Genomic DNA, 72,089 nt, shown 5'->3' with positions numbered 1-72,089 from the left:
ATTTGAGATGTCAAATGAATTTAGATTCAATGTCCAAAACTATTATTTCAATAGAACATGTCATTATATAAATTAAAATGATCACATGCATCAACTTTTGGCAAATCAGTGTACATATTCAGAATACGAAGAGTTGATGATTTTAAGTGATGCTTACAATTGGGGGAGCACTCAAAGTTGTAATCTTTTTCTTTGTCTATTTCCCACGTGGTTTTTCATGATAAGGTTTTTAATGAGGCAATTAACAATTATCGAGACATATCATATTCTTTTTCCTTCACTAGGATTTTGTCCCACTGGGTTTTTTCTAAAAATGTTTTAACGAGACGCATCTATCATCGGGAAAACATCTAAAGAAAGTATCTATTGATGTATTCTTTTTTTCGTTCGGATCTTTCCCAATGTGTTTTACTAACAAAGTTTTAACGAGACATCATTGAGTCCCGATGAAGTTTTAAAGCATCCATCTTACCAAATGAATATTTGATGAATCAGTTGTTTATACAAATAATCATCTGAGAGGGGAGTGTTATAAATATATTTTTATTATAGATGATTAAATTATTTAGTTAGATTTGAAATATTGTAATCAAGATAAATATGTCAAGATAATATTTGTAAAGATTTGTATGTTGTAATCTTTTCCCATAAATAGGGTGATTGTGTTCAATGAAAATTGCACATGAGTATTGACTCATTCTCTCTTTTCTTTTATGAATTCTTCTACTCATCTCTCTTTCTTTTATGATTTATAACAATTATGTTAATATGAATACACACATAATTCTACGTCCAAGTTCTCTTTATCGATAAGCACTTTCGATTTACTAAGATAACTAATTATCTATTCAAGTTTAATTTAACAATTAGCAATTTATTTTAGCATGATTTTTACAGCAAAATATAATAGTGAAATCTCTGCAACAAAGACAAAACTCATTTCAAACGGATCAACTTCAGATTTTGTTCTAAATTAAGGAATATTTTTAAAAAAAAATCTCATTTTTATTTCCACTAAATTACTATTAATAAACTAGTTAATATATCAACATGTTAAATTATTTAAGCCACTTATATAAGTGATTAAATCAATTAATGAATTGATTCAGTTTAATTTATAATTAATTTACGCATTTTATATCAATTAAAAATTATAAAAAATTACAAATAATTATAAAAATTACTTGTTATAAATTATTTTTTCATAAAATAATTAATGTGAATAGATTCTATTTGGTTATTTTCAAACCATTAAAGTCTGAAAGACTTAATTAACTTTACACCGGAACTCATCCTCATCTCGAACATTATAAACATCGGAAAATATTAACTATAATAAATAAAATAAAATAAATAAATAAAAAATAAAACAAAAGTAACAGCTATTTTGAATATCGGAAAAACTTTGCATCTAAACTCAATCTGGAAAGTTGAACATTAAATAAATCTTCTTTAAGGAAAATACTTTGATAATCGTTCGCATAAATTGAAATAAATCTTCTTTGAGGAAAACGAATCCAGTCTACTTTGATAATCGTTCGCATGAATTAGAATTCATCTGAATCTCTTTGCTTCCGAGACTATTCAATTGACTGGATTTGAGAGGAGACATACTCCTAATTTTTTAAATTAATCAAATAATCCTAAATAATAAATAAGAAATTGATTTCAATTTATAACAGTTAGTTCGATTAAAAAAAATTTTGTTTAGAAAAACTTTTTCAATCTAAAATGTAGAGTGATTTGAGGAGATTTTGAGTTGGTAGTGGGTAAGAAGAGAATTAAATATCTGAGTAAGTATTTTGTGCAACGGGTTGACTTGATATATAATTATCATGAAAAATAATTATTTTGATATAAAAATGATACTTTTGTCATGATTTGGGTCAGATTGGAGATTCGTCTCACAAAATCGACCCGTGAGACAGTTTCACAAAATTTTTGTATCAATAATTTGATTTCCTCCAATATAATTACTATGATGCTTCATCATTAATAAAATAATTTATTATTATTTTTATTGTTGGGGATCGATGTAGAGTTTAGAGGGGGGTGTGGTGAATAAACTCTTCTCCTTTGATGATAATTTATGCAAAGGGTGCTAAAATCCTGTTAGAGATTGTAGTTGTTCTTGTTCAATAGTACGTCCAGCAGATCACAATTGAAAGTGCGGAAACAATCTGATGGAGTAAGGTGAAAGACAGTAATAGCAGTAGGTAGTAACACAGTAGTTGTTTCCAGAAGGTATCAATAAAAGACTTTGGTTTTGCAGTACACACTTGTACACACCCACTTCAGCAGGGCTTATCTATTGCCTACTGAAACTCTTAGTAACTCAATACACTAGTTCAAAAATAGCAATGTTCTGGAAAAGACTCTTTCCAGTTTACAAACTCTTCTACACAATATTATAAAGTTTAGCTTGAAGAGATGAAGAAACAACAGTACAAAATGATCTCCAAAGATCAGATGTAAAATATGATGCGTGTACTGCTTTTCTGCAGGTTTGAGCTTTTGAAGATAATGGAAATTTCGCGGTTGCTCAATGTATCGTTGGATAGATAAGAATGATCAGCGTGTTTACCTAAATGGTTTTGATCCATATATATATGTAACTTGAGTCCAACGTCTATAATCAGAGATTGTCTCATGTCCTCTGATACAATCAGCTTTAATACCGAAATAGGTTTCTGCATAAGAGCTACAGAACAATCAGTCTTATTTTATACTAAAATCGGTAAAGCGCATTAAATGACTTAGTATAGCATTTAATGGTGCAATAAATGCTTGGTACTAGATAAGATAACGGTAACAGTTAGGATTGAAACAATCGAGTTGAAAGCCGTTAAGTGCTGATCCAGTAGAACTAAGTTCTGCTAAGCCGTTGAGTATTAACTAAAATACTGCTTCTGATAGAGCAACTCAAAAGCTACTGTTTTGCATAATCTTCTGGTTGATATTATTTCTACTAGTTTTAATACTTATCACCACAATAAAGTTAAGTCTTACAATTTTCCCATTTGTGGTGATGCCAAAACCTGGAGGTTAGTAGCCATAAATAATACAACAGATAGTAACTAAAACCAGATGATTTACTAAGTAGATAAATATCTTAAACAGAGTTTGAAAAACAGTAAAAAAAATTCAGTCATCTGTTCCAATATCTCGAAACAGAGTATCCTCATCCTGAGGATCTTGGTTCCTATTAGATGGTTCTCCCTGATCTTCTTGTTCTGCTTGAACTCTTCCTCTTTGTTCTTCTTCCCCCTTTTTGGCATCATTAACAATGACCCGAGCAATTAAATCATCCATGCGTCCAGGCAGTCTGAATTCCATTCGTCAACATTTCAAGATATGGAGCCTGAGTAGAAACTCGTTCATGAAGAGTAGTGAGAGATTGAGATTGAGACTCAATCTTGGCATCCATAGAATGCATGGTGGTGGAGAACGAACGAATAAGTGCATCATGATCAGTGAGGCGTTGAAAAATATCATTTTGTCCGAGCATGAGAGTACTGTAACCATTGGAAATGGACTGTCTGAATACGATGGTCTCAGCATGCATTCTGCTCAGAGATTCTCCCGTGTTTAAGATTTCCTTTGATATTCGGTCTCGAAAGAACTGAGAACCACTTACTTCTGCGGCATGTTCATGAGATAGTCTCCGAACTATATCGGAGAGATTGTTGAGATTCTTCTGTAGAATATCTATCTCAATCTCGATATTGAATGGTTCTAGTTCTGGTGACAGAGTCCTTTCAAGTATACGTTGCCTTATTTCAGCAAGGCGATCATCATGAGCAGTTTGTTCAAGTGTGGATAATGCTAATGCAGTAGAAGGTTGAACTTTTGGCTGAGCAGAGGAAGTGATAACATTTGTTGGATCAGCAGAGGGGCCAGGTTCATCAATGCTTACTTCTGGATCAGTACGAAGGTGTGGTGCTTCAGTAGTGTCCTTAGCAGTAGAAAGTTCAGTTTCTTCAGCAGCAGTAGAGACAAGAACTGTGTTAACATCAGGCTGAATCTCTTCAGAGATTTCCAGTGGCTGATTGGTGGAAGCAGGTTCAGATTGCTGAAGCAGAAGAGCTTCCATTTCTGCTTTGTTTGCAGCAGAGAAGTTCTCTAGATTAGGCAATAATGAGGAAGGAGTAGCATTTGATTCTGCCATGGTTTGATCTGCTGGAGGAGAAGATGAATGAACAAGATCACCATCTTGATCTGCTGGTGGTACAGTAGAAGATGTAGGAACAATTGATTGAATGACTTCTTCCACTGAAGCCAGTTCATGAACTGATAGCAAAGGTAAAGATGGAGTAGGCTGCTTCGTCGTTGCAGGAGTACTGGGAACTTGAGCTTCTGGTGAAGCTGGGGTCCGATCCTCAACTGTCTGAATTTGAGAAAATTCAGGAACAAAGCCTACAAGATACTGAGTTGACTTTCCAAATGCCTGTTCTTGAGCGAGAATTATCTCATTCATCTGTCTCAATTTCGCAGTCAGAGTGTTGATAACATGTTTGTCTTGAGCAGCAGTGGGAATCATGGGATCAAAATTTGATTTGAGGGTTTTCAAAACTGATGTCAACTTTTGACATTTCAGTTGCTCAAGGACGTAACTTCGTCGACGCATGGCATCAATTACATTCTCTATCTTTGTCAGTTCAAACACTCTCTTCTCGGCTTGCATCATTTTTCGATAAGCTCCTGGCGTCTTGAAGTAGGAGAACGGATGAAAAACTCGAACTTTATGCCATTTATCAAAGAAAGTTATGTCTTCTCTAGCAGAGTCTTCGATCTCTGTCAGGTGAAGTTCAATACCAGTTAGGACGAATGACTTGGCTCCATGAGATTTTGGGTCTTCAATTAGCTTCCCTTTGCCCTTATCAGAAGATGAAATAGACAGTACCGGTCGGAAAGCGAAAGATCCTGAAGCAGGTTCTCGAATAACAACCCCAGAGGTGGGTCTAAATGTTGAGGCAGTGGTTGATGCCGTAGCAGTAGAAGTTGTAGCTGGTCGATCGACAACTTCTGGTACAGATGAAGTGGCTTTAGGAAACACTTGTCGCAATGGGACATTGTCAACGTCAGCAGTATCAACAATTTTCTTGATGCGGAGAACAGTGCGAGACTTCTTCATCTTGCTGATGCCAGAAGGTATGGATTCTGAAACAGGAGCAGTAGACTCCTCAGAAACGGTTTTATCAGAACCAGTGGTAATGACCACTCTTTTTCTCTTAATTTTATTTTGAGGTGCCATAGCTTCAGCTTGAGCATCTCCTTATACCTTTTTCATCGAATCAAATTCAGCCACAGTTGGCTTTGGTCGAAGAGAAAGCACGTTGTCAGCGTCTGTCATAGTGACATAAGAAGCATCATGTTCAGTGGTGAACGAAAAACCAGCATCCTTCAACATCTGGCTAATTTGAACAGCAAAACCAGAACTCTTCCTGGTAATCATTTCTTTCATAATATGAAACAAAAAATGACTCTAATCCATCTTAATCCCTGAAGTGATAGCAACCATCACTTGAACTTTTCCTTTGGTCAGCTTATCAAACGTACCGGCCTTGACCAACAGTGCCTTTGCGACAATGTCATCAAGCACTTGATATTCTATTTTCAGAAGTTTCTTGAAGCAAGATGGAGACACTTCCTCTCCAGAAGCTGAGAAAGAGCAGAGAGCAGCTGACATCTCCTATTTAGAAATATCAGAAAGTTCAGAGGTACCTGAGTAAGGAAGGAAGAAGGTCTATCCGAAAAGTGCGGCGTCAATGGAGATAGATGCATCTCCCTGAGAATATACAATTTTCCCTTCTTCCACAGTTGCCTTAGCATAAAATTCCATAATAGCAGTTTTATACATTACAGCAGGTGCTTCTAAGAATTTTAGGAGTCCCGATTTTTCAATAGTTTGAAACATCTTTAGGAGATTTTCATCCTTGATAGTAAGGACAAATGTGAAGTTAACCTAGTAAGCATTCAGGATGTAATCCATTTAATTTCATGTAAAGAAAGTAGCTTCAAAGTTGATTGTGAGAGTGTAATTTCGAGAGAAAGCAGTAGTTAGAGAGTAAAATTCTGGAAACGTAAAAAGTGACAAGTAAAGACAAGAACGGTTAATATTCAAGAGAATGTACAGCCATCAATGTAAACACAAGGACACGTGTCAATATGTCTACGGTTGCGTATTTGAAAATTTTAGAACGTGTCAGATTGACCAATGATTTAAGATTTTGAAATTTAGTGAAAAGAGCGGGCTGTCCAAGCGGTTACTTAAAAAATCAGAAGGAGGTTTGCCGTTTTAAGATAACATCTGCTGGAAGTTTCAAAGTACTGGAATATGTGAGTACGGTAAAAATGTCAGTCTGAAAAAGACGATACTGTTCCCCCTCGATTAATGCAACTAATAAATGCAAAGATATGATATCTGAGGATAAGATGGATGAATCTTGGTATTCGAGTAATCAGATCGCCGTCTCTTCAGCTTACCGTGACTCTATATAAGTGCCTGCATGTTCACAAACTAAATCATTCAATCTTTTTATCAAACCAATACATATGATAGGTGCAAGTGATATCTCGGAGTCTTCTCCAGAGACAGAATCAGCAGAGGAATTCCAAAGACTACTTCCAGCCTCTCGTAAGCAGGTGTTTGAAGACATCTTTTTCCAATACATTAGTGCTGACAAGACCCAAGCTTGCTAGAGTCTTACAAGACCCAAGCTTGCTGGAATCTTTTCGAAGAAGACCATCCTTTTCCTGCTGAAATACTTTTGCAACAAGAAAAGTATTTCAAGCTGCTGATTTTCAACAAATGTAGTAGATAAACTCAATGTAATGCTTCTGGTTTTATGAATGAAAAAGAATCTTATTTTGGCATATTTTGTTTATCTACTGCTTTCATTGAATGAATGATGACATAGTTTGAGTAAGAAAAACTCAGTCTGGTAAATCAGTAGATGCTTCGGCTGACTTGAGATTATTCCACTTCTTCACCATTAATTGTAACCTGTGTATAAATAAAACAACAACAAGCGACAGGCTAATAGGATTTCAAAATATCATATTCAAGTAATTCCGATGCTTGCAGTAGTACGCATGTCTTTTTATCCTTCTGCGGAGTTATCACAAAGTTGATAAAATAAAGCAGATGATATCATAAAATCAAGTTAAGTCAATTAAACCCAAAATATTTCGAAAATAAGAAAACTTATTCTCAGGCAGAGGTTTAGTAAAGATATCTGCTGTTTGTAAATCAGTAGAAACATATTCCAGACGAATGTCCTTCTTCTGCACATGATCTCTTATAAAATGATGTCCGATGTCTATGTGATACGTTCTGGAATGAAGTACTAGATTTTGCGTGATTGCAATGGCACTGATATTGTCACAAAAGATAGGTGACACAGAGGCCTGAATTCCATAGTCTTTAAGTTGTTGTTGCATCCATAGTATTTGAGAGCAGCAGCTTCCAGCCGCAAGGTATTCTGCTTCTGCCGTAGATGTAGCTATGGAAGTCTGCTTTTTACTGAACCAGGAGATCAGCCTATCACCAAGGAATTGACAAAAATCACTTGTGCTTTTCCTGTCTAGTTTCCAAGCTGCATAATCAGCATCTGAATATCTAATAAGATTGAAAGATGAGTCAATGGGATACCATAAGCCGACATTTTGAGTTTCCTTTAAGTACTTCAGAATGCGTTTAGCAGCAATATAAAGAGATTGCTTAGGGTTAGATTGAAATCTTGCACAAATGCAAACAACAAATAATATAGCAGGTCTACTGGCAGTAAGATATAACAGTGAGCCAATAAGACCACGATGCTGAGTTACTTTTCATCTTTATCAAGCTTGGTAGATGAGCTCATTGAAGTAGAAGCAGCATAGCATGCTTCCATACCAAACTTTTTCAGAAGGTCCTTAGTATACTTAGCTTGATTTATGAAGATTCCAGTATCAAGTTGTTTAATTTGTAATTCTAGGAAGAATGTTAACTCTCCCATCATGCTCATTTCGAATTGATCCTGCATCAATTTAGCAAACTTCGCATATAATTTGGGGTTAGTTGACCCAAAAATAATGTCATCAACTTAGATCTGTACCAATAGAATATGTTTATTCTTGACTAAAGTAAACAAAGTTTTGTCTACTGTCTCAATTGTAAAATCATGATCGACAAGAAATTGTGAAAGAGTGTCATACCATGCTCTAGGTACCTGTTTTAGACCATACAAGGCTTTGTGTAATTTGAATACATGATGAGGTGAAAAATGATCAATAAAACCTGGAGGTTGTTCGACGTAGACTTCTTCTTATAGTAGACCATTTAGGAAAGCACTCTTCACATCCATTTGATAAACTTTGAAATTTTTGAAAGCAGCAAAGACTAAGAATATTCTGATAGTTCGAGCCTAGCTACTGGTGCGTAGGTTTCATCATAATCGATTCCTTCTTCTTGTCTAAAACCTTGAGCCACCAGTCTTGCTTTATTTCTAATCACTGTGCCTTCTTCATTTAGTTTGTTTCTGAATACCCACCGGGTTCCAATGACAGCTTGGTGAGATGGTCTAGGTAGTAGAAACTAAACTTCATTTCTTTTAAATTGATTCAGCTCTTCTTGCATAGCTTCAATCCAACTAGGATCCAGAAGGGCTTCTTCAATTTTCTTTGGTTCATCCTGAGAAATGAAAGCATCATGCATATATTCATTAATCATTTGCCTTCTGGTTCTCAAAGGTGCTGCTGGATTTCCAATAACCAGAGAGGGAGGATGAGATTTTCTCCAAATAAAAGGGTTTGAAGGGATTTCTTCCTGATTTGATATATTTGGATTGATTTCTACTGAACCAGAGCAGGTTCTAGAATATCTTCTGCTGGTACTGGTAAGTCTAATGTCTGTACTTCTGGTTCCACTATTGGAATGTCTGGTTCTGGATTTTGAACATCTTTAAAGCATGGTTCTGCATCTTCTTCACTATCTGGTTCTAGATGAATTCTGTCTATCCTGTTACTTAAATTTGACAGATTAGATATTTCAGGAGTATTGCTATCTTCATCAAAGACAACATGAACCGATTCTTCAACATTGAGAGTTCTATTGTTGAAGATTCTGAAAGCTTTACTCACAGCAGAGTAACCAAGAAATATTCCAGTATCTGATCTTTAATCAAATGCAGTTAAATAGTTTTTACCATTATTGAGCACAAAGCACTTGCAACAAAATACATGAAAATAAGATACATTAGGCTTACTCCCTTTCCATATCTCATAAGGAGTCTGATTATGCTTTTTGTTGATCATTGTTCTGTTTTGCGTATAGCATGCAGTGTTGATTGCTTCTGCCCAGAAGCGCTGAGAGATGTCTGCATCTGCTAGCATTGTTATAGCAGCTTCTTTAAGAGTTCTGTTTCTCCTCTCAGCTACTCTGTTTTGTTGAGGCGTTCTGGCAGCTGAATATTCATGATGAATTCCCTGCTCATCTAAATACAACTCAACTATTTTGTTAGTGAATTCAGTACCCCGATCACTTCTGATTTTAACAATAGAAGAAGATTTTTCATTTGAATCTTTTTCAGAAGCTTGATCAGGAGGTTACTGGTTTGATCCTTTACAGCAAGAAATATTATCCAAATAAATCTAGAGAAATCATCAATAACAACAAGGGTATATTTCATTCCCCCCAAGCTCATGATAGGGATTGGACCAAATAAGTCCATATGCAGTGATTCAAAACACCTTGAAGTTGATTTACTGATTTGTTCTTGAAGCTAGATCTGACCTGTTTTCCAAGCTGACATACAGAATAAAAATGATTCTTAACAAATTTAATATCAGGCAAACCATCAACTATGTTATGCCTTTTGAGATTATTGATTGATTTGAAATTCAGATGATTCAATCTCTTGTGCCAGAGCCAATGCTTATCAGTAAGAGAGACAATTAAACATGTAGGAGCATTAACATGATCTAAGTTCCAAGAAACTCTGTAAGTATTGCCTTATCTCTTTCCAGTCAATACAGTAGACTCAGCAGAATCTTTAACTATGCATATGTGCTTCTGAAAAGCTACGGAATAACCATTATCACATAGTTGGCTGATGCTAATCAAATTATAACAGAGATTCTCAACCAGTAGTACGTCATTGATAGTTATGTTACCATGGATAATCTTACCCTTACCCACGGTTTTACCTTTTGAGTTATCCCCAAAGGTTATCTTTGGTCCAGTTCAAATCATTACTTCTGATAGTAGATTTTCTTGTCCAGTCATGTGTCTGGAACATCCACTATCCAGATATCATGTGGAGCTGCTTACTTTAGCTTTCTTTACCTGTTCCTGCAAACATAAATTTTAGTATCTGGTACCCAATCTACTTGAGTCCAAGCCTTATTAGTCCCTTAGGAACCCACATTTGTACAATTTTGGGCGACTTTGTACATCGGGTATCCATAGAGGTGTGTGCAACAGAGGGTCTATTATTTCTAACAGTATGCAGCTCAGTATGTTGTTCTTCCCTTCTGTTCATGTTGTCTAGCCTGTATCTCTTCTGAACAGGTCTAGAATTATTACTGGTAGTTTTAACCTTCATAGGGGGTTGTCTTCCTGAGTTGAATCCTCTACTGGATCCAGAACTTTGGTCAACTCTTCCCTTAGGTTCAACATAACAAAGACCATAATGCTTTATTTTGTTCATCTGATTTACATTTCTTTCAACTTGAACAGTCGGTACTTCTGGTTCATATGCCACACTGGATTTGACAAAGTGAATGGATTTCTCTTTGTCTTTCTCCAGTTCTGGTTTGGTACTGGTATCAGAAATGCTTTCATTATTTCTGAATCTGAGACCACTTCTTTCACCGCATTGCTTCTGCAATTCTTGCATCTTTTCCAATGAAACGGAAGACTTATTCCAAGCATTTACCAGAAGAGACAGCTTATGATTCTCAGATTTCATTGTCTGGTAATCTGCTTTTACTCTTTCATTCTCGGTTTTCAACTTACTCATCTCCACTTTCAAATCATCACAGCTATTCTCTTGCAAGCAAGTGAATTTACTGACCTGATTTCTTAAGTTTAGATTTTCAATCTTAACTTCCTAGAATGATCGAGAAAGTCTTGAGTACTCCCCTACCATGTCATGCAATGCTTTAATTAAATCAGTTCGTGTAAATTCGTCAGAGTCGAAGTCGAATACCTCTTCAGATGTTGAGTTTGATTCAACATCTGCCATAAGACATTTAATCTCTTCTGCATCACTTTCACTAGAATGACGTTCTGAGTCAGATGACTCAGAACTGGAATCCGCCCATTTAGATTTGCTTTCTTCAGCAATCATCGTTTTGCGGTCTTTTCTGAACTTTTTGTCATTCCTTTTATACTCTTTCTTCTTCTGGTCATCTTTCTTGGGCTTTGGACAGTCATCAATAAAGTGACCAATCTTTCCACAGTTGAAGCACGCCATATCACCAGATGGTAAATCCTTCGTGAAGTTGCGATTAGGGTTTTGATAGGCTCGGTGATTTTTCTTCATGAACCTGGAGAACTTTTTCACAAATAAGGACATAGCTTCATTGCTGATCATTTCAGCAGTCTTTTCAGAAGTACTCTCAGTAATAGTAGCAGGTGCTTCTTGTGAGATGATTGTAGCAGCAACAGTAGAGGTAATATCAGTAGTAGCAGCAAGGGCCTTGGTTGGCAGATTTGTTGAGGGCTCTTCTCCACTTCTCACTTCTAGCTCGAACTCATAGGCCTTTAAATCAGCAAACAAGTCGTGTAACTCCAACTCGTTCAAGTCTTTAGAGACTCTCATGGCCATTGTTTTGACATCTCATTCCCTAGGTAAAGCTCTCATCACCTTGAGTGCTATCTCTCTGTTGCTATGCTCTTTTCCAAGGGCAGCGATTTCATTAACCAGGCTGCTGAAACGCTGATCGAACTCATTTAGAGTCTCACCAGCCTTCATCTTTAGATTTTCAAACTTCTGCATTGCTACAGACAGTTTATTTTCTTTTGTCTGCTCATTTCCTTCACAAATCTGAAAGAGCTTCTCCCAGATTTCTTTTGCGGTAGAACACATCTTGATTTTGCTAAAAGTGTTTTTATCAAGAGTCTTATAAAGAATGTCCTTCGCAACATTGTCAAGATTAGCCTTCTTCTTATCTTCGCCGGTCCATTCGTTTCTTGGTTTTTCAACCATTTGTGGCGCACCATCAGTAACAGCAACAGCTATATTAGGCTTTAATATCTTTAATGGACCATCTGTTATGACATACCACATGTCATCATCCTGCGCTGTAAGGTGAGCTTGCATACGAATCTTCCAATCATCAAAATCTTCTTTTGAGAACATGGGAACTTTGCTAAAATGTGCCATTACTGTTGCAAATTTTCATTACAAGAGAAATCTGCTCTGATACCACTTTTTGGGGATCGATGTAGAGTTTAGAGGGAGGTGTGGTGAATAAACTCTTCTCCTTTGATGATAATTTATGCAAAGGGTGCTAAAATCCTGTTAGAGATTGTAGTTGTTCTTGTTCAATAGTACGTCCAGCAGATCACAATTGAAAGTGCGGAAACAATCTGATGGAGGAAGGTGAAAGACAGTAATAGCAGTAGGTAGTAACACAGTAGTTGTTTCTGGAAGTTCGAAGATAAAATCTTCTACGTCTCCCCTTCTTCTGTTTTCAGAAGGTATCACTAAAAGACTTTGGTTTTGCAGTACACACTTGTAGACACCCACTTCAACAGGGCTTATCTATTGCCTACTGAAACTCTTAGTAACTCAATACACTAGTTCAAAAATAGCAATGTTCTGGAAAAGACTCTTTCCAGTTTACAAACTCTTCTACACAATATTATAAAGTTTGGCTTGAAGAGATGAAGAAACAACAGTACAAAATGATCTCCAAAGATCATATGTAAAATATGATGCGTGTACTGCTTTTCTGCAGGTTTGAGCTTTTGAAGATAATGGAAATTTCGCGGTTGCTCAATGTATCGTTGGATAGATAAGAATGATCAGCGTGTTTACCTAAATGATTTTGATCCATATATATAGGTAACTTGAGTTCAACGTCTATAATCAGAGATTGTCTCATGTCCTCTGATACAATCAGCTTTAATACCGAAATAGGTTTCTGCATAAGAGCTACAGAACAATCAGTCTTATTTTATACTAAAATCTGTAAAGCGCATTAAATGACTTAGTATAGCATTTAATGGTGCAATAAATGCTTGGTACTAGATAAGATAACGGTAACAATTAGGATTGAAACAATCAAGTAGAAAGCCGTTAAGTGCTGATCCAGTAGAACTAAGTTCTGCTAAGCCGTTGAGTATTAACTAAAATACTGCTTCTAATAGAGCAACTCAAAAGCTACTGTTTTGCATAATCTTCTGGTTGATATTATTCCTACTGGTTTTAATACTTATCACCACAATAAAGTTAAGTCTAACAATTATTATTAAGGACTAAATGTCCAAATAAGTCTTGTTAAGATTATAGATGTGACCTCACTTGATCCTAAAAATTAATTCAAAGGAGATGGTTGTCATCATTTAAGAAACCGGCATTCTAAGTTTATTAATGTAAATATCGACTAAATGTAATATTTTAATAGAAAATTTGAATTTTTTTTGCCACAACTTAATTTATTTTATTAAATATTTAATAGATGTAATATTTTTATGAAAATTTGGATTTTATTTACTCCACAACTTAATTAATTTTCTTAAATTTTATCTTTTTATTTTAAATTATCATGGTTCTGAATCCTATATTTAAAAAAGTAATATTTGGATTTCAAATTTTATTATAATTTTATTAATTTATTGTTATCTAATCTTTTCAAGAAAACTAATGCTATTTTGGGAGAAAATTACAATTTTAGTCTTATAAATTGTTCTGTTTTGAGTTTTAGTATCGTAATTTGTCAAGGTTTGTTTTTCATCAAGTAACTTAGATTTTGTTTTTGTTTTGGTCTTTTTTTTTTACCAAAACACTAAATTCACCATATATTACTTATTTGACATAGTGATGTTCTTCCACGTGGTTCATGTAACGAGAATACAACTTATATTACACACCTTAAAATATACCTAAACAAAATTAAAATGTAACGACAAACTTTTTTCCTCTCATTTTGAAGTATTTTTCTATTTGAGGTCATTTTGTTTTTGTTTTTGTTTTTGTTTTTGTTCAAATGAATTTTAATGTATATAATATGAGTTTTATTATCGTCATATATGATGTGTATGAGAGAATTAATGTCAAATAAACTATATTCGATAAATTTAGTAGTTTCGAGAAAAAAAAATCAAAACTAAAAAAATTCTAAATTATTGTACGAAAATCAAACTTTGATAAGTTACATAACTAAAATCCAATACATGTCAATTTAGTACCAGACTAAAATTACAGTTTTTCCTTATTTTTGTGCACTCTTTATAACTTGTCTCGAATATTATACAAGATATATAAAAGACAATATCAGATGGTGTCTGTCTGTGTCTGCTTGTTCTCGTTAGGTTTCTACAAGGATTTTCATGGTGCAAAGTTGGCTACGCGTTTTGGCGGTGGGGGTTGTGCTACAGCTGTGGTTGGTGGTGTGCCAGTGGTTGCAGCTGTGGCTAATTTTTTTTTCTTAAATTTTCGTGCAAGTAAATCCAGCATGGATGGATGGCAGCCGCATGGCCATGATTTGAGATCAGACAGGGTCGAACCTATTGTAAGTATATATAATACATAAAATTATATAAAATAAATTTTTTTTTATAAAAAGATAAAATAATTTTCCTTTTTGGCTGATTAATCTTGTAATTAAAGACATTTCTCTTTTTCAATAAATTACAAAATTTTCACCATTAAAAAAAACAAAAACTCGTGTGAGACGGTCTCACGAGTTTTATTTGTGAGACGAATCTTTTATTTGGGTCATCCACGAAAAAGTATTATTTTTTATGCTAATAATATTATTTTTTATTGTGAATATGGATAGGGTTGACCCGTCTCACAGATTAAGATCCGTGAGACTCTCACATTATACCCACTCTAAAAAAAATACACAAAATAATTATTCTAATAATTCTTTATTTGATTTCACTCTAGAATTAATTGACATATATATTTGAACGAAGATTGATGAGAATTATTTATTATTATTATTATTATTATTATTATTATTATTATTATTATTATTATTATTATTAGTACTACTATGTTTAGTCCATTTTTGGGAGAATTACTAATAATAATAATAATAATAATAATAATAATAATAATAATAAAGAACATATGATTATTAATAGAAACCTTGTTCGACCCTAGTCCATTTATTAGGGACTAATTATAATATATAATATAGTAATAATATTATAATAATAATAATAATAACAATAATAATAATAATAATAATAATAATTGAGTTCGATTAATTTGAAATCGGACAGGGTCGAACAAGGTTTCTATTAATCATATGTTCTATATTCACGAGACACTGAACATGAGATCTTACTCGAGAAGTGTTCCATCAATTAATTTTTTCAAGATAAATCAAAAGAGAAACCTAAAAGTCACGGTTCTTTAACTTCCAAGAGTTGAGGCTACAACTCATTCTTATCCCAATCGATGAAGTTGAATATCAAGCGAATCTGCTTTTCTTTAAAGCAAAATGAATGCAGTCTCCTTTGATAATCGTGCACCTTAATCAGAATTTGTTGAGGCCTATAAATTCCACTGATGTAATGTACAAGATTAAGCAAGTAATACAAACTAGTGATTCCTTCATAACAATGGAAGAACCACGGCTACCGATGGATGTGCTCATTGAAGTTTTGATACTTCTCCCATTGAAGTCTATATTAAAATTCAGGTGTGTTTCTAAAACTTGGCGAGATTTGATCAGAAGCCCTTTGTTCGTCGATAGGCACCTGAAATGCGGTAGGAAACATAGTGTCCTGCTCGTGAAACGTATACCAAATCATGTTATGTTACCACACAGTGGGGAAAGTCAGCTGCTCTCTTTTCACGATCCTGATTTCCCCGAATTATCGGTCTCACCCGATCTGTATATCCCAATTTCGGAAGATTTGCACATCCCTTCGTATAATCTCTCAAATTTCCCAATTCATGGTCCATGCAATGGTCTTGTCTGCATAGCTCTTGAAGGATTGTTTTCTTGTGTAATCCGGCATTGCGGGAATTCAAGCTGTTGCCCCCTCTAAAATTTCCGGAGAATCATACGGCCCGTCCCTTAGGATACGGATTTGGGTTTGACCAAATCGGTGGTGTTTACAAGGTTATACAGATATCGGATGAGCATGACTTACATTACATCCGGGTTGATTTGTACGATTCAGCCTCCAATTCTTGGGAGCAAATCGAAGCAAAAGTGCCTGATTTCGTTGAATCACTTAGCGTTGGACTCTTCTTTAAAGGTGCTATTCACTGGTTTGCCATCACATATGATCTTCATGATCATTCGTTCGTTCTATGTTTCGACATGAGCTCAGAGGATTTTCAACATTTAGATTTCCAAGGTAACTTCTATCCACCTGACGGTGCCTCGGAGCTGATGGAGTTAGATGGTTGCCTCGCAATTGTTTTTTGTGATTATTCAATATTTGCTGGAGTGACAAGTGAGATTGTGATCTGGGTGATGAAGGAATATGGGAAGAAGGAATCATGGACTCCACACTTTTTTATTCGCGCCTTCCCAGTTACTAGGCCCCATTTGTTTCTGAAAAGCGAGTGGTTGGTATGTGAAAACTACAAGGGTCAACTGGCAGCTTGTCCAATCCATGGAAACAAGTTACAAGAATTTGAGATTTATGGATCCTGTGATTCGATGAGTGCAGTAATTTACGAGGAGAGTTTGATTAGTTTAAAAGATATAATTTCAAACGAAAGGGATTGTGAAAACAGCTCTTTCAGTGGTTTAAGTAGTTGAGCATCTTGCTTTTTTTACCATCGCAGATTTGATTGCCGAAGCTATTCCGATGTATTTTGTTAAAGATGTTTATATGTCGGTGGCAACTTTTATTTTGAGAAACAGTTGTAATTCTAGATTTGATGAATGGTAAATTTATTATGGTTTTCATGCTAAAAAAAGAAGAGGAAATATTAGTTTAATTTCACTATAATTTTATTTATATTAAGTATTAACTCAGTCAATTGGTTTAAAATAGCGTAAACATACCAAATTTAAGAATAGATCCACAAATCTTAGATATCAAGAATCCGGTTAAAGAATACTTGGGTGGGTTCTTTTAGAGTTTTTTTTATTATTTAAAAATAAACATTAAATTTTAGATTACTCAGAGGTTAATTTTTATCCAAAAAAATAAAAATAAACTTATAATATTAGTAATTTAGAGGTTTTCAAACCAATTGTCGAATCACATTCAAACTTATTTTTAAACTTGCCTTTCTACAACACTATTAATTTTTTTTATTAAAAAGTTTCTGGAAATAAATGTACAAGATCAAATGTTTTGGGTATGATACTATATTATATGCTGGTGGTGTAAAAATATTTAATATTGAAAAACTTGTAACATATTGATGAAATAAAAACCACATATTCCAAGAAAAAAAACCATGCACATGTATTTATCAAAAAATAAGAAAAAAATTGTATTTTCGATTATATAAATTTTATAATATGGATTTGGGTTTGACCCAGCTACTGGTGCTTACAAGGTTATCCAGATATCGGATATGGGAAAGAAGCAGTACGAAGAATTCTGGCACCGTCCGGGGATGATTAGCATAAGGATTGACATGTACAATTCAGCCACCGATTCGTGGACGAAGCAAATTCATGATGTAAAAGTGCCTCCTGGTGGTTATTTACCTGGTTACGAGATCTTCTATAATGGCGCGTTTCACTGGCAGTCATCGCCCCCAATACTTCTTCAAGAATTCTTTGTTTCAACGTGAGCACACACACTTTTCGACATCTAGACTTCCATGATAATTTCTTTCCATTTGAAAGAGATCTGAAGTTAATGGAGTTAATGTTAGAGTTTTTCCTTAAAATCGTGTTTCTGCACATATATAAACATGATAAATAATATGCGGAAGCGAATCAAGTATTACCTCTGGTCATCCAGAAATTTGTAAATTTTATGATTTCTTTCCAGTTGAAGCCTTCTAAGCACTTCACACTCTCTATAGATGGTGTATATTTTTCTTATAAGATGTGTGCTTAGGGACCTCAATCACTGTTATTTATAGGCGTTTCTCATACCATCAATGAGTGTATCGGGAGCCGAGAGTCAAAAGAAGAAGCGTGTACGCATCTTAATTTCTAAAGTTGATGCTGCGTACGCATGTTTTATCAAAAGTTGTAAGCAATGGTCGTCGTCATTTCCTATACTATATGTGACATTTTTTTCCTACGTTCTCCCACTTGACACATATCTCATTTACCATAGGAGAAAACAAAATACATGAATCGTGGCGATATGTCCTTTAAAAGCGAGTATTATCTTCCATGTATTACAATGCATTATGTATCTCAAAACTTTATAACTTAATGAATAAACCTTATGTTTATTCGAGGTCCAACTTTATTGAAATTTCTCAAATCAATGAATGTGTACACAACAAATATGAGAAAATATCACATCATAGTTTCATTAACTTTGTCCTTATAACAAAATTACATAAAAGAACCAAGTCTCATTTTTTCTGTATGATCTTTGAATTTCAATGGTGGCATGCCTTTAGTCAAAAGATATGCAATCATCAATTCAGTGCTAATGTGCTCTATAAGTAACTTCTTATCTTTAACATGTTCTCGTATGGCTAAATACTTAATCTCGATGTGCTTGCTTCGACTACCATTTTTGTTATTTTTAGCCATAAAAGCAGCTGCTGAATTGTCACAAATGTGGCGCCCAGGGTCCGATATCTAATACTAATGATTATAATTGTAACAAACTAAATGATTGAGTAAAATACATAATTTGTGGTTCACAAATCCACATAAACATTGTCAGAATAATTTAAATGTCTCAAATGTTGGAAATATAATTTTCAACATGCCAACAAAAAGTAGTGAACCAAAGAAATCCAAACATCATCACATAGCTCCTAAGACCCAAGAATCCCACTCTAACTCGTATCTCCTCGCCTGGAGCTGGACTCTGGTATCCCATGCCTAGCCTCACCTACCGTCAAGCACATGAAAACATGAGGTAGCTGACGTGTCGGTGAGTATAAACCCAGTATGATACAATCAATAACATATGAGAATTAAAATTTCAAATATCTCATATAAAATTCATAAAGATGCAATATAATGCAATGCATGATCAGAAGCTGTGGGCTATCAATAAATCTCAAGATCAAGTGAATCATCTGGTCAGAGGGTACCCAAGGGAATAGAATCACCCAGCAACATCCATCGACTCATCCGCTCAGGGTGGTGTGCTGTGTTCTACCATCCCAGGACTATGGTGCGCCTATAGAGAGTGTTCAGGCCATAGCAGCGACCTCCGCATACACTATGCCAATTCAACTATAACCTCATACGTCCAACAAATCAATAAATCAAGGCGACCTCCGCCATATCAAATCTGAATAGACAAGTGGCTCAATATGCAATGTAATGATGCAAATCAATATCATCATTTCAATAGCATAATAAGCTCATCTCAATACAACAATCATCATCAAATCACAAATAATTCATCGAGTCATAGAATTTTCAATTCAAAATAAAAATGATACTTTTACCTTGTATGTTACCGACCGTAACATACCTTTCAAATATTACCAAAAGAAGATCGAAATGTGTATGTGAGAAGTCTTGAACCTATGAATTCTACTATAACTCAAGAACTTTGATCATCTTTCAAAACAAAGTAGTTTCTGTTCAAAATTCATAATTAATTCAATACTATTTCGAATCAAGATCTGCAAATTGGATATTCAAGAAAACTCAAATCCCAACAATTGTGTAAAGAAGGAATCCGTATCATTTCTTAATCATAATATGCCATAAAAACATTCATTGAATAATTTTATCAAACACGTGGCATGCGTACTAAAGGGTTGGCTCCTTTACTTTGCCCTTACTTTCAATTCTATTTCTTTTCAAAATATCAATACATACAATATACATAATCAATGATTTAAAGGAGCTAAAATCAATTAAATCTTCATTTATCATATGCATATCTCATGAGATGCATTCAAAGGAAGAATCTACTTACAACTACTTGAAGATTTGATAATCTTAACACCTTGACAATAATCCTACAACACAATAACAATAATAATTCCATCAATCATTATATTAACAACTTTACCTCAACACTCAAACAAAACAACCATATTGTTTTCCCTTCAATCACTAACCTAAGGAAATAAGCTTTCTTACCTTGCTTCTAAACTCTTGAGGAGAAGAAATTCTAATCTCCAAGTAAAGATTAAGGCTTCAATCAAAGATTAATGTCTTGGAAGAAATTGGATTGAAGGAAAATGAGGAACCCTAGCTCTAAACCAATGGAGAGAAAAGAAGGAGAAGAAAAATGAGTAAAAAGATGACCCCATTCGATTTTATGCCTTCCCAAACACCAAAACACGTTTTCTTAACTTGTTGGGCGCTCGGGCGGACATATTTTTCCGCTCGGGTATTCTTAATGACCTAGATATAGAATCCATGATTCTAAGCCTCGAAAATGAAACTCTTCAACCATACACCATGAGAGGTTGCCTCAAAACAAGCTACGAACTCAGCTTCCATAGTGGAAGTAGCAGTCAATGTCTTCTTTGCACTCCTCCAAGATATAGCTCCTCCAGCTAGTATGAAAATATATCCTGAAGTGGATTTTCGTGAATCAATGCAGCCAGCGTAGTCTGAATAAGAGTAGCCAATTACTTCAGTTTGTCTGAACATAAGCATATAATCTTTGGTCCCTTGAATGTACCTCATGACTTTCTTTCCAGCTTTCCACTGATCTAAACTTGGATTACTCTGATATATTCCCAACATCTCAACAATAAATGCAATGTCAGGTCTAGTACAAACCTGAGCATACATCAAGCTTCCAACAGCAGAAATATAATGAATGTTTTTCGTTTGTTCCTGCTCTAGATCATTCTTTGGGCATAAGCTCAAATTGAATTTATCGTCTTTCACAACGGGTGCTGTACTTGGTGCACAATTTTTCATCCTATATCTCTCTAAAAATTTGTTGATATATGTTTCTTGAGACTGACCTAGAATACCTCGAATTCTGTCTCTATGTATCTTAATTCCAGTGACATAAGATGCATCCCCCATATCCTTCATATCAAAGTGTTTAGAGAGAAATTATTTCCCCTCATATAACAGACACTTATCATTGGTTGCAAATAATCTATCCTCCACATATAGAACAAGGAAACAAATCTTGCTCCCATTGACCTTCTGGTAAATACATTTATCCATGGGTTCTCAACGAATCCGAATGAAGAGATAACATCATGAAATTTTAAATACCATTGACGGGAAGCTTGTTTCAATCCATATATAAATTTCTTAAGCTTACAAACCAATTGCTCACCATTATTAGAGAAGAATCCTTCGGGTTGTTTCATATAAACATCTTCCTCTAGTTCTCTATCGAGAAAAGTTGTTTCACGCCCATTTGTTGCAAATCTAACTCAAAATGTGCAACCATTGCTAGAATGACACGAATAGAATCTTTTTGAGATACAGGAGAAAAAGTCTCCTTATAATCGATTCCTTCTTGCTGAGTGAATCCTTTAGCAATGAGTCTTGTTTTATATCTTTCAATATTGCGTAATGAGTCTTTATTTGTTTTGAAGACCCATTTACATCCAATGGTTTTTACACAATCACGCAACTGAACAAATCCCATACTACATTAACTGCCATAGAATTCATCTCTTCTTTCATAGCATTAAACTATAGTGTTGACTCATTACAACTCAAGGCTTGTGAAAACGTTTCAGGATCATTTTAGGCTCCGATGTTAAAGTCTGATTCTTGTAAATACACAACATAATCACAAGATATTGCTGATCTTCTTATTCTAGTAGATCTTCAAAGGTTGTTTGGTTGATCAATTTCTTGTTGTTCTTCATTAACAACTTGATCTACTGGATTTTCATCAGAGATTTGTGGAACTTCAGTAACTGGTTGTCTAACACCCATTTGGTCTTGAGGGGTGTGAATAACGACAAATCTGTCATTTGAATAAGAGGATTGTGCATTAATGTGATTATTCTAAAAAAACTATGTCAAGATCACTCCCACTAATCAAGTCATTTTCAAGAAATTTTGCATTTCTTGATTCGACAATTCTATTGTTGTGAGATGGATAATAGAATCTGTACCCTTTTGATTTTTCGGCATACCCAATGAAATATCCACTTATAGTTCTTGGAACCAGTTTCTTTTCATGTGGGTTGTAAACTCTTATTTCAAAAGGACAACCTCAAACGCGTATATGTTGCAAACTCGGTTTCCAACCTTTTAATAACTCAAATGGCGTCTTTGAGAAAGCCTTAGTTGGAACTCGGTTTAATATATACACAGATGCCTTAAGAGCTTCAGTCCACAAGGCTTTAGGAAGTTTGGAGCTACTAAACATGTTCCTCACCATGTCAAATAATGTTCTGTTTCTCCTTTCAGCTACGCCATTTTGGTCTGGAGAACCAGGCATAGTATATTGGGCAACAATCTCATGTTCTTGGAGAAACTTCGCAAACGGACCAGATACTTGTCCATTCTTAGTATATCTACCATACTATTATCCACCTCTATCACTTCTCATGATCTTAATTTGTTTATCACATTGCTTCTCCACTTCGGCCTTAAAAAATTTAAAGGCTTCAAGTGCATCGTTTTTGTTATGAAGCATGTAGATATACATATATCGTGAGTTATCATCAATGAAAGAGATTAAGTATTTCGGACTTTGCATGTCCATATCTGGAGAACAAATATCTGAATGTATGATTCCTAATATTTATGTACTCCTCTTGGCACCTTTTTAGACTTATTATTCTGATTTCCCTTAATGCAGTCCAAACAAGTCTCAAAATTAGTAAAATCAAAAGTACTGAGTACTCCATCATTTACTAATCTTTTAATTCGCTCTATGGATATGTGTCCCAATCTCCGATGCTATAGTATAGAGGAATCTTCATTTATAACTCATATTTTAGTACCTCCTTGAACATGCATAGTGGTGTTATTATTTTGAAAAGAAATATAGAAAAGACCATCAATCATTGTACAATTTCCAATAAGATTTGATTTATAAAACAAATTTATTGATTTGTCCAAAAATTGAAAGGAATAACTAAGAGGTACAAGTTTTGAAACTGAAATTAAATTCCTAGAAAAACTAGAAACATAAAATGTCTTTTCCAATTTTAAAATAAAACAACTATCCAATATAAGGCAGCAAGTCCCAATAGCCTCCACATGCGAAGACATCTTGTTTCCTGAATAGATGCTCCGCTCATTTCCTTGAGGTTTCCTTAGGCTTTACATACCCTGTAAGGTATTTGTAACATGAATTGTAGAACCAGAATCAATCCACCATGTGTTATAAATCATATCAACCATATTAGATTGATAACAGACAAATGAAGTAGGAGTACCTTTATTTTCAAGTCAATCCTTAAATTTATTGTAATCCTTCTTCATGTGTCTCATCTTTTTACAGAAGCAACACTTGGATTCTTTCTTGATGTTGGGTTGGGGTGGAATTATTCTTTTCCTTTTTCCCTTGACTTTGGCTTGCTTCTTATAATTTCCTTGTGTTGTCATAAATACATTATCACTTGTTTCCATCAACAACCTTCCTTCCTCTTGAACACACATGGTCAATAATTCATTAATTGACCATTTATCCTTATGTGTGTTATAGGAAATTTTGAAGGGCCTATACTGTTGTGGAATACTGCATAAAATGTAGTGCACAAGAAAAGTCTCAGATATTTCCACTTCAAGTGTTTTGAGCCGAGCCGCTATGTCCCGTATCTTCATGATGTGCTCCGCACACCTCACACCGGTGAGACTTAATGAAGAAAATTTCATAATTAGGGTGATGGCAAGTGCCTTATCTGAAGACTGAATTGTTCATCAATAGCCTTCAGTAATTCTCTGACATTATTATACTGATCGACAGAACCACGCATACCAGCATAGATTTTGGTCTTAATAGCAGATGATTCGTCTTTTCGTATAACATAATCAATATCCATCCACCCCAATTTAAGAAGAATTCTTTCTTTCCATATTTTATAATTATCGCCCTTTAGTTCGGGAATGTCACATTTCATATCAGAAAAACTTGCAGGTTGCATAATTGCAAAAAATATCATATGCTTAAAATTTTGAGACAATACCATGTTTTACTAATATAATTCATGTTTTAAAAATCTAGTGACATAAAATTTGCATGTGGGCTAAAATTTTAATTCAATAAGATTTTTCTGTAACTTTATGATAAAACTATCAAAATATATTTTCCTTAACTCCTGTGGGTAAATTAAGAAAAATATAATTTGATATTTTAACCTAATTAGTTATATAAATATAATAAAAATCCATATGGGGTAACATTTATTATGTTTATATAATTAATTACAATTGATGTCCATTATGTGATTCAAACCAATTAATGCACAATTTTTCATAATTAAGCATGTTGTGGCTATTCCTCAATTATTTAAAATTATGTGGTTCACGGGACAAAATTTTGGCTTTACTTTAATACTTTATAGAATAAATATTTAGTAACATAATCATAATTTTCCAAGAGTGCTCCCAGGAAAGATAGGTAGTGCTAAGGCCCTTTAAATAACTAACTTAGTCAGAGCAACATTCTTCAAGGAGACCAGTGACAAATCAAGGCAGTTTAAACCGAACTATGAAGAACTCTCTCCGATCATGTTTTCTTACGTCGCCTTATAATTATTATTCAATTTAATTATCCACATTTATGTGAATCTTTATAAGCCAATTTTTTTTATTAAATAACTTTATATTCACATTTTTACTTAATATGAACAAATACGTTTCTCATCAGTTTTTATCTTCAATCAGAGTAGTGATAAAGTGAGGATTACATTTACGTGAAAATGTGGGCTCCTCATCAGTTTTTCTCTTTTATCAGAGTAGTGATAAAGTGTGGATTATTTGTTCATTTGTGAACATCTGAAATATTTTATTTTATAATATTATATTCACATCTTACTTGATATGTTCATTTCAAATTATAAACAACTTAATAAATTTAATATGAACATAATGTGAATATTGATGTATCAATTATTTTTCAACATTATTTGTATTTTAAATTTCAAAAATAAATGCAAACATAATATTAAATTTGCATGTACACATCAAACACTTATCCATAATATTTGACATTATATCTAATATGCAAAAATAATTTCTAAACATGTATTAGAAATTACATCGAACTTGGAATTATTTTAATGTGTAGAAATTATTTAACCAAATATTATATACATACACGTTATTTATTTTAATGTGTATGCTTCATATATTAAATGAGTAGACGTTATTGCACTGCAATTGATTGAATTAGAATGAATTGCATGCACTTCATCTTCAAAGCATTCTCTTGCAATTTCTCCTCCCGAAAGTTGTGCTCTCAAAATTTTATCGTTTCATTTCCAGATTCAGAAATTTTATTTATTAATTTTCAAGCCTTCAAGGTGCAACCGAGAACACAATTCTAAGGTAAGTTTCTTAATATTATTACGTCCAATCTTTAAATTTCAAGTTTCTTACGTAAAACTGAAAATCCATTTCCCAAAATTTCAAGATATTCGATTTTTCAGAAAATAAAAACAAATATTTTCAAGGCAGAATATTACGGTTCTGATACCAAATGTTAGAATTTTTCCTTAAAATCATGTTTTTGCACATATATAAACATGATAAATAATATACGGAAGCAAATCAAATATTACCTCCGGCCATCGAGAAATTTGTAAATTTTCTGATTTCCTTCCCGTTGAAGTCTTCTTTCTTATATGTGTCATTTTTTTCGTACAGTTAAATGATATATAGCCTCTCGGTGGTTCGGTATTCGAACTTGATGACAGGGCAGTGCAACACCGAGATTTGGGTGATGAAGGAATACGGGGTGAAAGATTCATGGACGAAACAGTTTGTTATCGGCCCTTACTGTGTTATCTGGCCTTTTTTTGTTTTTGAAGAATGAGTTGTTGCTGGTTGAATCTGCAAATGGCCAGTTGGCAACTTGTGCACTCCATGAAAACCAGTTCAAGGGGTTTCAGTTCTACGGATCTCGTCGTTCGACGAGCGCGGTTCTTTACGAGTAGAGCTTGATTAATCTGAATCAAATCATTGCTGGCGACCGCTGAGACGAGTGATTTGTTTCTGCTGGGATCTTGAAGATGCGCTGCTTGCTTATCTTGTTTTGGTTTCTTTCACACCAGAAGAAGCTTTAACCTATCTAACACAATTTTCTTCACTACGAGATAATATCTCAAATCTACTGAGAGCAGTAGAAGAATATTTACATATATGTGTAGATAGATATCTTGCGAGATGATCACGTAGATTTTAAATATAGATCAATTCTAACTATATTTTTATTAAAAAGTAATATTTAAAAATAAAAAATTATATTTTTTCATGAGTGGATTTTTAATAAAAAATAATATTTAAACATAAAAAATAATATATTTTCATGAGTATCATCATGTGACACGAATGGTGTTCCCCTGTCGATACCCATCGAATTTTTCTAGCTAGTTTCAAACATGATAAGCATCATATTTCATTCTGGTTTGTTCTTCAGCTATTTGTGATTTTGTTTTTCTAGCATTCTAAAACAGATTTATTTTAGGGGTCTTTTGTTTACATATTTTAGTTCTTAATTATTATTTGGAATTAGGAATTGTATAATATGGTTCTCATTTTTTTAATATAAAAAATTGTGAATAAAGGATATTAGATAAATATTTTTCTTTAAAAAAAATCCACAAACCAAAATCAGTTTGATTCAGGTGTGAACAAAATTATCTAAGATTGCATTTGTCTTGACGGCTTTGGATTTCATAAAATTACTTGAAAGTTGATTTCATTTTCTTATGATTGGCACCAAGCATGGCCAAATAGATTTGAAATATCTTGATTTAATTCATATCCAGTGTCTCTATATTGTGAAATTATTATATTTGGAGGTGTTTGAGTTGGTGAAATATGTGAGTATTTGACTAACACAAAAACTCCTATGAGACGGTCTCACTGATCAATTTTGTGAAACGGATATTCTATATGGGTCATCCACGAAAAAATATTATTTTTTACGTGAAATATATTACTTTTTATGTAAAATGGATATCATTGATCCGTCTCACGAATAAAGATCCGTGAAACCATCTTATAAAAGACTTACTATTTGACTAATTAGTCAGGAGCTTGATTTTCCATACTAACATTTTCCTGGACGATCTTGTCACACAGGGCTTGCCCAATGTGGTTTATCTGACTAATATAGTTTGCAAGTTAATGTGTTAATCCGGATGTTTATTCAATACGCACAAAAAGCAATGGCTACGAGTTCTCACATAATTAAAAAAATTATGAAATTTTTAGTTAGTGTTAGAATTTCGACAGGAAAAGTTTTAGGAGAGTGTATAATTTTATGAAAAGTACATATAAAGTTTAGATACATTTAAATTATAAATAAATATCGAGCAAAAATGTAAACATGCATGTATGGCTTGTGTCTCTCTTTAATATTCTCTTCGTTCTAATTATAAGAGATTTTAATTATATAGTCCAATACATTAATATTTCATTAATATTAAATGCTTGCATAATTTTTATGTCAATAAAACCCCTATTTATGAAGCCACTCTGATTTTATATTTAACTTATAAAGTTATTGAACCATTGTGGGAAAACTCTCTGCTCATATCTCTATACTCGAAAAACCCGGACTGTTTTTTGAACTCTAGAAAACCGAGCTTATTATCATTTGAAGCACAAAATTCTTCATTTTAAATTTATCAATCCAAATGCAACTTCGATTTTTGAAATTGCGATATGTTGACTGGTGGTTGTGTTTTTGTAGAGTTCTGAAGCAGAAACAATCTATTGATTTATGATGGCAAGCAAAATTCCATTCCCTTCACCTTTTTACATTATATATATGGACTCTAGTACCATACATCATTAAAAAAATATACGAACAATAACAATAAGACAAAAACTTATGTTAGACGGTTTCACATGTTATATTTTGTGAGACAGATCTCTTATTTGGATCATCCATGAAAAGTATTACTTTTTATCGTAAATATCGGTAGGGTAGATTCGTGAGATCGTCTCACAAGAGACCTACTCTAACAATAATCTAGCCATTTAAATTTATAAATTGATGTTTCAATTATTATAAGAGACTGGCTATTAATAGCAATTATTACTCATGCCAATTGCCAATCCAATAATCTCCAACAATTTTTTCAAACGCAAAAGAAATCTTCTCTATTTTTTTATAAGATTTATTTTAATATAAAACGATAGTTGAACTTGTGATTAATTTAGCTAATCATTTGTTTACCTGTCACGTCTACGCTAATTGCAGAAAGAAAAACTACAAAATTAAAAATAAAATAATGTACGGCTTTCAATGCATTTGTAGACCTGGAATGGGTTCGATCTATTAGTATAATCTAGAAATTTACTTCTACTTTAAATTAATATTAGGGAATTTGATTTGTCAACTTGACAATTTGTCATATAAATATCTCCACGTTTCGTGGGAATTAAATTTATTTCAAAACAATAAAAAAGCTGTTAATTATAAGATAACTTTTTTTATAGCAATTATATGATGACTTTTTCTATGTCCGATCATGACAATTAAGCATATAAAATCAACACAAAAATTCCAGTAAGACGATATTACATGTCAATTTTGTTAAACGAATATTTTATTTGAATCACTCATAAAATATTATTATTTTTTATTATAAATATGAGCAAGGTTGACCAAACCAATTATAACAAATTATTTGTATGATTTGATTGAAACATGTATAGATAATGAAAATTGATAAATTTGTTAAAATTAATATTTGCCCTTAGTTTTTTTTTTTTTGGCACATATTTTGTTTTAATATTTACGTGAAGCCGAAATGTAGGGGATTTGATTGATCCTTACAGAAATTAATTACGTTTCGATATTATATTGATTGATCCTTACAGAAATTAATTACGTTTCGATATTATAATATAATAAAATAGTAGTTTTAGAAAGAGGAGGCAAATGTGCTGCGGGGACTAGTTCAATCATCAATGGCCTTTATGTGCACCAAAATCCATTGTTATTATTATTATTATTATTATTATTATTATTATTATTATTAGGGGATTTGATTGATCTTACATAAATTAATTACACTCATTGTAATATATTTTGTATTAAAAATTCAAATTTTTATATATGTATTTATATTTAACTCAACCAAATTTCTAGATTTATCCACAAGTAAATTGGAAAAATGCACAAGTGATAATTATGACCACATCTTTTGAAGTTGGTTATATTTACAAAAAAAATTCAACTATATTTAAAGGTAAAAACTTGTGTGAAACGGTCTTATAGGTCGTATTTTGTGAGACATATCTCTTATTTGGTTCTTTCATGAAAAAAGATTATTTTTTATGTTAAGAAATTACTTTTTATTGGGAATATCGACAGAGTTGACCCGTCTCACAAATAAAGATTCGTGAGACGTCTCACAAGAGACCTACTCATATTTAAATGTTACATTTACTCTCTCGAGGTTCATGAAAACTAGCATGTAAATCCAATAATTTCAAACATTACAAACTCCTCTATCAAATTTATATTCATCTTGTATTTTTGGATGTTAAATGGAAGAAAAATATAAACATAAGGATGTATGTATTAATGTTATAAATTATTGGATTTATTAGTTATTTTTCCCGAATTTTAAAGGAGATATATGTCTATACGCAGAATAAAATTCATTTCGACATGTATATAATATACAATCCTTAATTTACTTTGCACGAGATGAACATACCAACATATCATATAACCTATTCATTTAAAGGTATGTTTGGTGTGAGTGATAAATAAAGGATAAATTGTCAAATTCATGTTTGTCTCATTTATATGGGCCCAATTAATCAAGAAACCCGTGTAAAAAAAATCTATTTGGTTGAAAAGACATCTTTTTCTTTTAGAAGGATTCACAATCTACTTCTTAAAACATAATGTAAATTACAAATTTACCCACGAAAGAATCCACAAGTGAGATCTAGAATTTTAGATCTCGTGATTTGAACTCTATTTTTTGATGGTTTATATATATATATATTTATTTTCACATACATTACATAAATAATTTGACGATGAAACTAAATAAAATTAAAAATTTGAGAAAAAATAATTAGAAATCAATATTAAAAATGAGATAAAATGCAAAATCATACTAATTTTTGTTAAAAAAAAATAAATTGTCAGATATATACATAATTTATAATTTAAAATTTTATAAAATAGTTATTTATTAACAGCTGAACACACGGTTTTGAAAACATAGCTACAAATATCATTTTATATACCGAATTGTCATCAATGCTAGTTTAGAGTAATTTTGTCTCAACAACACAAAATGTAAAATTATCGTACTCATTAAAATCTTACCAAACAAAACATATTTTATCATAAAACATTATATATTATCTTGAGTTTTGTCATCAAACTAATTAGTTATTTTATCCTACACACCAAACATAGCCTAAGTAGATAAATATACAACCATTACTCTTGTTAGGCCACTATATGTTAATAAAACTCACAAAAAAATTCCACGTATATAAAATTTAAAGCATATTGATATAAATAAATGTTAATAATAATTATTAATGTGATAATTTATTTTATCTATATTATACATTGAAATTAAACTACTATGTTGTTGAAGCACCATTTTTTCTCATAATTTTCTCACTTCAATCCCTCTTTCTCTTCCTAACTTTTCAAGAGGAGGTCTAATGTTGAATGGTCTTATTGACTTATATTCGTGAGATACGTCTGACTTGGTCTACACTTACAATGAAAGGTAATACTTTATAAACAAAAAATAATATTTTTTGCTCAAATCGTCATATATCACAGAATATATTTTTAACAAAAAAATAATATTTTTCACTAAAATCAACATATATTACACAATATTAATTCATAACATAACTAACAAATATGATATTTTGCAGTTAAAAATAATATTTTATAAAAATTAATATTTTTCACTCAAATCAGCTTATATTATTCAATATTTCTTCATATCATAACTAATAAATAAATTTTTTTGCAGTTAAAAATAATATTTTTGACATAAATTAAAAATAACACTTTTCATATATCGAGTCGAGTTGACGATTAATCTCACAAAATTAGTTTATTAGACGATCTTACATTAGTTTTGTTATTTTTCAATCAACAAATCAAATAATACAAACTACTTAACGCTTGACATAATTATAAATATTTCTATATTTATATATATTTTTTCTTTCATTCAATCTAAATTCATTATATATGATTTGAAACCAACTTTTTAAAATGTTCAAATATTTAGTTGTTGACATATTAAAAATTTTGTATTTCAGTATTTTTAAGCTAAATTAAAATTTATAATATTAAATTTATATACATACACACACAGAGAGACACGGAAAAGATGTGCGTCGAGGCTAGTTTCAATTATTTACAAATACCAAATCGAATTAATTAATTAATCCAGAGATTCAATAACTGCATTTACACCCCCAAGAGATACAAGACATAATCTAATCCCTCAAAAGACCAATAAAGAATCCTTAGGGTATCCCATCTTCTCCAGATTCGGGCTCACGGCGAACTGCAGCATCGCCGGCGGGCCACATGCCAAAGCCAACGAATATTCCGACGCCTCCGGAATATGCTCTCTTAAAATATCTTCAGTAACATGCCCTCTGCTATATCGCCACCCTTCCTTCTCAGGTTTTGACAACACGTACCACAATTTGACCCTTTCGGGATGTTTCTCCGCCCACTCGTCAAGCTCAGCTCTCAGCAGTATATCATCCTCCGTGCGATTCGCGTACACCACGTACATCTCTGTTTTGTCGTCTCCATCCTTCAAAATCGCCTGCATTACCTGTAATTGTAACGAAGAAAAAAAATTCAATTTAAAATTAAAAATGAAGAATTCCTTATTTTTTTTCTTGAAATTTACCTGATAAATCGGGGTGATTCCGGATCCGCCGGCGATCATGGCCAGTTTTTTGGCGAACTTTTGTTTGCCGTGAACCAGGAAGTTACCTTTTCCTGTGTACTCGATGTGTCCCAATGGACCTTTCACATCTATAAACGAGCCCAGTTCCATGGAATCCAAATACTGAGTCATCAGCCCGCCGTTGGGGAATTTCGGGTTCACCCCTTTGAAATAAATCTTGACCACTAATTCGAAGTATCCAATGGTATCTACGCTGCTTGATGGAGTATAGGCTCGCATGCACAACTTTTCATCAATGGTGGCACAGATGAATATGTGTTTCCCCACTGGTAATCCCAGTACTTGATCCTCATTGGGAAATGCAAATCGGAAAAGCCTCACGTCATGCGATAGTATAGTTTTTGCAACGAGTTTGCAAGGAGTTTTCTGCCGAGGAACAAGAGCCACGCTTCGCATCGATTCTTTAATCGACTTTAAGTTGAGATCGCCAGGCGGGCCGTGAACTGAGTTGTTAGGGGAAGAATCTGCCGATGCATAGCCAGTCGTCATCAGCTCTCCGATTCTGTATTCTTCGAGCATTTTCTTGGCTTTATCAGAGTGAATTGCGTCAAATTCTTCCGTGCAGTCTGTGCCGGCATTGATGAGGATGCTGTCTGTGCCTCCGGGGTGTTCTTTAAGGAAGCGGGTGCAGTCGTAGACTTGGCCATGTACGATGATCCATGCGGAGTCCGCGGAATTGTTCTTCTTAACCTCCGATTCGGAGAACATTTTAGAGTTGGTGTTCATGAATGGAGTTGAGGTGCTTTTCTTCAGGGTTTGGGCGTCGTTTGAGGATTTCTCGAGGTGGCTCTCCTTAGCCATCCAGCCTCCAGATTGGTTTCCCGGTTGAGTTGGGTGCTCGAAGACGATACCGATTTCTCCTTTGTGTGGTTTGCAGACATTTGTTTTTACTCTAAACCAGCAATTATTCATCATACCCTGAAATTTGTACATGTTGCCATTACATTTTCTTCATCATTAAGCCAGCTGATTTACTAGTGACAAAACAATAATCACTTTTCTTTCTTTCTGTATTGCTAATATTAGATCCATAAATTTAAAGGGGCCGGTGTTTTACAATTTTTTTCCTACAACAGTGGCTGCTTTAATTTTGGTATGAGCTTATGTGCAGTATGCATTATAGAGGTTGTTACCATGAGATTCCAAATGAGCTTTTCCGGTTGTGTGTTGAGGGTTTCGTCCCATGCCCGAACAGCGATTTCCTTGGCGCCGAGGATGTCCAAAACCTCGACCTCAAGTGACCAAAAACACCAGCACCAGTATTTGCCGTACTTGTTAGGCTTTTCCGGGTGGTCGAGGCTGCTTACATGCCAAGTTTCACCTCCATCCATCGTCACCTCTACCCTCGTCACTTTCTTCCCACCCCCTACATAGTATAAGAACAAAGGGATCATAAATTCGAATACAGGAATGATATAGATGATTTGAGTAGTAGTATATCAAAATGCAAGTGTTCAACCACTTGAAGGGTTTTTCTAGCTTCTTGATATCAATATACTCGCACACAGAGTAATATAATTCAATATGACAGATAATAATTAATAATATACTTTGCAAACGTCCAAATTAATGCATGAAGTTCTTCAATCTTGTCCAAATGAATAAAGAAGAGAGGACGTAAATGATTACCTGAATATGCGTAACCCCTCAAAGTGTAGGGTCTCTGAGTAGTCCAGGAGTTAATGGGCAATATTTCTTCATGACATGGCGTCGTAATTACAGAGTTGATGTTGAGTTCGTTGATTATATATTCAGGTTTGTACCACCATGCTGCGACACGCACAAAACAAATCATAATATATATATATATATATATATATATATATATATATAGTGATAGATAGATATATGTATATTTATACCTTCAGCATTTGCAAGTTCAGCGTCAACATGCGAAGGAAGAACCCTATTATCTCTGTAATGGTAATAGCTCTCCGACTCCTTTGTAGTCACAATTATACGCTTTAACCATTTCACCATTCTCCCACCAATAAACCCTGGAATTATGACCCGAACGGGAAACCCGTGATCCGGGCTCAACCTCTCGCCGTTTTGCATGTACGCTAATAAGATGTCCCTCGAAGGATCTATCGCCATTTGTTTCTTCAAACTCGTTCCGTACTTGGAGCCACCTCCGCCTGGCAGATCTTCCGCCCCCTCAAAGCATACGTTCAGGGCGCCCTTTTTCTTGCTGAAAATCCCGCACCGCTTTAATACGGAGCATAGAGGCACTCCCCGCCACACCGAGGTGGAGATACCGGCGGCACCCCAGTTGAATCCTATTGTTTTTTTCACCATATTTTGCTCTTTGCGGCGGTTTCCGGCGCAAACGAGGGTGACGGGGAACTCTTTGCTCGGAAACTCTTTCACCAATTGATCCATTGTGAAAATAGTGGGGCGTTTCACAAGACCGGAGACTTCGATGGTCCACTCACGCCAACTTGCTTTCGGGACCGGCCCGTGGTTCCTTACGTAGTGGAGGGGAACCGGGGTGATGAAGCCGTGGTGCATGAGCCTCGGCAGCGGCGCCTCCGCGTTAAAGGGATGTTTTCCGGTGAGCCGGACCATGGAAGAATTCCGCTCGACCCAGTTGTCGGCTGTGGACTCGTCTCTCGAGTCAATAACAGACGGTTCTAACTCGGCGTTCGCTTTCTTAATGGCTAATACATGTTTCTTTTCGTCATCGTCATCGTCATTAGAATCATCGGATGAATAATCTACACTCAAATCGTTATTCGTGGATATTTTTGGAAATGTGAAATCTGTGGAGGCCGTAGGGATGCTGTAACCGCGGACCGGGGAGCCCGGCCGGTGATGGGTTGTTGAACTTGATTTGAATGGACGGGGTAATTTGGACAAACTGGTCTGTTTCTCGACGGAGGCCGCCATCTTAGTTCTGGTGAAATGAAAAAGAAAGGAATATTGGAAGGGACTATTTTTTTTCTTCTTTTTCAAAATTTGAGACCATGTGGAGAAGTTTATATAGAGAAAATAAATGGTGATTCTTTTCATTAAATTATATTAAAAAAATGTCCTTTCCTATGGTAAAGGATCCCACCTCGATCATTATTTTTCTACGAGGCGCAAAAGATTTTTCCCAGAGTTTCCAAAGTGCACGCATCAAAATTATACAAGTTTACTGTAAAAACTTATGTGAGACGGTCTCACAGATCGTATTTTGTGAGACGAATCTCTTATTTGGGTTATCCATGAAAAAATATTAATTTTTATTCTAAGAGTATTACTTTTTAGTGTGAATATCGGTAGTGTTGACTCATCTCACATAGAAAGATTCGTGAGATTGTCTCACAAGAGACCTACTCCAAATTTACATGGTCATCTATATAATCTTTTTTGGTAATTTAGTTAGTCATTTTTATTATCAATACTAATAAAGACGCTATGCATGTTAAAGTTAAATCGAAAAAACGATTAAATTTGTAAATAAAATAAATATAGCAAATTGATACTTAAATTTTAAAAATATATCGAAGAAAATAGCAAAGAGTCAAATAATAAGTTTTTTTAAAAAATAATTTTTCAGAGATTTGTCCGGCTCGTCTAATCCCGCATGTCAAAGCTCACATTCATATGTGATCGTTTTACTAAGGTTTGAACTTGACTTAGTTCAGAGAGGGTGAGAGGTCTAGAACATTAGAGTCTCGACACTTGTCTAGTATGGGATTGAAGGAAAAAAATGATCCTTAATTTTTATCGGGACGAGAATGGGATGGAAATTTACGGGACAGGTCCTTACCCGATCCCATCTCAATACCATAAAGTTCATTCTACTTATTTGATAGATTTAGATTAATACCTAGGGGGTTATGGTTTGTGGGTTGTGCACGAGACGTGGCGGATGGAGTGTAAACTCTCAAGAGCCAGATAACAATTCAAGAAAACATGGGTCGTCAAAGTTTTGGGGGTGGGTGGGTGGGTGGTAACAAAAAAATTAGAAAGGGTCGGCATTCCCATTTCCCAACAATTGGGGAAAGTGGCCAATACAAATCAGTGGGGGTATATTTTATATATGGAGATATTTATTTGATTGCCTCTTGGGGAGTTTTGGAGTCGCTTTTCATTTTGTGTTCTCTGCTTTCAAGTTTCAACTCGAAACCGAGAAATTAACCGGAGGGTGAATAGTTGGAATATGTTTTAAAGAATGATTTATTAAATAATATTTTTGACAGGTGACAACATAGGACAATGAGGTGGATTGTTAACCCTTTGATTCCAATTGGAGGCATGAAATACCATGAATTATAATTCAAAATTAGGCAAAAACTTGTGTGAGACGGTCTCACGGGTCGTATTTTGTTAGACATGTCTCTTATTTGGATCATCCATGAAAAATTATTACTTTTTATGCTAAGAGTATTACTTTTTATTGTGAATATCGATATGGATGACTCGTCTCACAGATAAAGATTCGTAAGACCGTCTCACAAGAGACCTACTCCTCAAAATAGAGGGCATTTCATCTCATTTATTAAATTTCTCTCTATTTTGTTTGGATTTTTGAGTTTGATTTGAATTGAAGAATTTTATTTTGACATCTTTAGTGTATTTAAAATTCATATATCGTAATTTCTAAAATTATATTCTTGTTGAATGAAAATATGCTAGGTACATGTATTTAAATAGTTAGAAATGATGGAAGGTACCTGCACTTTTTCCTGGTTTTAGTGCCATAATAATTTTGTCTAAAATATTAGGGGAATCACAATCTTTGGTTCTTAAATGAATGCTTTAAATAACACACACACTAGCAATCAATAAGTGCACTTTTTTTAAATAAAACAAATGGGTAATAATTCATTCTATGGATATTATTTTTATAAAAAAAAGGTAATAATTCATTTGAGGGATATTATAAAATTTGAATTTTGGCATTAAATATTGCTTCTATGACAAATGAGAAGAAATATAGAGTAGAAACAACTAATTATAAATCTGGGAAAGAAATCCCAGTGCAAAGTTTGAGGCAGTGTTTTGAAAAGCTCGTTTAAGTTCCGTTTAAGTGCGCTTAAGCTCCATTTAAGCGCGCTTAAGCTTGAAGCTCGACTAAAACGCCCCGTTTCGGAGAAAAGCGGAAAAAAGTGGTCAAATAATCGCTCTATTTATTTTTAAATTTTTGAAGGTATGTCTTTTTATTTTAAATAATAAATTAAGTTTATAATTTAGATTTTTATTTTTAAATTTTAATTATGATTAAGCATGTCTGATAATGATTCGACAAATATTTAGTATTTTTTAATGTGGTCTAGTTACAAAAACAAATAAAGATTGTAATTTTGATATTTTTATGCTTTTATAAATATGAGAATTAATGTATAAGTCTTAAATTTATCATATTTATGTATTATTTTATTTATTTATTGGTTTGAGATAATTACAATTACAGTAAAATAAAAATTACTTTTTCACGTTTAAGCCTGTGCTAATCTCGCTTAAGCTAGCACGCTTCACGCTTTTTAGAACCTTGGTTTGAGTCATTGATCAAATTCACTCACCATCAACTACATCAACTAAGTCACGGCTTTCCATTTTCTCAGCAAGAAGCAGCTTTCAAAGTTCAGACCACATACCACTGGTTAAGAGACATCAGGAGTACTCTCACTAAGCCAAATGATTTCTACAAGTACTTGTCCATTAATATCGGGAAAACAAAGAAACAGATCCAGCATAAGAACAAGAAACTGTCTGCCAAGATTATATAGAAAGAAACATCAAGTTCTGAGCTGGAGGGATATGTAAATGGCATCCCCCGATGACAGCATGAGATCGTGTCAGTGATGATCATCTGGTACAATGAACATAAATTGGTGGATTAAGTAAATAGCTTGAAGATATGCAGATGTAAGCACGCATACAAAAGAATGGAGAAATGCAGGCTCTGTTGGAAAGAATATTACAATTTTGAGTGCATGATTACAGCAGAAGAAAATTTGGATTTTTTTCTCTATCTCTAAAAATAAGTTCTACCACATAACGATATATATTAGGACCATGATGACAACAAATAAGATGAAAATTGAACTCATGTGGACTAAATCTAATAATTGTTGGAATGTTTGAGCTTAATGAATAGAAACTGAGCAAAGAAAAGACGAAGAAAACTCGAGATAACAAAAATGAAACATATGTGTGTCTTAAAATCTTCTTGAGAGGTTCTAAAACAGTAGGGGAGGCGAGGCGCCCCATGTGTGCCATGGAATTATGTAAGATATATAGTGATAGAGTTAGTTAGTTAGTATGCCCAGATGGCAGCTGTATAATAGTTGTAATAATAGCAGTTAAGAATGCTAGTTGGACTTAAGCTCAAGACACGGAAGTTCATCTTCTTCCCAATTCATTTTTGTTCTTCCTCTGTAAAAACTCTCATTGAGAGAATATATTCAGTCAATTGATTATCTCCATCAATGGAGATTTATGATGATTTGAATTGAGTTTTAACATGGTATCAGCAGTATTATATTTCCGCAAATCCAAATCTCAAGATCTCATCAGCTTGTAATTCATGGCGGTTAATTCGGGAACGATCGGCTTCAACGATGCTCTGTACTTACATCCATCGGATACTCCAGGAATCTCGTTGGTTCAAGATCCTCTCATCGGCATCGAGAATTATGGTGTCTGGAGTAAGGCGATGTTTCTGGCTCTCCAAGCGAAGAACAAGCTTGGATTCATTAATGTCTCCTCTGTTCGACCAGCAGCCACTCATCCAACCTTGCATCAATGGGAGAGATGCAATGCCATTTTTTTATCTTGGCTCATGAGTTCCGTATCGAAAGATATTTTCAGTGGAATTATCTACTGCAATGATGCATCCAAAGTCTGGGCAGATCTGAAAGAAAAGTTTGACAAAATTTGTGGTTCGAGAATTTTCTCTTTGCAAAGGGAAATTGTTCATCTATCCCAAGGCTCATCTTCTATCTCAGTATATTTTTCAAAGGTCAAGAGGTTATAGGATGAATATCAATCACTGGTAACTCTTCCCTCAGGTGCATGTGCCAGTGCTCGAAAATATATTGATCATGAAGACCAACAGCGGCTTATTCAATTTCTTATGGGCTTGAACGATAGCTATGGTCAGATTCGGAGTCATATTCTCATGATGACTCATCTACCCTCTGTCAACCAAGCCTACTCAATAGTGATTCACGAAGAATCAACTCGTCAAGCACTTGCTTCTCAGCCGATTGCAGAAATTCCCACGGCTGCATTTTATTCTTCATCTACAAAGAAACATGATTTAGTGAAGTGTGAAAATTGTCAAATACAGGGACACATCAAAGAAAATTTCTTTCGGTTGATTGGTTATCCCCCAGGCCATAAATTACATAAGAAATTTCCTCAGCACAAGCCCATGAAATTCAATCAGAAGTACCCCAAGCCTTATACAAACAATAGTTTCAACAATTCTGTTGAGTCTGGGCCAATTGATGAAACACAACCTACTCCTGTGATGCCTCATACATTTACTGATGCCCAATACCGCCAGATTCTGAAACTTCTTGGTGATTCTTCGCCAATGCCAGAAGCCGCAACAAATTTTGCAACTTCACAAGCCTAATGTCAATTTCCAATACTGATGACTGGATTTTGGATAGTGGTGCAAATGCTCACATTACAGGGACCTCAAGTCAACTGCACAACTCACAACCATGCGCATCCACTCCTGGTTCAGTTCGGCTTCCAAATGGTAACACAACTTCCATTCATTCTACTGGTTCTGCTCATATATCACCTTCTTGTGTCCTGCGCCGCATCTTACACGTTCCTGATTTTCACTTCAATCTCTTATCAATATCTCAGTTCACCAAAGACCACAATTGCCGTGCTATTTTCTACCCACTCTTTTGTTTCTTTCAGGACCTTTTGACTGGGAGGATCATGGCGATTGGTAGACAAAAGCATGGTCTTTACTATCTTGCCAATACTTCATCTTCTGTAAATTCTGATATACCCCGCAAAACGAATTGTAACAACAACACTACTGTTTTGTCCACTTCATTGCTTCCATGTACATTTTCTGCTTGTAAAGACACTGATATTGATATATGGCATAAAAGATTAGGTCATCTGTCTCTGTCTAGATTGCAATTTCTACCTTTCATCAAGAACAAATCACTCACGAGTCACTGTCCAATATGCCCCATTTCTAAACAAACTCGAAGTCCTTTTCCCACAACAGATAAACATTCTTCACCTTATCCATTTCATCTATTACACATTGAATTTGGGGCCCCTATCGACATCCTACACATGATGGTGAAAGGTATTTCCTCAGTGTGGTTGATGATTTCTCGAGATGTACATGGGTCTTTTTAATGCACTTTAAATCTGGTACATTACAGTTGTTGAAACAATTCTTCGCCTATGTTTCCAATCATTTCCACAAAAATGTGGAAACAATTCGAACCGACAATGCCACTGAATTTTTTAACACTGAATGTCGCCTCTATTTTGCTTCCCTCGGCATTATACATCACAGCTCATGTCCCTACACACCCCAACAAAACGGCCTAGTTGAGCGAAAACATAGGCACATTCTTAACATAGCTCGAGCACTCAAATTTCAAGCCTCTATTCCAGATTCACATTGGGGTGAATGCATTCTTCATGCAGCATATTTGATCAATCGCACTCCCACTCCTTTGTTGTCTAACAAAACACCATTTGAGGTTCTCTTCAACAAACCTCTCACATATAGCCATTTAAAAGTCTTTGGATGTTTATGCTATGCATCAAACCTCAAGCCTCTGAAAAAATTTGATGCTAGAGCCAAACCATATATGTTTCTTGGGTATCCAGTGCATCAAAAGGGTTATAAGCTGCTGGACATATCTACCCATACCTTCTATATCTCTCGAGATGTTGTCTTCCACGAGGATGTCTTTCCTTTTTCTACACCTGACGGTGATCGAGGACTCTTTACAAAAATCACAGTACATAACTTTGATGAATTTCCTCCTTCATCTTCATCTGATTTACCCCTTCAAGATGCTCCCCTACACACCTCTTCTCCTCGGCATTCTCCTTCTGCTACCAGGAAGTCCTCGAGAACTCCTAAACCACCAACTTGGAGCAAAGATTACATCTGCTCCAATTCTACTTTGTCAGCTTCTTCTTCGAAACAATACAACATATTTCAGGCCCTTTCCTATCACAATCTCTCACCATCATATCAATCATTTCTTGCATCCATATCTGAATTCTCAGAACCTAAATCATATAAGGAAGCCGCATCTGATCCAAAATGGTGTGCGGCGATGGATGCTGAGATTGCAGCCTTGGAGGCCAATCAAACATGGACTATTGTTCCTTTACCACCTGGAAAGAAGCCTATTGGTTGCAAATGGGTATACAAAATAAAACACAAAGCATATGGCAGCATTGATCGATACAAAGCCCGCCTCGTTGCCAAAGGATATACCCAACAATTTGGTATTGATTACCATGATATCTCCAGTTGCTAAAATTGTTACTGTTAGATGTATGTTGGCCATTGCAGCAGCTAAGAACCGGTCTTTACATCAAATGGATGTGACCAATGCTTTTTTACAAGGTGACTTACATGAAGAGATATATATGACAATCCCTCAAGGCTTTGCCAAACACCGTGCCAATCATGCTTGCAAACTCATTAAATCATTATATGGGTTGAAGCAAGCATCAAGACAATGGAATTCCAAATTTTGTCATGTAATGTCTCAAGCTGGGTTCCAACAGTCCCTTCATGATCATTCCTTGTTTACCAAGCGACAAGGTGATTCAATTACAATGCTCTTACTCTATGTTGATGATATAGTCATTACAGGGAATGACAGTAATTGCATCACTGCCTTAAAAAACTTTCTTCGCCAGCATCTTTCCATTAAAGACCTTGGTCCACTCAAATACTTCTTAGGAATCGAAGTTGCTCGTTCTAAGGCAGGGATATGCTTAAATCAACGCAAATATACTCTGGAATTACTCTCTGATACAGGCTTTACTGGATGTAAACCTTATGATACTCCCATGGAGCAACATTTGAAGCTTACTACTCTGGAATATGATCAAAGCAACTCATCCTCCACATCCATTTCTGATTCGGATCTCTTGTTGCCCGATTCATCCATTTATCAACAGCTTATCGGCAGACTCATTTATCTTACTATTACTCGTCCGGATATTTGTTATGCTGTATAAACACTCAGTCAGTTTATGCAGGCACCAAAACGTTCTCATATGAATGCTGCACTTCAGATTCTTGGTTATCTCAAGAAAACTCCAGCCTTGGTAATTTTTTTGTCATCCACAAATAACTTCATACTATCTGCCTACTGCGATTCTGATTGGGGATCATGCTTAAGGAGTCGCAAATCAGTTACTGGGTATGTTGTTAAACTTGGGACATCCACCATTTCTTGGAAAACCAAGAAACAAAATACAGTAACCCGCTCTTCCGCTGAAGCTGAATATCGATCCATGGCAACAACAGCTTGTGAGATTACATGGCTTCGAGGAATCCTCACGGACATGGGATTAATTTTTGACAAACCAACAATTCTTCATTGTGACAATCAGGCAGCACTCCACATCGCTTCAAATTCGTTGTACCACGAACATACTAAACATATCGAGATTGATTGTCATTTCATACGTGAAAAAATTAGGGACAACATCATCACCACCTCTCATATTTCCACACATCACCAGCCTGCTGATCTCTTCACAAAATCCTTGGGTTCAGACCAACATCATTACCTCATGACCAAGCTTGATTTGCTTAGCATCTTACAAGCTTGAGGGGGGATGTCAGATATATAATGATAGAGTTAGTAAGTCCAGATGACAGCTGTATAATAGCTGTAATAATAGCAGTTAAGAATGCTAGTTGGACTTAAGCTCAAGACACGGAAGTTCATCTTCTTCCCAATTCATTTTTGTTCTTCCTCTGTAAAAACTCTCATTGAGAGAATATATTCAGTCAATTGATTATCTCCATCAATGGAGATTTATGATGATTTGAATTGAGTTTTAACAAATTATCCAAGGCCATGGTTGAGTCGCGTCCTATTACAAAGGTGAGGCGTGAGAAAGGCCTCTGAAGTGTTGTTTGACAGTAGAAACAGGTTTTTCATGCAACAATGCATTCCAAGTGGTGTCACCTGATGTAATCATCGGAATTTTGGATGGAAAGACACCATAATATTGAAATACATGTCCCTGCATAATGATATCTTTAAATACATGATCAAAGGTCTTTCAAATCATTAGAATTGTTAATGAATTAAACAATCTAGCAGCTTAACCAGATGGTTTCTGCCTTTAGCAATTAGTATGCCCGGATTTGTATTTACCAATATGAAATCAGAACTAATCAAAACAATCAAGAACTGAGAGACACGGAGAATTATGTGGTTAAGCCGTAAAGCTTACATCCATGGGAAAACAATCAAACCTTTGTTTACTGATCACAAGTTTACAAGAAAGAATCCTCTACAATGAATCGATACACTCCAGAAACTCTCATTTACAAGTTTCTCTCATACCTCTCAATATGTTCATTCTTCTTCTGGTGTATGTTGATTCTTGTTATGAAAATCGTGAGCTTTCCTGTCTGTCCAGGAGCTTTTATAATCTCACTCATATAGACAATAGCAAGCCTTTTTCCTCTCTATCCACATATACTCTTTCTTTTTGGTCCACCAATTGTAACATATATTTGACTTACTTATCAAGTAATTTGTTTCTTCTACTCGGGTAAATCCCATATTGGCTATGTCCAGAAGTTTTCTTTGCTTTGGTACTCATCGACAATATCCACCTTGTCTTCCAAAGATAAGATGTTCTCCAGTCCCCCTTTACGGCTACTCTTACTCACTACATTATCTAGTTAGTTCAAGCAATACTTAAACTTGGCTTGAGGTAGTTCCTTTGTCATCATATTTGCAAGCTTATCACGTGTTGAGATTTTATCCACCTTAATATGTCCTTTAGATGTAATATCTCTCACAAAGTGTAGGTTGATACCAATGTGCTTACACCTTTCATGAAAAACTCAATGCTTTGTGAGATGTATAGAACTTTGATCGTCACAATGAATTGCTACATGTTCTTGCACTATCAAAAAATCTTCCAGAATTCTTTTGAGCCACATTGCCTCCTTAATTCTTTCGGTGAGAGATATGTATTCTGCCTCGGTTGTGGACAAGGTCACCACATATTGTAGAGACGTTTTCCAGCTCATAAAAGTTCCATAAAGAGTAAATATAAAACTAGTGAGTGACTTCCTAGTGTTTAGATTACCAGCATAATCTGAGTCCATGAAGCCAGCCAATGGTTGATTCCTCTCATCCTATCTTTCTGAACATTAGTCCCAAATTTGATGACCTTTTCAAATATCTGATTGTCCAATTCAGTGCTTCCTAGAGTAATTCTCCTGGATTGACCTTGAACTTAAATTCTACACTCATAGCATATGCAAGACACGGTCTACTACACACATGCTATAAATAATACTGCCCACACCATTATCATAGGGTCTATTCTTCATGATTTCTTTCTCACATTCACTTGTTGAAGATGATTAATAGATAACTTGAAGTGCCACCCTATTGGAGTATTCACATCCTTTGATTTTGCATTATATACCTTTGAAGCACCTTTATGACATATTTGCCTTGAGTTAGGAATAGAGCCATTTTTCTTCATGTCCCTTTTAATATGCATCCCAAGTATCTTCTTGTTTTTCCTAGTTCCTTCATCTCAAATTCTAAGTATAACTTTCCTTTGAGGGCTTGCAAGTCAATTTTACTTTTTCTTGCAACTAACATGCTATCAACATAGACGAGTAGGAAGATCTTGGGCTACTCTATGCATTTCTTAAATATACACAACTGTCAAAGTTGCTCATTTTAACATGCATTTGTGTCAAATTCATCGAAGCACTTATAGCATTGTATAGTTATAGCACTTTGTTTGATGCCATATAGAGATTTCTTCAACAAATACACTTTATCTCTATTGGCAGTTGTTATGAAACCCTTAGGTTGATCCATGAATATGGTTTATTCTAAATTTCCATGGAAGAATGCGGTTTCAACATCAAGTTGCTCCAACTCTAGGTCCAGCTGAGTTACTAAGGCCAACATTATTCTGATAGATGCATTTTTAACAGCGAGAGAATAGATTTCAGTGAAATCAACACCATCTATTTATGTGAATCCCTTGGACACTAGCCTGGCTTTATATCTCACATCACACTACCCTGGTCCAGAGTTTGATCTTGAATATCTATTTGCATCCCATCACTCTAGAAGTTTAGCTTTATTTCTTACAACTGATCAACTCTCATTCATTTGATTCCTAAATACTCATCTAGTTCCAATAACATATAGATTTTCCTATCAATAAACTAGATGTCAAACCTTGCTTCTCTCAAACTGATTAAGTTCTTCATTCGTTGGATCTATCTAGTTTGAATCACATAAGTCATCATCAATATTATTATGTCCAAGTTGGGATCCACAAAGACGTCATGCATGAATTCATCTATCATTTATTTTATAGTTCAAACAAGGGCGATCGAATTACCGATAACTAGCTTGAGTGGATAATTATTATTCCACTGGAAGAATGGTCCAAATGAATTTGGATTTGGCTGGTGAACTTTTGGATCTTCATCTTATTCTTGATGTTTTTCGATCTAGTGATCAATCACTGGCTCGACTTCTTCAGCGGTCTGATTCTATGCAGGTTCTTCATAGACTACTGACTGCTTCAGTTATGCTTCCAACCGTTCTTCTTAAATCTATTTCATGATCACTACTAGAATAAAGGTTAGTATCATCCAATCTGTTGTTCAAATCATGTATATTGCTATTACTATTATCATGATAGATAGAAGATTCTTCAAATATAACATGCACAAATTCTTCAACGGTTAGAGTTCTGTAATTATAAACTCAATAAACTTTATTAACCGAAGAACAACATAAGAACACAACAACAATAGATTTAGCACCAAAAGTGATTAGATGTGTTTTATCGTTATTGTGAATGAAATACTTATAACAAATATGATATTTCTGGTCGTTTTCCTATCCAGATCTCGTAAGGAGTTTTCTTATGATTCTTCTTAATCTTTGATTTGTTCTGTGTATAACATGCAATGTTGACAGCTTCTGCCCAAAACTTCCGAGAGATAACAGATCAGCTAGCATGGTTTGAGCCGCTTTTTTGAGTGTTCTGTTTCTTGTGTCTGTATCATCAATTTGTTGATGTGATCTTGCAGCTGACAGCTCGTGCTTAATATCATTGTATTCTATATAGGTTGAAAGGAGACTGTTTGTAAACTAAGTACATCTATAACTCTTTATCCTATCCACCATTATGATTATCTCAGTCTGTAATCTTTTCAAGAGCTTGATAAGTTAGGCAGCGACACCATCTTTAGAAATTAGGAATACCACCCATGTAAATCATGAATTATCATCAATAATCACAAGATTGTACTTCTTTCCCTTTAAATCATCAAAGGTATTGGACCAAATAGATCAATTTGTATAAGTCTCAGACATCGAGCTGTTGAGATACTTCATACGTTCTTAAAAGTTGATATGGGTTGTTTGATATGGGCTGTTTACTTAACTTTTTTTGTTGTCAACGTATTTTTTTCATAATTTTAGACATTTTTTTATGTGATGCTAACATAGTAGTAACATATATAGTATCATATCAACATTTTCGTGAAAAAAAAAAACTAAAATTATCAAAAATATTAAAACTTAAATTTCAAAAATAGATACGTTGGTGTGCAGCTAGTCTTCATTTTCACTTTCCATTTCCATTTCCACCCAAGGCTAATTTAAAAAGTAGGAGCGAGACAGAAAATATTTAAAAAGCAAGGACTCTGACTTTTTTTTAAGAAACAAGGAGTTGACTTTTGATTATTACATTAACTGCAATTAAAGTCTTTAACTTAATTAATTCTCCTCTTTTCTTTCTTCTCGGTCAATTAAGTTGGTCGACAAAGTATTATGGGTCGACAAAGATTAATTTTCTTGATCGACCAACATAATTTTGGTTGACCGAGAAAAAATCATAATTACCTAGTGTGTCACGCGTGTTTTTTTTAAACTAATTTTTGTATATTCTCATTCTCTTAATTTTTGTTGAATTTTACAGGATATATCTATGGGTCGACCCAAAAGCCAAACAACAAGGGTCGAACCAAATTTTCAGCCTTTGGGTCGACCCAAAAACAAGAAGGTCCTTGGTCGACTCTTGTTTGCTAAATAAATGCTATTTCGTGTCGACTCAATTAAATATGGGATTCATATGTTAAAACATATAATATAATATGACATACTTGTGAAATTGTGATTAATAATGTAACATAATTGTGAAATTGTGATTCATATGTTAAAACATGTAACATTGTTGTGAAATTGTGATTCATATGTTAAAACAACATGTAACATAATTTTAAAATTGTGATTCATATGTTAAAACATGTAACATAATTGTAAGATTGTGATTCATATGTTAAAACAACATGTAACATAGTTGGTTGTGAAATTGTGATTCATATATTAAAACAACATGTAACATAATTGTGAAATTGTGATTCATATGTCAAAACATTTGACATATTTATGAAATTGTGATTCATATGTTAAAATGAAATTGTGGCTCATATGTCAAAATACATGTAACATAGGTGAAATTGTGACTCATATGTCATAACATGTAACATAATCATGTAACATTATAGAATATACTTGTGAAATTATGTGATTCATATGTTAAAAACATGCAACATTGGTCAAAATTGTGTAATTATCCGTCAAAATTAAGTAATTATCATATTTGTCAAATACATGGATTCATGTGTTAGAAAAATGGTCAACCCAAAATCAAATTAGTCGACCCAGACATGGATCAACAGGATCGACCCAGAAATAACATTATCAACCCACAAATCATCTTGATCGCCCAAGCTACCAAGCGCTGGATTCTACCAAAAAATATTAAGTCGACCCAAATCTTGGTTAGTTGGTCGACCCAAAAGTTAGGTCTACCTTGGGTCTACCAACCAAGTTGGTTGGTTGGGCCCAGGGGCAGAGCCACCCTTGGGCTAGGGTGGGCTCCAGCCCCACCCAATTTAATTTTTTTTTTCTGTATTTTTTATTTTTGTTTTTAAAAGGTGGGCTCCGGCCCAACTCAAATTTTAATATTTTTTTGTTTTTCTGTATTTTTTTTATTTTTGTTTTATTTTTTGGTTTTGTTGACTTTATTTTATTGAGGTAAATTTGAAGAATTTTTGTTAATTATGAATAATTTTTTTAAAATAATCTTATGCAAATATCTATAATTAAATTTGACTTTTGCTCGCATTTTGCTCAAAAAATTGAAAAACTTAATGTAAGTTGATTTTTAAAATTAACTTTAAATTCCAAATATATTTTTAGACTATTTACAATAACACACAAATATATTAAATTTAATTAATATGATAATATAATTATGCAGTTACTACATATTTTATTATATCTTTATTTAATTTCTATTAATACTAAAATTTTATAGAATTTTAATTTTTATTAGTGAACTGGTATATGTATATAAGAATTGATTTTGAGAAAAATAAAATACTGATTTTGAGAAATTGAGCAAATTTTCCATGTGAATCGTAGTATGTGATATTATATGATTTATCAATTATTTGAATTTTGTGCATAATGACTTAAATGATGTATCAAGCCTTTTGTTTTCTATTAATGTCTATATTATTCTTTGATGTTTGTAAATATTATTTTTTTTATCGTTGGTTTTAAAAATGAAGTGAAGTGACTTTGGCTTTTGACCAAAATGATTCTTAAGAGTAAAAAATTTGAAAAATCTTTTTTGGAATTAAGATAAGGCCATACATCAATTCAGTCTATGGGTGAAAAAAATATCGATTTCAAACCAAATAACTTATCAAGCTGAATTAATTTAAAAAATCAGTGAAACTTGTTAAAACTACTCTTCGTAACAAGATGGAAGCATAGTTTTTCGGAGATTCTATGGTAACTTACATCGAACGAGATTTTGTTGAAAAAATTGATAACAATTTAATAATTAATGAGTTTTATTATAAGAAAAAGCGAAGAACATAACTTCAGTAGTGTTTTAGCTCCTTGTTTTTTAAGGTATTAAATACTCTTGTTCTATATTTTCATTAAGCCAATGTTTACATATTTTTTATTTTAAATTTTTTAGTTAATTATTTATTTTATTAAATATAGTATAGGACGAAGCCAGCCCCAGGTATTTTCAAATCCTGGCTCCGCCCTTGGTTGGGCCCAACTTTTGGGTGTACAACCCAAAACTTGGGTCTACCATGTGCTTTGGTAGACTCAAGTGTGGGTCGACCAAGCAACCAAACGCTTGGATCGACCAAAAAATATTGGGTCGATCTATTCTTTTTCAAACGAGTCGAAGAAATAGAAATAATAATCGAAATAAACTTTAACATTAACATATTTTTGTCAGTCATTTGTAATTTATCCCTGAGATGAAGAATCGAGGGGAGAAGAGGTGCCCAAAAATAGTAGGGGGAGAGCTCAACCGTGACCTTATCCCTATGAGTGAGTTTCACTCTGTTTTTTATTTCTTATATTTTGCTTTTTGAATTCGACAATGTGATTTTTGAATTTTATATACATTATTTTTGCACTTGGTTTCATTCTTCAGCAATCTTGAAATATTTAATGCCATTAATTAGAGCTATAAAAGGGATATTATATTGTTAATAATAAATTTTATAATCAATGTTTTGGAAATCAAATTTTGTGTCATAACTTGAATTAATATATGGGAATGAAAAATAGAAATAAAATTTTATTTCCCATTCACATTTAAAAAATAATCCGATTGAGTTCAATTTGGCACATTAATCCACAACATTGCAATAATGAAACGATTGATATTATGTGAATATGTTTTCGCTTTAAAATTTCATTTAGTAGAGATTTACAATTCAGATTGTCAAAATTTACATGTTTGGTTAGATTTGTGTTATTTCTCAGTTCAAATTATGAGTAATTTTTTTTTTAAAAAAAAGAATGTTTTTGAAAGGGTAATTAATTATTTTTAAAAAATAATTGAAGTAGAAAAGCTTCCACAAATAGAGGGAGGTAGCATTGATTGGATATTCCATCATGCAATCCAACTAATGTCAAATGAAATATATTGTCCTCGACGATATTTACTTTTGTACTCGTCAATAAGATAACACTTATTTGTTCGATAAATAATTTTGATATATTTCATCACTAATTGGAAGACGACCAGTGTGTGTATTTTTCAAACGAGCCATGGAAATAATATTGACAAATAATCATGTGATCAAATATGAATTTTAAAATTTTACTTTAATTTCTCGAAACAGACATGATTCTAAGCGCTATAGTGTGTTTTTAATCAATTGAAAGTCATTTTTTATTTTTGTATTTTTTTACAAAAAAAAATTATATGCTCAACTAAAGTCAATTTTTCAAGGGTCAAATGCCCTGTCGAGTCATGGTGGACAGTAGCAACATATAATCTCGGCTTCACCTTTTCTTAAAAAAAATTAGAGAATATATTTTTTGAACAATGAAAAGTATTTCAATATTTTCCATAAAAAAATTCAAATTTATTAAATATATATACATGATATATAATATTGGAAAATCCTATACAACATGCTCCAAACGTAATTTAATTTCAATTATAAGATTCAATATCAAAATGAATAATACCCGATTGATAAAATAAACTCTATTTATTATAATCATCGGGTCGTCCTCAAATTATATGAATCACACATGATTTTAGACAATCCATACGTTTAAATTATATATGGGATATTTCCATTCAGTGATCAACTAAACAGGCGACGTTTGCGTATATTTTCTGAGCATAATTTCTCATCTTTATTTAAAAAAAAAAAAAACCAACAGTATTATTTGATTTTTAAATTCTTTCACAAAACGACTACATTTAATTCAAAATTTCATCATTTTCTTAAAAAATATATATTCTATCATTATACATTGTATAAAAACATAAATACGTTTCAAAACCTTTAAATACTGAAAGCAGACCAAGCCTCCTTTTGTCAAAACAAACTTGCCAATACATAGGAAAATGACACCTTGTATAGTTGTATGTCCCAAGCTCGTGAACTTAAGAAGGAAGAAGGTTTCTAGTTGGCGTGACTATGAATTACAAATTATAGTTATCCACTCCTAAATCTCTCAGTGCGTCGGTTGCAGCATCTTTGCAGATCCGGTGGTTTCCCTTCGCCTTTCTGATTAATTGCTCGATGCCATTACCAAGCAAGATTTTTCTGTAGGTTAAACAGAGACTTAATAGTCTTGAATCAATAACATAACCTAACTATACACCAGTATAAGTGTTGGGTTACCAAACCTTCTCACCTGTTTTCTTGATTTCTGGCCACCAGATTCCGGATCATGAAACAAGCGCTCCTTTGCAGTTGATCCGATTGTGGAAACCTCTGCATTGCTTGGATAGCAAGTTCTCCAGCTCCCGCTTCAATTGCAACAGTTGCATTCTCGGGGGATCTTAAGCATAGTGTACATATAATTAACATGACCTATCCCAAGTCAAACAAAAAATGAGTGCCTAGCGAGTGGTAATCTACATCGCGTTTTCAGATTTCTCATTGAATCACGTGAAAAGCAATATGTTGGGAAGCAACAATTGGTTCTGCTACTACAGCGATTGAATCCTAGTGCCTGGATAGCGGTTTAAACAATTTGAATTACATTGTAACCATTGGTTGATACAATGGCAAACATGTAATGAAGGTTCACGAGTTTCACACCTAGTTACAACAAAAGTGCGTGATTTGTTTTATTGCCAAAGTTTGAAGTATGGACACTTTCATAATACATAATGATGATATTCATGTCTGATGCTAATTATTGGCTCAGTTTCTGACCTCTCCTTGCTTTTTGAAGTCTGCACAATCTATTCTCATAAGTTGGGGGCAAAAAAAAATTAGCACCAAATTATATGGTCACCTCTTGAAGCACCAATGGATCATCAGATAATCTTGTTGAAAGGTTTATAAGCCTGTCCATGCCACCCTGTTCGACAATAGTACTCTTATTCTCATCACTTCCTGCCAGCTAAACAAACATAATATGTTAGACGTTTGCTGAAGAATTCATATCATGCTAACATAGAGTTTTATAAAGAAAGCTAAGAACCATATCTGAAAATAGGCATATGCTATGTGGAATACTAATTGTCATACTTTACACCTTAAACAAAATAATCTCACACAGCGGGGTACACCTCACATTATGCATTTGGAGTATAAGCAATATAATATGAACACTGAAAACAGTAAGGGATCTAAAATGTTGGCGCAAAATCAAATACAAAATGGATCCTTGTGCGTGCATGGCCATGTGCCAGCGTACATGCGTTTCTAGTTTCTCCATGTGAAAATTTCAAGAACGACAACAAATTTATGAAAATTAGACAATTGAGGAGAAATCCTTAGTATAAGAGCAGGAAATGACAGAGCATACGGCAGTGTATCTACACCCGATCACTTGGTTATTGCTTTCTCAAATGGAAAATATGTAAATAAACAGAAGGAACACCACTGCGTCTGTTTCAATAGCTAAAATTTCCTTCAAGTGACGTAAAGGAACTCGTTTATTCTTAATGTGAAACAATGTTTATTAAAAAAAACTTGGCCCAGAGAAAGGCTAAAAGCATCAGCAGTCCTGAACATAAAAATTGCACCTTAGACAGCAAAGAGCAGGAAGCTCTTGCTACAGTGTTATTGCCCTGTAGACCACTATCATCAATGCAACGGAGAATCATATTGATACCATCATCATGAGCAATCGACCTGCAAATCTCATCCTGCAACAGTTGACATCTCTATGTTAAAAAAATTCAATTATGGAACCTTCTCATTGCACTTCTTGATACAAGAAACATATGCTTGATATTACAACCTAGAGCAGAACGAATACTAGCGTTCAGTTACTAAATCACGTGCATTTTTTTCACTTGCCTTCAAAATTTCAAATTTTGATGGACCAATATCACCCAATATCATACATGTTTTCATGTCACCCAAATGAATGCATACACTACATGGAAATCCTGCATCATGAAAGCATGCTTTCACATTTCCATGCCATTTGGATGTCTAGATTTATACAAACACAAATTCTTCTTAGGACAATCGAGTGCAGTGTCTTGAATTTTAACTACGAGTACCTTAGCTAAATAGAGATCAAAGACAACACAAACCATGCAATCTTTAATCCACCAAATTTTGGTTCACAATATGAAAAACAAGTCACTGACTATTTGATGCAACTAAAGATCTCTTTATTCACATAAAAAAACTTACATTGACAGCTACAGCCTTCAAAGCTATGCTAGCAGATATTAGACTAGGTGAACTGAGTCCTTCCCGAAGTGAGTCCATGAGAAGTTTTGCAATTCCCAACTTCGCAAATTTTCTAGCATAACCAAAAACCTAAAGCCATAACACTATATAAGTTGGAATGCTTGGAAAAATTGCAAGGCACAGAATAATAATTGAAAATCAAATAATTAGGCATCAAAGCCACTTCCAGGGTTAATATCAACATTATTCGCGTCTAGATGTGAATGATTTTGACTCTACTTCCACTTTTTCCAAACGCAACAACCACGACACAAAATTATAGATCTACCTGTCCTGGACACGTTAACACACAGTCTCGAGATTCACTTACTTGCGAGGCTACAACACGATTGTCATCAGATGTTAAGATGACTCGAATTGCATCATAAATGCTTGGAATGCTCTCCCCATTATGTTCTTTCATAATCTGGAATATAAGCTCATCAATTTTTAAGTCCATGAATGACTCCTTGAGAACTTCGTTGCCACTTGCAGCAGCAGCAACTACAGAAAAAGAACTATCCAAGATGCTCGTATCTTTTCTTTCCTGGCTTAGAATACCTACGATAATCGTTGGGCCGCCATTCTCCCTAAATATTTCAGAGCTTGGAAGATCTGCTTATTAGAAAGTATATAAACATCAAGCTAACAAACATATATATGTGTAATAATACACTGTTATATGCTTCGAATCTTAAGGCATTACATATTAGTGTGTGTTCAACTTCAAGATACTTCAATTATTTGGCGCCTCAGGTAAGTTTCAAAGCTCGTTACCACGACTAATATGGTAAAGCACTTAAGATTTCAAAATATGCAGATTTGAGCTCGTGTAACTAGATTCAAGGAACTACAACTGAACTTTAATTTCTAGTTACTAAAACTGTATCACTAAGTATTATACCATGAATTAATGATGCCAAGGCATTCAATCCAGAAGACAATCTCGGATCGTATTCATCACGCAGCTGGATACAAATAGAAATCACCAATTCCAGCGCTCCACTCCTCCTGGCAATGGCCGCATTCCCTGATCCATTATGTCTGCATAAACCAGCTAATTCGTCCAACAATACCACAATTTGCTCCGATATCTTTTCCTCTTTCAATCTCTCCAAACACACCATCACTGGATTGCTCTCTCCGGGAGCACAAGTCACAAGCCCTGTATAAAACAAGTAAAATGTAATAAATGAACAGAAAAATTAGAATTAAATCCGATTTCCAGTACTAACCGTTGAGATCGACGCCTTGGAGGGTAAGGGTTTGGATGGCGTCCTGGAGAGCTTCTGCAGGTTCCATACCGAGGTCGTCAATGTTTTCCCGAACCATTTCGTCGAATGCTTGCTGTGATATAGTTATCGCCGCCTTCGGTGGACCCATTTCTCACCGGCGATCGACCGATCTGCAGCTACTACGTCAACCGTGTAATATAGAACGTTTGTTGGTTGTGTCCGCTGTGCGGGAAGATATTTGGAATTCGGAATTTTGTGAAATTGTGGGCTGATAATCGATTTATTTCCGGGAATCTATCATTTTTCGAATTTTCCAAAAACTAGTTCGTGTATAAACCAATAACTATGTACATAAATTGGTCGAAAAAACGTAACATTTTTTGAGTCGTGGAGACAATTTGACCTCGACTCGAGACCTCATCTCATTAATAAGATGACTAGACTTTTTGTGAAACGATCTTACGAATCTTTATCTGTGAGACAAGTCAACTCAACCTATATTCACAATAGAAAGTAATATTCTTAGCATAAAAAATAATATTTTTTATAGATGATCCAAATAAGAGATATGTCTCACAAATTACTCATATCTATATATCGTGCTAGATCGGATAAAGTTTATCATCTTAGACTTGCATTTGTCTATAAATGATTGAATATTTACCTCAGAAGAAATACACTCATTGTTGCTCAACTTTAACTAAATGAGAAAAGTTATCTCAAACATCTCATACCTAAAACGAAATCTCGAAATTGATGGTTATAAATAATTTCATCTAATAGTTTACGTGTTTGAATTCGAGATTCAATTAATATTACACTTTAAAAAACATAAATTTAGACCAAGTAAAATTTTTCCTAACTTATCTCGCCGGTTTAGTAAAAACTCAAGTTCAATTCCCCCTTTTAGAAAATTAGATTAGATTAGATTATAAAATAACACATAAAATTATTTTATTTTTAAATAATTAAATAATTTTTTTGTTATGTTTTGACATGAACATGTGGGACACTTTAAAATCTAACCCTAGGCAAATTTTAATTTTAAATATTAGCTTTTTAGAATTCAAAATTTGATAAATAACATCCACTTAAAAAAATAATTAATTAATTAAAAACAAAAGAAACGTACAATACAAAATAGAAAGAGGAGAAAGGAAATGGGTTCTTGTTCCCTTCATTCTTCTCATCCTTCTCACAACGATTCTTCTTTTCTACATCTTTCACTCATCGGTCTTCTCTTCAATTTTTTTCTCTACAATAAGCAAGAGAATATTGTAGTCATTTGTTTTCCTAAAAAAGTTTCAATTTTTCTCAACATTGTCAAAGATTTTAAATCGGGTGTAAGTTCTAATGACATCTCATTTTTTAATTGATTTACTGGTTTTTATTACAATGTATATATCGTAAATATAATTTTTCATATATTTCATTCTTAATTGTTCGGTCGCCCAAACATTATGGGTTCAGTCGCCTAATTCTGTTTTCATTCGCTCATTTCTGTTTTCACTCGCCCACTTTGATATGTTATGTCATCCGATTATATGTTAAATCATTTAATTTTTATGACATATTTATTGCTTATTTTGTATAGGAATGACGATCATCCAGATTTTGATTAATTCTAATGGAGAGTGAAAGAATGATGAACAAGGAACTTATACATAGTTATCTGAATCTAAAGAATGGACAGCTATTTCCATTAATGGTAGTAATTGGACCATAGATTGTGTCATGAATGAAATATACAAGACACTTGGTCTGGCTAAATCAGATGTTGAATTGACATTGAGTTATTTACCAGAAGTAGATTCTTGCAAACCACGCCCAATCTATATACGAAATTAACGTACCTTGGGAACATATCTATCATTTGGTAATTCGCGTACTTGACCTATTTTGCATGTGGAAGTAATTGAGATTTGTGATATTGTAGTTGATAGAGAAAAAGTTAATGACAATTATATGCATTTTGGATATGTGGAGGTTAGTGCTGTGAATTATAATATTAATGTAGAAGATAGAAAACGAAAATGTGATTTTGATGTAAATGTAGAACGTGGAAAAAAGGAAATTAATTTGGATATGGATGCTTTTAATTAGGGTCTTCATGATGAATATTTTGGTTGTACTTTTATCCATGATGGTTTTGAATCGACTGCAACAATAAAAAAAGTCGTTGTTGAAGAAGATAATGCTAATAAAAACTTGAACCAAAATGATGTCTTCGATCTACCAAGAACACAAAGTCCACATGTTGATTTCTATAATTCTGAATTAGTGGAAGCGAATACACAAAATTTGTTGGCGATTAACGATGATGATGGTGCATTTTCATTCACTGATGGATCGAATTTATCAGTTGGTCAAAAGTTCAATAGTAAAAATGAACTTAAGAAAGAAGTGATTAAGATTTCTTTGAATGCTTCATTTGAAATGAATGTCGAAAGGTCGACAAAGACACTTTATGTGGTGGAATGCATTACAGAAAAATGCAGTTGGAGAGTGTGAGCAACACGAAAGGATAATTCAACTCAGTTTGAAATTTGAATTTATTGTAAAATACACACATGTGACCTTTCTGACAGAAGACGAAGGCACCGACAAGCAAGTTCTATTGTAGTTGCAGATATATTGCTAGAAAATTTTAGAGGGCAACAAATCACCCCCGCGCCAAAAACAATAATGACAATGATGCAAAATAAAGGGCTTGATGTTAGCTACTACAAAGCTTGGAAGTGCAAGCAACTTGGTCTTAATCATTTGAGGGGAGATCCAGAAGAGAGTTACAGAACTTTGCCAGCTTATTTATTTGTTGTTAAGCAAGCGAACAAAGATGCTATAACTCATTTGGAGACTGACTCTAGTGGAATACATGTTCCTAGCTTATGGGGTATGCATCTCTGGGTTTCGTAGGATGCGAAAAGTTATAGCAATTGATGGGACTTTTTTGAAGAGAAAATATAGAGGTGTTTTGCTTCTTGCAACAGCCCAAGATGGATATTTACATCAGTATCCCATTGCATGGGCTGTTGTTGACTCAGATAATGAAATGTCATGGACTTGGTTTTTGCAGAAATTTCATGAACTGATTCTAGATAATCCTGATTTGGTAATTATCTCTGACAGACATGCTGCCATCATCAGCTCAGTGGCCGTTGTGTACAAGCACTCACATCATCTACATTGCACATGGCACCTTTCGCAAAATATCGGTACCCATTGTGGTAAAAATGGTGGTGGGGTTGAGTTGTTCATGCAAACTGCATATGCTTGCAAAATGTCCGACTTTAACATGTTGTATGAGAAGTTGAAAAATCAATACCCAAGTGTGGCTCCATATCTTGAGAAAAGCAGTTCACCAAATAAATGGTCTAGAGCTTTCTGCCGAGGTAACAAATATGATATTATGACAACTAATGGGGCCGAGTCGATAAATTCTAGATTGTTTGAGGAAAGAGAGTTATCAATCATAGCACTGTTGAATGCAATTCAAAATATGGTTTCAGTTTGGTTCAACAAACACCACACATCAGCAGAGTTAGCTTCATGCAGAACGAAGTTGACTTCATCTATAGAGTTGATTTTGCGAACTAGGTTTACTCAATCACAATATCTAAATGTAACTCAATTGAATTATTCTGAATATCGTGTATTTGGTGATGATACAGATGAAATAGTTGATTTCTCCACCTACTCCTGCAGTTGTTGTGTGTTTCAATGTGATAAAATTCCATGTAAACACACATTAGCAGCTTGTCATCTAGCAAATTTTGGTATCTATGAGTTGTGCTCACCTTATTACCTTGTGCATATGTGGCGTCAAGCCTACTCGGGTACCATTTACCCCGTGCCTCATTCAAGATATTGGAAGATTCTCGAATATATTTCTAATTTGGAAATGCTACCTCCTAACTTCAAGCCAGAACGGTGGCGACCAAATAAACGAAGAAGACCATCTATTGGAGAGTTTGGACGACAATGAAAAAAGAAATACAGCTTATACAATGATGTTGGACATTATAAGACGAAATGTACTCGAAAACCAATTGATGTACTAGAAAAAATTATTTTTTGAAAGTGGATGGTTGGAGTTTTTTCTTAAATGTAATTGAACATTAATAATTAAGTAGCATATAAAACATGAACTTGCTCACTATTTTTTATTATATAACTCAGTCGTCATTCAGTCATCCTCAGTCATTTTTGCCTTATTAACACTATGTTTAATTTTGTAATTTCTCATCCATGAAAACGTACCATAATATAGTAAAAAATAAGATATAAAACACGAGTTTGCTCACTTTGTTTTTGCTATATCACTCAATCATCATTCGGTCACTCCCAGTCGTCATTCTGTCTCCATAAATCATTTTTGGCTTATTTCACACTATGTTTAATTTCGTAATTTCTTATCCATGAAACAAATAACTAAACCATGGAATCCATGGAATGTAAAACAAATAATTAAAGACTCACTATAAAAATGTAAAACAAATAACTAAACCATGGAATCAAAAAAAAAAAATACATACACACAATTGCATAATATCTAGTAGGAACACTACAAGTTATTATTTTTTGTTTTCAGTTGTTATATGATCAAAAAAGCTACAAAACATCCTAACAACCACCATGGTATCGCTACAAAATCCAATCTTTATTCCAAGTACATGCTGTAATATGGTCTACATGAGTCGACTATCTTGTAATTTATTTCATATGGATTGAGACGAGCTAATTCCACCTCGATGGTCTTGATCACCCATGCACCACAATCACCTCTGAAAAATTAATATTATTAAAATTATCGTGGAATAAATGTAAAATTAAATAAAATTGAATTTGATAAAACAAACCCAGCAATATTGTGAAGGAATGACGGCAGTCCTGTAATCTTCCATGTATCGGTTGTTACTACGCCCACAATATTCAATAATCGAGGAATTAGAACTTTTAGCAGACTAACATACGACTCCATTTTAATCTCTTTGGTTAAACAGATTCCACAATCATAAATTATGATAGATGTGGCCTTTATATCGATTTTTACAGCAACCCAATGGTTGGGGACATGGTAAGGCACAAGGATAAATGATGTTTCTTTCCATGGCAATGATTTCTATTTTCTACTTGATCCTTCAGCCATTCGAATCAAATCCTCCCAATGACAATGAGACATACTTTTCAGCTTTGGAATTGACAACACCCAAAAGTCCACTAAAATAACCATCGTTATAGCAATGTCTTGTGCCACTAAATGAGGTTCCTTTTTTTGAAGCACCAAAAACCCATTCATGCATTCGTTAATGTGCTATAAATAAGAACAAGATTAATGATTAGCGCAAAATACATGAAGAACATATATATTAATTAAATAGATGAAATCATATATACTCACAGAAAATCCAAGCCACGACCTAGGCAAGAGCAAATCATTAAACCATTTCTTATCGTAGGTGACCATTAGGCATTGACGAGTGCCTTTCATTGTTTTAATTTTCTCCTTCAAAGTTATAGTTAGCTTCGGTGACTTTGCTATTTGAAGTGGTTGAAATGTGCCACTACATGATCCAAGTTGATGGCTAACTAATACAGGGGGAGTCTGTGACAATTGCATGAAGGGCGACGATAAGTACGATGACTTCTCGATTTGCCTCTTAACCCTGAAATAGGTTAATAACATGTTATTGTAAGCTTTCTTATCATCATTATTGTTTGCATCTCCAACTGGTTGGGCATTGGAAGCTCCTTCATCAACTACGAATTTTTGGGGGAGCGTGCAAGATATGTTTGATTGGTTGGATAATGGAGTGTCCATTTTGAGGATATGTAGAACCTGTATGTAAAAATATATATATCTTAAAATATTTAATCAAGTGACATGACTTATCAACCAAAGCATGTGACTTACCTTCTGATGGCAAGACTTCTTCATTAACACATTTGATATCAAACATCTTTTGTCTCTTTGCTTCTGGAAGTATACTAGTTGATCGACGTGATGTCTCTGCTGGATTTTTTCCTGTTTTTTAACATGGACAGATACCTCTTCAAGCTTCTCCTCAATCTTAGTAAATCTTTCATCCAAGTATGCTTGAAATTTTGTTAACTTCTCATCTATATAATCTCGAAGTTGGACAAAATAATTTGGGACACTAGGAACCTCTCCAACAAAAGCATATGTGTGGAGGTGTGTGGTCGGTCTTCTTCTTGACGAAGTGGGGGTGATTTTTTTTCATGTGCATCTACTCTCTGGCTTTGCAAATCTTCAAAAGATTTTTTCTATTCTAAGGGTTGATCAACGTTTTCGGGGCTACTAATTTGCATAGCAGTATACATTTTGTCTCTACGACAACAATGGCAGAACATGCGATAAATTAGGATCTGAATCAGAAAATTGGCCATTTGCGATGTATGAGGCTTGTAGTTCCAACTCTGTAGGTGTCAACACGCCAATAACCATCTGTATATTTCAAATTATAAAATTCCAACACTCAATTACAATTAAAATATCTTTGAAATATTAAATAAATTATTGACAAAATACTCACCCTATTTAAACATTCATGTGATGATTGAACAACTTCATTGTACTTTGGAGATGATTTCACATGCCAATCATTTGAAATACATCCACATATACGCGGAAGCATCATGTTATATCTATCTCTTCACTTAGAAAACTTCTTTGCAATGCCAGGAACACATTCATATGCAAGAATCAGCATTAAAAAAATTATACCAACTTAATATTAAATAAATTAACTAAATAAATACAAAACAAATAAATATCTTGCTTGCAATGGATGATCAAATCGGTTCAAAGTAAACGCTCCATATTCGACAATATTTTTGTTCTTCTTTTTTTTCTTCAATTTGATTGAAGTTAAATCTCGCTTTATACTTTTAAGAACTTCGTTATAAGCTATCGTACCCCAAGGATATTTGTTAAACAAATCCAAATCTTCCACTTAACTCAAAAGCATGTTGTCAACTTGAGGAACTGTCTTTTGTCGAACTGGCCAAAGAACAGCAGCACCAGAGTACAAACATGCTAATTTCAATTTTTCCAAAATTATAGTGCGTTCAGGTGTTTTTCTCATTTCCATTAGCTTTGTCGCCACCTCCTCAATATATACATTTTCATTTCCACAAAAATGTTTATCCCGAAATTGCATCGTCTATCCAACTTCAGGAAAATCTTCTGAACAATCAAACCTAGTTATAAGTGCATACACCATTTTCGAAAATCTCAACGGTCGTTGATTCACAACCATTCACAACTCATCACTAGTAGTCTTACATTATTGTCTAGCCATCAAGAACCATATAATCTGACTGGATAAATTGTAATCTATTACATACTTAATTAAATTACCAAATTGAGTTCCATCAATCATATTCTGCATCTCTGCATAATTGAGGCATTCCTCGATAGTCTCTGATATACTTTTGAAATGAGAGTTTAAACTCAACTTGCATTCAAAGTGATTCTTTCTCAAGACTTTTTTTGGAGAAATAATAACTCTTTTTTTTATGTAATACATCATGTCGTGAAAATACTTTATTTGTTATTATTAAGTGTGGTTGAAGACATGAATTAGTTTTATATTGTGTTGTATTTAGTAGCTTGTTTGTTTCATTATTCAGTCATGTGATAAGAAGATTAATGTTTTCATTTAAAAGAAATTCGGGCCTTACGAGTCTCACGAGTATACCCGGCCCCATTTCTTATTCGGGGTGGGGTGGTTCCGAATAATATTTAATCGGGATGGGCTGGTAATAGGTCAAATTTTTCTTCATGGGGGTGGGTTTTGGGTTTAGCCATACTCGTCCCATACCCGCCCCATATAATCTGACTGGATAAATTGTAATCTCTTACATAATTAAATTACCAAATTGAGTTCTATCAATCATATTCTGCATCTATGCATCATTGAGGCATTCCTTGATAGTCTCTGATACACTTTTGGAATGAGAGTTTAAACTTAATGTTGGAACTTTTCAAGTTCGCGATATTGATTTGATGATAACAAAACTTGTTAAATGTGTTACTAATGATCTACCTTAGTGTGCAGCATCTAGGATCACTCACGAAATGTTTACATCGTAAAACTGAAGACCAACTGATCGCACAAATTGAATCAGTCTAACTGGTTACGTCAATTGAACAGTCCAGCTGATTGTCCAGTTGATAGGTGATTCAGCAGGAAAATCTCAGAAGTCTGCTCAGCTGAAGGAGTGTTCAACTGATAAATAAACCTAGCTGATCAGTTCAACTGAACGAAGTGTGAAATCAGTTCAACTGATGAGTAAACTGATTTCACCAGCCCAACTGTAAGATCAGTTCTACTGACCAGTTCGAAGCATCAGTTGGACTATTTCAGTTATGGATAAAGAGAAACTCTTTCAAGTGGATTCTAACTGTGCGAGAAGGTACAAAGCCATTATCCAGTCAAAGGACAATAATGGACGTTGCATCAGAGCATTAAAGACAAAACGCTTCAGAAGGGCAGTCAAAAAGATGAGACACAAAGTCCAAGAAGCCGATTCAAATGCAACGGATACAATAAATGAGTCTCACTGTACGATCAGTTTTCCCGCTTATATAAAGAGAAGATCAGTGAAGACTCAAATATACACAACTCAAGAGAGAAAGAAAAAAAGGCGCACTTCAAAGTCATATCAGCTTAATAGAAGCATTCAGCCCAGTCGAGGGAACTCTTTACAGATATATCAGCTTAGATTAGAAGCGTATTTCCCTCAGTGTATGAGAACATTTTTGTTCAGTTCTCACACACACAATGGACCCGCGTGTATGGGGTGGGTTTGGGCATACTAAATGGGCCATCAGACCCGTCCGGATATGGGGCGGGTCATGGGTTCTATAATACCCGTCTCATACCCCCCCACATATATGTAGATATAAATACTCTAGGGTTTTAGTTTTATTAATTTTCATTTTTTAGTAGCTCACCTCAACCATAACGGTCTTAGCTATTCATATGTTAACTGTTGCATTTTAATCTGCTTTTAGCAATAGTGGAAGAATAGTTGATCTTCATCTTAGTAGACTTAATCCAACGACTTTGGAGGCATTGATGTGCTCGCGAAGTTGGTTGTGGTGTGAGGTGAAAGGTAAATAAATCACAGTTTTATTTTGTTATTGTACTTTCATTTTAATTTTTTTTTTACTGTACTTTCTCTTTTTAAATTACATTTTTTTACAATTTGAAATTACATTTTATTTTTTCAATGTACTTTCTTTATTTAATTTTGTAGTTAATTCTTCAAGTAGTTTACCAACTTGTCCCACCATTCTTGATGAAGAGGAAAATGATCCCGAAGAATGTGTCTGAAAATTGCCTACTCGGTGATTTTATATTGATCTGTTTAAATAATGTTATGACTTATTTTTGGAGATGTCAAGATTTTTTTGGAGAGCTAGCAACTCTTTTTTTTTATGTAATCCTTTATGTCCTAAAAATACTTTGTTTGTTATTATTAAGTGTGGTCGAAGACATGAATTAATTTTTCATAATGTTGTATTTAGAGGCTTGTCTGTTTCATAATTCAGTCATGTGAGAAAAAAGATTACTTTTTTATTTTAAAAAAATTTGGGTCTCACGGGTCTCATGGGTCTACCCGGTCCCATTTCGTATTCGAGGTGAGGTGGATCGGAAGAATATTTAACCGGGGTGGGGTGGGTAATGGGTCAAAGTTTTTTTCATGGGGAGGGTATTTGGTTTAGCCAAACCCACTCCATACCCGTCCCATTGACATCTTCAAATACAGTATTGCACAAAAACGTTAAACTTGTGTATGTAGTCTTTCTCACATAGACATTAAATAAGTGTTGACTAGAAGGTGTTGCCTTCAGTCTAAGTCTAGGAGTTTAGTTTAGGCAGTGGGTAAGTCCTAGCTGAGTGGGTTTGTACTAGTAGTTGTATAAATTAAAGTCTTCTAGTGGATCCTACCCGAGGCGGTAGAAGGGGTGATGTATGAGCAATTGAAGTCTTCGAACATCCATAATCATATCTTGTGCATTTAACTGATGAACTATTGCTTTCAAACTGTTTTGATCAGTTGGAGTATTCGTCAGTTCTGTTGACACCATAACTGAACTGAAGAATGCAAAAACTAATATGTCTTCTTTCGGTTATTCAGTTTACATAAGATAAAATGCTTTCTAAGTTAACAGTCTTCTTCACAAAGGATTACTTCGAGTTTCTTCCGCTTGGTTTTTTTTAATCAAACTCGATTTAATTCATCGGTGTTAATATTCTTAGAACACGAGCTATTGCAGCTCATTGGAGAATATTTTGTTTGAAGCATCCCAAGGATGTTGAGCAAACGATCCTTCACTTAACTTGTATTCAAAATGATTCTTTCTCAATAACTGAGGTTTCAATTTTACTTACACTCAAAAAAACAAAAATGATATAAAAAATATAAATATTTTTCAAACATAAACAACAAATACAATGTTGAACACAATTTCTCAACAAAAACAAAAATAATTTATTCATTTATCAATTACAGATATTTAAGAAAGTTTATGCAAAAACTCAATTCCACAAATCTAACTAAAAGTAAAAACTCTATAAAAATCATATAAAACGATAAACTTACCCAAACTTCTTCTTCTGCCATTTTAATTATAAATGTTAAATGTATGGTTGTTTAAATGGTCCTTGATTAGTGAATTAGACCATTGATAAGAAAAGAACGGTCGGTCACTTAAGGAGAAGAAAGAATGATATTGTTAGTTTAACGCCACTCATAAAATAATTATATCAAAGAGAATATTCAAAACTAAGAATTAAACCCATGCAAAAACAATTTTATAAATGATTTACTAAAAAAAAATAAATTAACCTCAAACACAAATAATTGATTAATAATAAATCGTTTAATTGAAAATAATTTTTTACTAAATTATGGATCTTTGATGACAATGAGAGCAGCTGAATGAAGGGTATATGAGCGGGTCTCGGGTCCTATAATACTCGGCTCATATATGTAGATATATATTAACGTGCTCGCAAATATGATTGTGAGCTTAGGTGGAAGATAAAAAAATCATTGTTTATTTTGTTATTGTGCTTTTATTTTAATTTTGTAAATGTACTTTCCCTCTTTAAATTACATTTTTTTTAAATTACAGTTTTATTTTTTCAATGTATTTTCTTTCTTTAATTTTGTAGGTAGTTCTTCGAGTAAGTAACTCTTTTTTTAATATAATACATCATGTCGTAAAAATATTTTGTTTGTTATTATTAAGTGTGGTCGAAGACATAAATTAGTTTTCTATTGTATTGTATTAAGAGACTTGTTTGTTTCATAACTCAGTCATGTGATAAGAAAAGTATTGTTTTCATTTAAAAAAATTCGAGTCTTACGGGTCTCGCGAGTCTATCCGACTCTATTTTTTATATGGAGTAGGATAGATCCGAAGAATATTTAATCGAAGTAAGACGAACAATGAGTCAAAATTTTCTTCATCCAACGGTCTTGCGTTAGCCATTCCCGCCTCTTTGACGTCTCTGTACTGAACTTTAATGGGATAATGCCCATTTTCGTCCTTTTCGTTAACCGCTTTTCCCATTTCCGTCCCTCATGATTTTTGACTGCTTAATTAATCCTTTATGTTTTCAAAATATTCCCGAATTGATCCCTACCGTTATCCTAACGTTAAAGTTAACGTTGACTTATGAAAAATGGTAGAAATTAGCGACGGTTTTTCAAAAGCAGTCGTTAATTAGCGTCGCTGTTATTTCCATAAAATAAATTTTAAGTTTTTTTTTAAAAAAATTATGAAAAGTAATTTTTTATTTTATGGAAATATTAAACCGTCGCTAATTAGCGACGGCTTTTGGAGAAACTGTCGCTAATTAGCGACGGAGTTTTTAAACCGTCGCTATTTAGCGACAGCATTCAAACAACCGTCGCTAATTAGCGACAATGTTTTAACTCGTCACTCATTAGCGACGGTTTACTATTTCCATAAAATAAAAAAAATTAATTTTTTTATTTTTTATTTTTTAAAAAAAATTAGAATCGGACTATGATAACAATATTAATAATCTTAACTAACACTTAAAAATTTACAAAAAATTAAAGCGAAAAAGTTTATCTTAAGTCGAAACTAAAATCATGTGAGAGAAAAAAATTTTAAGTGTTGTAAAGTGGTGTGTATGAAAATGGAAAGAAAGTATATTTATAGACAGTTTGCTTTATGCTTTTGGTAAAATAGCGACGGTGATTACAAAACCGTCTATACTTCAAGGTTAATAATATTACCGTCACTATTAGCGACAGTGTTACCAAAACCCGTCGCAAACTGTCTATAAATATACTCTCTTTCCATTTTCATACACACCACTTTACAACACTTAAATTTTTTTTCTCTCACACGATTTTAGTTTCGACTTAAGTTAACTTTTTCGCTTTAATTTTTTGTAAATTTTTAAGTGTGTGTTAAGATTATTAATATTGTTAGCATAGTCCGATTCTAAGTTTTTTTTTAAAATTATTAAAATTATTTTTTTTAATAAAAATATTAAACCGTCGCTAATATTTTGAAAATCCGTCGCTAATTATCGACGGTTTAATAAAAACCGTCGTTAATGTCAAGTCAACGTTACCCCTAACGTCAGACTAACGGTAGGGATCAATTCGGGAATATTTTGAAAACATAAAGGATTAATTAAGCAGTCAAAAATCACAAGGGACTGAAATGGGAAAAACGGTTAACTAGAAGGACGAAAATAGGTATTATCCCGAACTTTAATATACTAATTTAACACTCTTCTCCGCCCCCAAACCCCGTCCCCACCCAGTTCTGTGGGATGAGCGTGTTCGGCGGAGATAGCTGGGCTAGAGAAGCCCAACACCGGAAGAGAAGAGTCGACGATTTATTGCTAGATGGAATCGATGCGTCTTCCTACAAGAAACTCTCCAACGGCAAATTTGCTTGTCTAATTTGTCCTAAGAACCCTGTTCTCGACTCCTTGATCATGCTCTCAGTAAGATAACGAAACCCACGATTTGAGTGTGTTTATTTACTTCTGTTTATTCTAGATTCACCAGACATTTTGCGACCAATTAGGAATTTCGAAACCCTAATGTTCTGTAAATTTCTGGATGCAGACCCATGTGAAAGGTTCCTGCCATCGAACTGCCGCGATTAGGTTCAGGGATAGTGAATTAGCTAGGAAAGAAGAGGTTAACAAGAGAATTGCATTGTCGGATTCTCCGACTCCTAATTCCGCCGCCTGTGCTTCGGTTAAACGACCAAAAAGTACTAACAAACCCCTGATCGAGCGAGTGCAGAAAGTTGCTTCCGAGGTGTATTCTAGTGGAGTAAGTCCAAGCAGTAAAACATGTGGAAACCCGGTTTTGGAATCCGAAACTTGTGATTATGTTGCTGAGAGAGGAGTTGTTGGAATGGTGCAGCAATTGGATTGTAGAGAGCGTCGAGAGAAGGAACTGAAGTTCACGGCTGCTGGCTGGAAGCGTGATTGCCATGGAAGCTGGTTTAAGGATGAAAATGTGAGTTTAATGATTCTTGAAACCCAAATGCATCTGGTAGTGATGAAACTTTGGTGGTTTGATTGTTTTTGCTGCAATTTTCGACTGAAATGTAGATAGTGAAGTTGGTGATTTTTTCATTCTACTGCAGGTCGAATTTGATTCAGACGAAGAGGATCCGAACGATGTCTTGACCGATACTACTTAATACCATCATCAAGTAGGAGAGTGGATCTTCTGATACACCATGAAGTCTCCATGGTTCGATCTTGGAGTATAAGAATGATCTTGATTCTTGACTTGGCTATGTGATTTCCCAAGCACATTAGAATTTTCGTGCATCGTTCCCTCTATCTTTTGTTGTCACTCGTCAGCTGCCTGGTGACCAACAGGGCTACACAGTTGCTAATACAGATAGTTTTGAACGCTGCATATCGGTGTTCGATGATGGAAGGGCCCCTTTACACTGAGGTTTTTTGTTTAAAAATCAGTTCTCACATTGTGTTTTTGGTGTGGATAATCTTTGTGGATTGGTATGTTAAGGCAGCAACGTGGTTGTGTCGACTCCAGCATTCAGTGCAAGATTGATTTATGTAATGCCTGAAATAAATATTCCAATTTGTCGATTTAGTAATGTGATATTACTAAATAATTAACGATTTTTAAAGAAGAAAATATGATATATTTTGGTCATATGAAGTTCAAATGATTTGAAATTTGGATATAACGTAGAAAACTGAAAGATATAGAAGTTTTATGTTTTGAGTTTTGGAAAATTTGATCGTTTGACTGATCCAAAAGAATATGTTAAATATTAAACGTTATATTATATTATTTTATTAATGTAATATAATATAATAAAAAAATATATAAAATATTAAAATTTTCAGGCGGTGATTTCATTTCACATGATGTCAATCACAATTCGTGAACAGAGAAGAACGAGAGGTGAGAGGAAATAGATTTTCGATTTTCTTTTCAATCGTGCGACTTATCGGTTTATCTAATCGACGAACCGACTTCAGTTCTGAGATCGTTGATACGAGGTCTTTGATTTGAGGTATAAATTTAATAGTTTTGGTGATGTTTGAAATTCGTCGATTTCTGGAATAAATCCGATAAATTATTAAATCATACTGAAATTGAAGATTGTTGAATAGTGTATGATTTTAACGAAGTAGAGAAGATTATAGTGGTGTTATTTTTAATTATTCCTAATTTTAAATAGTTTGATTGAGATTGGAGAGTTGTTTGTCAGTTGTTATTAATTCTGATTGTATATAAGGAGTCTACGAAGTATATGCTACACGTTGATATAAAGTTTTCGCAATTTGACGGATATTGTAAAATAGCCTATTATTTGATGTTAAATTAATTAGGGTGTATTTGATGATAATATTGTGAATTAAATACATCAGAATATTAAATTGTTGAGCGATAATAATTTATAATCGAGTTTTATATTTTGTTGAGTAAATTGTTGCTGGGCTATTTGATGTTATATGTTGAGGCTGTTATTATTGTGTGGATACGGTGACAATGATCTGATATTGTCGTTGAATTATTTAGATACATCACAAGCCTCGGGATCAAAGAAATAGCCAGATTATATATATATACTCGATTATCAGGTACGTGTTGACGTTCGAGCATATGTTGTTATTGTTTAGTATTGATGAATACTATTGCGTTGAACGATGATAAATCACCGGAATTGGGTGATTTGATATTATATTTGTTGTTGTTTATTATTGTTGATATTGTTGACTATCGTTGTTTGGAGACGCTCGTTGATGTTGTCACGTTGAGGTTGTTCGTTCAACGATATTGCTGTCGTCGGAGTTGGGGTGCGACGTATCGTGGATGTTATTCGTTCGACGATATTGCTGTCGTCGGTGTTGGGGTGCGACGTATCGTCGATGTTGTTGTTCGTTCGACGATATTGCTGTCGCCGGAGTTGGGGTGCGACGTATCGTTGATGTTGTTGTTCGTTCGACGATATTGCTGTCGCCGGTGTTGGGATGCGACGTATCGTCGATGTTGTTGCATTGTGATGATGTTGAGGTTGTTGATGGCTGATTGTCCAGAAACGGCAAATGGGGTATTTCTGTTATCATTTCAGTTATATCTTATGTTGTTAATATCACTGTTATGTATTACGATGATGATTGTTGTATATGCTCACCCTTTGGGAGCTGTTTCTGTTGGGCAGGTTACAGGACTATGCGTGAGACATGATAGTGGTGAAGGACCAGGTGTGTCTAGTCAAACAGTCCTGTAGTTGATAGTAGATAGAGACATTATAGCTTATTGTCTTATTTGAGTTGTATGTGTGTATTTATTATATTGTTTCTGCTACACTGACGTAGATAGTGTGGTGATTGCATTATTTTGTCGTATATGCATTATATTATTACATCGTCGAAAAGAAAATTTTTATGCATATGACGTCACATGTTGTATGATTACGTGGCGAGGTTTGAGGCGCCACAATTTACCTTCGAAGCCACGAAAATTTACATGCTCTGCAGTTACATGTATAATTTGAGCTGCTAATTTAGTTATTTTCCACTTTGAGTAAGCTTTTGATTTTCCCGTTGTGTAACATTCTTCTTTGCTAAATGTTACGATCTTGCCCAATGTAATATTAATGGGCTTCTCATGTAATACATGTATCACAAGAGATTGCGAAACTTGTAATAATTCAGCCTCAAAATTTATTTTACTAACCCATGCAAATGGTGAAACTTAAATTAAAGAGGATGTTTTGTGATACGGTCTCACGAATCTTTATCTATGAGACGAATCAATTCTTAAAAAATAATATTTTTAGCGTAAAAATTAATATTTTTTAATAGATGATCTAAATAAAATATCTGTTTCACAAAATACGATCCGTGAAATCGTCTCCTACAAGTTTTTGTTTAAATTAAAATATCTAAATTCAGTCGGAAGTAACTTTTTCTTCATTCGTTTATGTTATATTTTTTAGATTTCAATCATCAACTTTTGCTTCAATAGTGGAAGGGGAAATTTAAGATTTCATGCATCTGTTCGGTTTTGTTGTGGCTATTCATTTGCTGTTTAGTAATATCTTAGGGAAAGATCTTTAAATTAATTAATATTAGATAAAAAATTGTATGAGACGATCTCACAATCGTATCTTATGAGACGAATATGTTATTTGGATCATCCATGAAAAAATATTATTTTTTGTTTTTTTTATAAAGATTATTACTTTTGTACCGCTTTCAATCGATTATTTCCGAGGATTTTCCCGAAATGCCCCTGCGTAGACTCCCACTACGAGTCCTTCACACGTTACCTCTCCGGCCGCCACCGCCGCCTCCGACTCCGTCAACACCATCGCGACCACCTTCCCTTTTCTCCTCTCCACCGGATACTCTCCTCGTCGATAAAGCCATAGCCTTTCTCAAACGGCACGACCTGTTCCATCTCGACCCTTTAACATCCCAATTTACTCCTCAGTCCGCCTCCTAC

At 34.1% G+C, this 72,089-nt stretch overlaps 7 protein-coding genes and 1 long non-coding RNA gene across 9 annotated transcripts in view; 4 read left to right on the top strand and 4 right to left on the bottom strand.

The window, feature by feature from the left end:
* Positions 1-11,825: 11,825 nt before the first annotated feature.
* Positions 11,826-12,371, bottom strand: LOC140811094 (uncharacterized). The gene is made up of 2 exons (XM_073168969.1): positions 12,071-12,371; positions 11,826-11,986 (listed from the first exon to the last, which is right to left on the bottom strand). Exons 1-2 carry the CDS (start codon positions 12,369-12,371, stop codon positions 11,826-11,828), a joined length of 462 nt encoding a protein of 153 aa, XP_073025070.1.
* Positions 12,372-31,754: 19,383 nt separating this feature from the next.
* Positions 31,755-35,285, bottom strand: LOC140813225 (nitrate reductase [NADH] 2-like). The gene is made up of 5 exons (XM_073171710.1): positions 34,214-35,285; positions 33,981-34,121; positions 33,485-33,717; positions 32,292-33,269; positions 31,755-32,213 (listed from the first exon to the last, which is right to left on the bottom strand). The coding sequence occupies exons 1-5, from the start codon at positions 35,238-35,240 to the stop codon at positions 31,872-31,874; spliced, it is 2,721 nt and encodes a 906-aa protein (XP_073027811.1). The 5' UTR covers positions 35,241-35,285; the 3' UTR covers positions 31,755-31,871.
* Positions 35,286-38,871: 3,586 nt separating this feature from the next.
* On the top strand, positions 38,872-39,927 carry LOC140811093 (uncharacterized). Its single transcript, XM_073168968.1, has 2 exons — positions 38,872-39,226; positions 39,356-39,927. Exons 1-2 carry the CDS (start codon positions 38,872-38,874, stop codon positions 39,925-39,927), a joined length of 927 nt encoding a protein of 308 aa, XP_073025069.1.
* An 11,514-nt stretch (positions 39,928-51,441) lies between these two features.
* On the bottom strand, positions 51,442-55,328 carry LOC140813084 (uncharacterized). Its single transcript, XM_073171512.1, has 8 exons — positions 55,053-55,328; positions 54,722-54,982; positions 54,149-54,432; positions 53,779-53,907; positions 53,157-53,279; positions 52,421-52,528; positions 51,812-51,990; positions 51,442-51,720 (listed from the first exon to the last, which is right to left on the bottom strand). Exons 1-8 carry the CDS (start codon positions 55,198-55,200, stop codon positions 51,597-51,599), a joined length of 1,356 nt encoding a protein of 451 aa, XP_073027613.1. The 5' UTR covers positions 55,201-55,328; the 3' UTR covers positions 51,442-51,596.
* Positions 55,329-57,969: 2,641 nt separating this feature from the next.
* LOC140811092 (uncharacterized) lies at positions 57,970-59,037 on the top strand. Its single transcript, XM_073168967.1, has one exon. The coding sequence runs from the start codon at positions 57,970-57,972 to the stop codon at positions 59,035-59,037; it is 1,068 nt and encodes a 355-aa protein (XP_073025068.1).
* Positions 59,038-59,704: 667 nt separating this feature from the next.
* Positions 59,705-61,198, bottom strand: LOC140813158 (uncharacterized). Its single transcript, XR_012113843.1, has 3 exons — positions 60,454-61,198; positions 59,912-60,213; positions 59,705-59,836 (listed from the first exon to the last, which is right to left on the bottom strand). It is a non-coding gene; the product is annotated as an uncharacterized lncRNA (long non-coding RNA).
* A 6,647-nt stretch (positions 61,199-67,845) lies between these two features.
* Positions 67,846-68,887, top strand: LOC140811989 (uncharacterized). The gene is made up of 3 exons (XM_073170136.1): positions 67,846-68,083; positions 68,208-68,609; positions 68,740-68,887. Exons 1-3 carry the CDS (start codon positions 67,907-67,909, stop codon positions 68,794-68,796), a joined length of 636 nt encoding a protein of 211 aa, XP_073026237.1. The 5' UTR covers positions 67,846-67,906; the 3' UTR covers positions 68,797-68,887.
* A 2,945-nt stretch (positions 68,888-71,832) lies between these two features.
* Positions 71,833-72,089, top strand: part of LOC140812656 (pentatricopeptide repeat-containing protein At5g39710-like) — a 3,979-nt gene continuing 3,722 nt past the window's right edge. For both annotated transcript variants that reach the window (XR_012113711.1, XM_073170986.1), the window contains exon 1: positions 71,833-72,089. This exon is cut by the window's right edge. Coding sequence is in view for 1 of the 2 variants with exons in the window: in XM_073170986.1 (XP_073027087.1) it covers positions 71,871-72,089 (219 nt within the window). In the remaining variant the exon portion in view is untranslated.

This window comes from Primulina eburnea, chromosome 14, assembly GCF_022965805.1.
Source record: "Primulina eburnea isolate SZY01 chromosome 14, ASM2296580v1, whole genome shotgun sequence".
In the NCBI taxonomy this organism is placed as follows: domain Eukaryota; kingdom Viridiplantae; phylum Streptophyta; class Magnoliopsida; order Lamiales; family Gesneriaceae; genus Primulina; species Primulina eburnea.
The sequence above is the reverse complement of the archived record's forward strand: the minus strand, read 5'-3'. Positions and strand labels throughout refer to the sequence as shown.

Excerpts from the sequence above, each read along its gene's own strand:
- LOC140811094 (XM_073168969.1), bottom strand. The coding sequence starts at position 12,371 with ATGGCACATTTTAGCAAAGTTCCCATGTTCTCAAAAGAAGATTTTGAT. Across the intron at positions 11,987-12,070 it reads TTTTAGCAAAATCAAGATGT|CAATGCAGAAGTTTGAAAAT; the intron begins GTTCTACCGCAA and ends AACTGTCTGTAG.
- LOC140811093 (XM_073168968.1), top strand. The coding sequence starts at position 38,872 with ATGGCGGTTAATTCGGGAACGATCGGCTTCAACGATGCTCTGTACTTA. Across the intron at positions 39,227-39,355 it reads AAAGTTTGACAAAATTTGTG|GTGCATGTGCCAGTGCTCGA; the intron begins GTTCGAGAATTT and ends CTCTTCCCTCAG.
- LOC140813225 (XM_073171710.1), bottom strand. The coding sequence starts at position 35,240 with ATGGCGGCCTCCGTCGAGAAACAGACCAGTTTGTCCAAATTACCCCGT. Across the intron at positions 33,718-33,980 it reads GAGGGGTTACGCATATTCAG|GGGGTGGGAAGAAAGTGACG; the intron begins GTAATCATTTAC and ends TATACTATGTAG. Across the intron at positions 32,214-32,291 it reads GAATCACCCCGATTTATCAG|GTAATGCAGGCGATTTTGAA; the intron begins GTAAATTTCAAG and ends TTACAATTACAG.
- LOC140811989 (XM_073170136.1), top strand. The coding sequence starts at position 67,907 with ATGAGCGTGTTCGGCGGAGATAGCTGGGCTAGAGAAGCCCAACACCGG. Across the intron at positions 68,084-68,207 it reads ACTCCTTGATCATGCTCTCA|ACCCATGTGAAAGGTTCCTG; the intron begins GTAAGATAACGA and ends TTCTGGATGCAG. Across the intron at positions 68,610-68,739 it reads GCTGGTTTAAGGATGAAAAT|GTCGAATTTGATTCAGACGA; the intron begins GTGAGTTTAATG and ends ATTCTACTGCAG.
- LOC140813084 (XM_073171512.1), bottom strand. The coding sequence starts at position 55,200 with ATGGGTCCACCGAAGGCGGCGATAACTATATCACAGCAAGCATTCGAC. Across the intron at positions 54,433-54,721 it reads CTTGGCATCATTAATTCATG|ATCTTCCAAGCTCTGAAATA; the intron begins GTATAATACTTA and ends TCTAATAAGCAG. Across the intron at positions 52,529-53,156 it reads CCTGCTCTTTGCTGTCTAAG|CTGGCAGGAAGTGATGAGAA; the intron begins GTGCAATTTTTA and ends ATGTTTGTTTAG.
- LOC140811092 (XM_073168967.1), top strand. The coding sequence starts at position 57,970 with ATGCGAAAAGTTATAGCAATTGATGGGACTTTTTTGAAGAGAAAATAT.